A 71,793-nucleotide genomic window follows, 5' to 3' on the forward strand; every position below is an offset into this window, starting at 1 on the left:
TCCTAAGAACATTCAAGACGCTTGCAACTTTGTTTTGCAAATATCTGTCATTACAAATTTTATTAGATTTGTATTTTCCAGTAGTCATAAGAAGATATCTAAAGGTAAGTGCTACAATTTGTATTTGGGATGGTGTGGTTTAGTTGAAGATAACTTTAAAACAAATTTAACTATGAAAATAGTACACTTTCACCGAATTTGTTGTATATATAAACACATATAAATAGAATAAAATTTGATTAATAAATTATGCAGATGAAAATATTTTCTTGCAATATAAATGGCGCAAACTCACAGAGAAAGCGCAAAAAATTATTTCAACTCTTATTTAAACAAAAAACTGAACTCATATGTCTTCAAGAAACATATCTTAAGGCAGGAGATGAAAAATATATTCAAAAAGATTCTTTAGGAGAATTGTTCCATACTACCTACAAATCAAAAAAAAAGAGGCACTGGTATTTTTGCAAAACAACACTTAAAACCTAAATTAATATTTAAGGATCCTCAGGCAAGATATATTGGAATAGAAGTAATAATTTCAGGTTTGAAAACATTAGTGGTGGGAATATATGCACCTAACCATAATAAAAGTGTATATTACAAGGAATTACAAAACACTCTACTCACCTATCAATATGAAAATCTTATATGTCTTGGTGACTTTAGTGGTGTTGTAAATCCAGAATTAGATAAATCAGAGAAGGAAAAAAGCAGAAAGAAAAAAGCTAAAAATAATTCAGCCAAACTTCCAAAACCATTTTTTGACATTATAGAAAATTCAACGATTCAACTCAACGATTTATAACCAAAACTAAAGATATCTCAATTTTACCAAGGATCATTTCAGATCACAATCCATTATGCTGGCTATTATACCCTTATGAAAGCTCTAACCAGTGGAAACTTAATGATTGGATACTAGATGATTTTGATGTAATAGAAGAATGTAAAAAACACCTAATAGAATAGTTTCAATTTAATGATAATTCGATAGATGATGTAAATACGATTTGGGATGCCCATAAAGCGTACATGAAAGGTCAGTAGAAATTAAAAAAAAAGATGCTTGCAACTTTGCAGACAAAAGCATAAACAAAGTACAGGGAAACTGACATCAGGATGTTACAGAACTTTTGCACCAATTACAAAATGACAACTCCATAGTCTCCCAAACTGTATCTAATAGAAGAGCAATCTATACATTCTTCTTAACATACCTGTAAGAATACCACTAATATATCCATTGAATGCTACAAGTACAACACAAACTGCTGACTACTGCAGTGGTGTAGGAGGTTAAGAGCTCGTGTATCTAATCTGGAGGAACCCGGTGTGATTCCCAGCTCTGCCGCCTGAGCTGTGGAGGCTGATCTGGGGAATTCAGATTAGCCTGTACACTCCCACGCATGCCAGCTGGGTGACCTTGGGCTAGTCACAGCTTCTCGGAGCTCTCTCAGCCCCACCCACCTCACAGGGTGTTTGTTGTGAGGGGGGAAGGGCAAGGAGATTGTAAGCCCCTTTGAGTCTCCTGCAGGAGAGAAAGGGGGGATATAAATCCAAACTCTTCTTCTTCTTCTACAAGAAATGGAAAAGGGAGGAAATCACCAAAGAGGGTTCTTCTTCTAAAAAAAAAGGATGAGTGTTAGAGGTTAGTTTGCTCTTTAAGGTGAGAAACACAGACTTTGGGAGACTTCAGTTAAAAGCGCGGACAACAGTTTTGGAGAGTCACTGGGTCAAATGTGCCCCACAGTTCCTCACTTGGCCTTCACTGACATGGCTACACTGTGGCTCATTTACATTTCATCTTCAGTTGCTGGTTTGATAAAATGTAAGTCAAAAAAAGAAACAATTATTTCTGGTGTCAGCAAACTTGGCTCTATACATTTTCATGCAGCCTGGGAACAAATTTGTCAAGAAACAAGGACATTTTTGATGTACTGTCGAGTACTTTCAAAGCTAAAATCAACTGGCTATTGTGAGTTTTCCAAGTTCTGTGGTCATGGTCTGGCAGAAATTACCAGACTGCACAGCCCAGAAAACTCACAATAGCCACAAGGATATTTTCCTCTGATAATAAACATAGATAGTTTTTTTAACATGGTAAATTATAACATATTGGGGGGGAAATTAAATAAATGTAAAACTTCTTGCATTTTTTGTTAAAGTAGTTCCCTTCTAATGGAAAAAAGGGGTCATCATGGATATTGGTTGAGCAGGAGGGGAATTCAGTGAAGTGGACAAACTCCTCAAAGGTATATAGGAGAGGATCTGTTCTACATGGAACACACAGTGACAGATCTCCCAGAAAACACTAGCTTGGCCCTTGCAAAATTAATGAAAACGCTTCCTAAGGACTCTCTTCAGGGCTGCCTTCATTTCGTTGTTCCTGAGGGTGTAGATGAAGGGATTCACCATGGGATTCACCATGGTATACATCATGGCCGCCCAGGTGTCTTGGCGTTCCACCAGATTAGAATTTGGTTTGAAATAAACAAAGCTGATGCCACCAAAGTACATGACCACCACGCAAATGTGGGACCCACATGTGGAGAAAGCCTTGCGCTTGGCAACAGCTGATGGAATATTCATGATGGTGAAAAAGATGAACACATAGGAAATAATAATAAGCACAAATGGCCCCAGGATCTCCACTATTCCCTCAGTCATCAACACTAGATCTATGACTTGGGTGTCAGAGCAAGAAACATCCAGAACAGGGTAAAGGTCACAGAAAAAATGGGGGATTTCCCCAGGATCACAGAACTTAACACGGGCCATCAAAATGGTATAAATCAATGAGTGGAACATGGTGATAGTCCAGGACACAGATGTTAGTTGGAGGCAACATTTGTGGCTCATAATGGAGGAATAGTTCAGTGGGCTGCAGATAGCCACATAACGGTCATAGGCCATGGAAGCCAGAAGGTAACTATCTGCGTTACCAATATGTATATAGAAAAACATCTGGGCTAGGCAGCCATAGTAGGAGATGGTCTTTTTCTGAGATAGCAAGTTCTGAAGTGCCTTGGGGACAATGGTGCTAGCGAAACCCAAATCAGCTACTGCAAGGTGACTGAGGAAGAAGTACATGGGGGTTTGGAGGAGATGCCTATCAGAGCGGATCAACAAGATGATGGTTGCATTCCCCAGAATGGTGAGCAAATACATAAGGAGGAAAAGTGGGAAGAGGAGTTTTTCAACCTCTGGCTGGGAGGAGAATCCACGGAGGAAGAATTCGTAGACCTGAGTTGTGTTCTTGCGATTCATTAGTCTGATGCTGCTATAAGGGGGAGAGTAAGAAGAAAACTAGAGAAGCTTGCTACTGAAGTTTTGGTGAGTAGATTCCTAGGTACACAGTCCTCCCACCATTATCTTGGTGCACAGTTTGTATAACAGAAATTGAAAAGCGAAACAAACACATACATTTGGGAGGGTGCAGTTTTGAGCAAAGATGCAATGAGTTATGCTCTGACCCGGCATTCTGAACACATATTTGTATACTCATAATGCTGCCCTCCTATTCCTTTGGTGTTTGGCCTTTAGGATTTGTGATAGTGTTTGCATATAATGTATAATTTCCCACTCAACCTGCCTACTACAGGGACTGGGTGGCCTCTGCAGCAGACTTAAACCAGTTTCAAAGATAGCTACCCTGGTTCTCCAGACTAGAGTCCATGTGCTTTTAACCACTAAGAGAGCTCTGGAGAGGACTTGTGCCTTCTCTATATAAATAAATTCCATTATGAAGAAGTATGATTCCCCCACTCCTCATTCCTCTGGAGAAACTCCAGTGACTGAAAAAGCTCTCTGTTTCCATGACTAGAAATCTAGAAGAGGAATGAAGGTGAGATTTAACACACCTCAAGAAAATAGAGTCCCTTAACGTACATTATGACAGTGTGACATTCCTGGATGTCACCTACAGCCCACACGGAACTAGAGAACTCCTCAGCCTGAACTCCAGTTTGCTTCCTTAATCACAACAAAACGTCTATTCCCCAGCAGAATTTTGCCAGGAATGTTGGTACAATTTTTTTCTGTCAACCAGACGGTTCCAAAAGGGTGTTCTTTGTAGACAGTGTATTATGTATCACTCAGGCCCCTTCCGCACGGGCGGAATATGGTGGCCTGGGGACGGCAAAAACGCCATCCCAAGGGAGCCATTCGCACAGGGGGCGCAGCTGCTGCGCCGCCGTGCCGCCCTCGCGCCGCCCGACCGGTGCGAATCCGGCGTTTCCAAACCTCGCGTTTCCAAACCTCATGCAAACAGCAGCGGCTTCCAGGCGCCTCCCCCCCACTCCCATCCTTCACTTACCTTGTCTCCGGCCCTCCAGTGTGTTGCCGAGGCCTGGGGACACGCCCCCCTGCCCTGCGACGCTGAAGCAGGCGCGCAGGGCCGGGGGGCGTGTCTCCAGGCCTCGGCAACGTGCTGGAGGGCCAGGGACACACCAGGTTGGCCGGGCGATGGCACTCCGCGGCGCCGTTATCCCGGCCGTTTCTGGGACCGTTTGTGGGAACGGTCCCAGCGGCGTCGGGTCGGCGCGGAATGCACCAACCCAACCCCTTCCACCTCCGTGTGGAAGGGGCCTTAGAGAGAGAGAAAAATCCTTGTTAGGCTTACCGAAGGTAAAAAATATGCAGTTCATGAAGTGTTCCTACTTACCCTGCTGGTCGATACAAACCAAAATATGCTTTCGATTGGCAGAAGCAAGAGATGGAATTCTATGCGTGAGGTTGATGCTGCTGACCCAAAGGATGCAGGGAGCTTCACACAAGGAGCTTCTTCTGTTGAGCAGATCTGGCCTATACTTTGCTGTAGCATATGAAGGTGGTGATTCTGTGGTACTCCCTACTTTTCTTCATGACTATGGACTCTTGAGAGCTGAGATAGCCACAGCTGAGGGATGGAGGATAGCACAGCTGGGTTCTCTCTTGAGAGATTCTCTAGAGATTAATCTCAGAGACACCTCCTCAAGGGCTTAGTCAATTAGCCCAATGGTTACAGCAAGGCCTCCTGATAAATTTGTTTTGTTGTTTTGTGGAGTGGCTCCAAGGGACCCGCAAGGAACTTGTCAAATGCTGAGAATCTTGAGCAGAGTTGCCTCCTCCCTAAGTTTCCCCATCAGAAAACCATATTCAAGATCACTGTAATTTGAAATGACAAGAACCATTGTTCAAGTCATGTTGACCAATGACCTGGCAGAGGAAAACCATGTTTCTTGTGCCACTGTTTCCATGGTAGATGCAGGGGCAAGCTGTGATTACTGGGATCCTGGTGACAAGAGGTGGCATGGTTTCCAAACTTCACATACACGCTACAAGGGTCAGTGCTATCAGTCACAGACCAGGAAAGGGATTTGGGCGTCTTAGTTGATAGTTCCATGGGATTGTCCACTCAGTGCATGGCAGCTGTGAAAAAGGCAAACTCTATGCTGGGGATAATTAGGAAAGGAGTTGATAATAAAACTGCAAGGATTGTCATGCCCTTATATAAAGCCATGGTGCAACCGCACTTGGAGTACTGTGTTCAGTTCTGGTCGCCACATCTCAAAAAGGATATCGAAGAGATAGAAAAAGTGCAGAGAAGGGCAACGAGGATGATTGAAGGATTGGAGCACCTTCCTTATGAGGAGAGGCTGCAGCGTTTGGGACTCTTTAGTTTGGAGAGGAGACGTCTGAGGGGGGATATGATTGAAGTCTATAAAATTATGCATGGGGTAGAAAATGTTGACAGAGAGAAATTTTTCTCTCTTTCTCACAATACTAGAACCAGGGGGCATTCATTGAAAATGCTGGGGGGAAGAATTAGGACTAATAAAAGGAAACACTTCTTCATGCAACGTGTGATTGGTGTTTGGAATATGCTGCCACAGGAGGTGGTGATGGCCACTAACCTGGATAGCTTTAAAAAGGGCTTGGACAGATTTATGGAGAAGTCCATCTATGGCTACCAATCTTGATCCTCCTGGATCTGAGATTGCAAATGCCTTAGCAGACCAGGTGCTCAGGAGCAGCAGCAGCAGAAGGCCATTGCTTTCACCTCCTGCATGTGAGCTCCCAAAGGCACCTGGTGGGCCACTGCGAGTAGCAGAGTGCTGGACTAGATGGACTCTGGTCTGATCCAGCAGGCTAGTTCTTATGTACTTATGTTCTTAACTGCACTATTGAGAATCCCCCCCCCCACCTGAGAATCCCCACACCCACTTTCTGGCACAACATGGCATCTGCCTGGGGAATCCACCATAATGGTGGAGGGAAGGGAGTGGGAATGGAATGCTTCCTACTTGCCATAGTTTGCACAGGTAAGCAGCAAATATCTGAAACCTGGGTTGAAGGGGAAAAGTTGCTAATTTAGTGACTTCCATTTAATCCGGGTTCAGGCAAATCTAACAGGTTAGAAATGTTTGGGGGTGATGTATTGTCGAAGGCATTCGCGGCTGGATTCAACTGGTTGTGGTGGGTTTTCCGGGCTGTGTGGCTGTGGTCTGATAAATCTACCAGACCACAGCCACACAGCCCGGAAAACCCACCACAATCCAATTGAGGGGTGAGTTTTGTGAGAATTTCTCCCCCATAATGCTTCAAAAAGGGTCTGAACCCATTATATTTGATCTGTGCAAAATCACCCAGGGCTGGAAGGCCTCTTCCCCATTATTTTTATCTCTAAATTCTAAGCTCTGGCTGCTGATGTACCATGTCTGTCCTGTGCTTGCTGAACAGATGGGATCCAGGGAGGCAACCCCTATACTAAGCTAGGGACAACTTAGCGATTGCACCAGAGTGCATCATACCCTTGTTCTGCCACTAACCACAAAGGAGGAGGAGGAGGAGGAGGAGGAGGAGGAGAAGCAGAAGCAGAAGAGGAGGAGGAGGAAGAGGAGGAGGTGGCGTTTGGATTTATATCCCCCCTTTCTCTCCTGTAGGAGACTCAAAAGGGCTTATAATCTCCTCCCCCTCCCCCCACAACAAACACCCTGTGAGGTGGATGGGGCTGAGAGAGCTCTGAAGAACTGTGACTAGCCCAAGGTCACCCAGCTGGCATGTGTTGGAGTGTGCAAGCTTAATCTAGTTCACCAGATAAGCCTCCACAGCTCACCGAGACTTTAAAGGGGCTTGCCCTCCTTTGTGCCGGCCATGTGCTTGCCGGCCGACAATTTCCCGCCCATCTCTCCCTAAAATTTTGTTCTATGTTAATGCATGCTTCTCTGTCATAGCCTAGATAAGTTGGTGGTTTGGCACATGCGTATTGATCTGGAAGGGGAAGGGGAAGGGAGCTAGGGAGCTAGGCCTTCCCCTTGGGAACGGCGGCAGCGGCAATAGGTGACCACCCCTGCCAAACAGGGCTGAGGGGGAACATCTCTAGTAGAGCGAAGCTTGGGTACTGGGCGCCTGCCCTGTGGGAGCTTCAGCACGATACCCGCATGACCAGATCCAGACCCATGCTTAGCCTCACACTTCCACTCAATAAAATGGCTATGGCCAATTTATTACCCCAGCAATGGAGTGGTGTGTGTTATTGGTAAAGGGTTTCGCACGAAAGAAAAATGGGTCCACCCTCAGACGGCAAACCCTCCTAAATGCAGCTTTTCCCCCCCCCTTTTCTAGCATACATTATTGTTGCTCACTTTTTCTACCACCCCACGTTCTTCTGTAGATCAGAAGGCAACCTGTGTTTGCATGCTGTTATTGAAAGGACTTGGGCTGTTAACAGTGGTGCCATCAAAGGCATACTTAGGAATGAAATTCCAGGACTCAGGCTCGTGGGCTCAACAGCAGATTCTTCAAAAGCAAGTTGCAATCAGCAAGCCCTATGAAGCAGAGTGGGGCTAAGTCAGGGGTAGGGTACCTGTGGCTCGAGAGCTGCATGCGGGTCTTCTGCCCTTGCACTGCAGCTCCACGAGCTGAGCTGCTGGCCCCATCCTTGCCCGCCCTGCAAGCAGCAGGGCGGGCGCACTAATTGCCCGCGGCCAGCTGGGCTGCGCCGTGGGCTTCCCCTCTCTCCTGCCCTGTTGGAGCGGGGCGGGCACTTTCCCGGTGGCTGGCAAGGCCGAGCCGCTGGCCCCATCCTTGCTGCATCCATGCGCTTCTCAGAATGAGCGGAGTAAAAGGTTAAAAAAACCCAATATATACAGTGTTATCTTTCTTTTAAATGTCATAAATTATTTGCGGCTCCAAGTGTTTTCTTTTCCCATGGAAAACGGGTCCAAATGGCTCTTTGAGTGTTAAAGGTTCCCTACCCCTGGGCTAAGTGAATATGCAGAGAAACAAGATACATGTCAGTGTGTATTGGTGGAGATGGTAGAATGATTGAGACCAGCTAGCTAAATGCTCATTCTGTGCTTCTCATTGTAGGTAAACATCAATGTTTAAAAGGCCATTAAGACTATTCAGTCTCTGTGTGTGTTGCATGCCTTGAAGTTGCTTTTGACTTGCGGCAACCCTATGGATCAATCACATCTTAACAGTCTTCCTTGGGTCTTGCACACTGTGGGCTGCGGCTTCCTTGATAGGGTCAGCCCTTTGCCTTTTCTGTACAAGTCACTGAAAACATTTGCCAAATGTTAACAAAACATTTGCCATTTCCCTCACACCCCTGTTCACATTCACCACCTTGAAACACCTCCTGGCTGCCATTTTTTGATTCTTCTGTTTTATTTTGATTTCACTGTGGATTCGTAGCTTTGATGGGTTCAAAGTCTCGTGCTGCCATTTTCCTTGGGTTGTGTCTTTGTGGCTTCAAATACATCACTCCCTAAAAACTGATAAAAATAAACAGGCAAGATGACAGAGCAAGCTCAGAAAATGGAACTAAAGAAGAAAGTCTGGGACTGCAGAAAAGTCTGGGAAATATTCATAGACATATGCACAGCAAGTGAAAATGTTTTAAGGGTTTTTCACAAAAAAACCCTGCTAAAATCCAGGGTGCATATACAACATTTTGAGGCTGGAAATAAAATGTTTTGGACTAAAAACAATGTGGAACTCCTCAGCTGCTGCTTCGTTAAGAGCTGCTGCTTCTTTAAGAAATTAAGATGAACTTAACTCCTTTGGGGGGAGGGGAAAAGGGGGAAATCGTATGGTTTGGACAAAGTGTAATGGATATATATGTATGTATTGGATTGGGTCCAACTATAAAAATTAAAACAAATTAAAATAAATGTGGAACTCCTCAGGAAATGTGTTATTTGCTGCCTCAAAACACTTTATTTCAGTTGTGCAGAAAGGGTTCATCTCATGTTGAGTCTTCCTTTTTAAAAAATAATTAATTAATTTTTATTCATATATAAACTCATACCTCAATAAAAAAATATAAGCAATCAGACCATGCAAGAAACAGAAGATAAAAACCAATTGATCTTCTACTAATCTGGAGACCCAGGCTTAGTTCCCTACTCTTCCACATGAAGCCTACTGGGTGATTTTGAGCCAGTCAGTTCTCTCAGAACTCTCTCAACCCCAGCTACCTCACAAGTTGCCTTTTGTGGGGAGAGGAAGGGGAAGTGATTTGCAGACACTTTGAAATTGCTTAAAAGTTAAAGAAAAGTTGGGTATGAAAACCAACTGTTCAACTCGTCTTTAGAAGAGTTGTTGTGGTATGGGAGAGGCCTGAGAGGTCATATCATAGTAATTACTATCCGTAAACCTGAGTTTATCCGTAAACCTGAGCTTGTTTGGGTTGTCATGCAGCCCAAACAAAGCTATTATTCCAGTTGATAGTAAAATACCATGTTTCCCCGAAAATAAGACAGTGTCTTATATTAATTTTTGCTCCCAAAGATGCGCTATGTCTTATTTTCAGGGGATGTCTTATTTTTCTGTGTTCTGTTTGTCATGCATGCTTCCAAACAAAAACTTTGCTACACCTTACTTTCGGGGGATGCCTTATATTTCGCACTTCAGCAAAACCTCTACTACGTCTTATTTTCAGGGGATGTTTTATATTCGGGGAAACAGGGTATAGATTAGTTTATTTCATATTGAATAGCAACTCACTGAAATCTTGCATCTTTTGTAGATATTTCTGTTGCATTTAAAAACATGCCATCACTAAGTGAAGATAAGGGTTAAAAGATTTGGTGGGGTATAAACTGGGGAGGGACACACCTTACGGGGTGTGCAGTTCTTGGGACACTATTGCAGAATTCCCAGGTACCCCAAGCTTGGCCCATCAAACTTAATGAAAATGTCTCTTAATGATTCTCTTCAGGGCTGCCTTCATCTCGCTGTTCCTGAGACTGTAGATGAAAGGATTCACCATGGGATTCACCATGGTATACATCATGGCGGCCCAGGCGTCTTGGCGTTCTTCAAGATTAGAATTTGGCTTGAAATAGACAAAGCTGATGCCTCCAAAGTACATGACCACCACACAAATGTGGGACCCGCATGTGGAGAAAGCCTTGCGCTTGCCGGTGGCCGATGGAATCTTCATGATGGTGAAGAAGATGAACGCATAGGAAACGATAATGAGCACAAACGGCCCTAGGATCTCGACTATCCCCTCTGTCAGCAGTACTAGATCTATGACTTTGCTGTCGGAACAAGAGATATCCAGAATAGGATAAAGATCACAATAAAAATGAGAGATTTCCCCAGGATCACAAAACTCAACACGGGACATCAGAAAGGTATAAAGTATGGCATGGAACATGGTGATCGTCCATGATGCGATGGCCAGTTGAAGGCAACGCTTGTAACTCATAATGGTGGAATAGTTCAATGGGCAGCAGATAGCCACATAGCGGTCGTAGGCCATAGAAGCCAGTAGGTAGCTATCTGCATTGCCAACATGTATATTGGCATACATCTGAATGAGGCAGCCATAGTAGGAGATGGTTTTTTTCTGAGATATTATGTTCTCAAGTACCTTGGGGGTGACAGTGCTGGCAAAAGCCAAATCAGCTATTGCAAGATGGCTGAGGAAGAAGTACATTGGGGTCTGGACGAGGTGGTTATCAGTGCGAATCAACAAGATTATTGTTATGTTTCCAAGGAGGGTAAGCAAATACATACAGAAGAAGAATGGGAGGAGGACTTTTTCAACCTCTGGGTCGGAGGAGAAACCACGGAGCAGAAATTCCGAGACCTGAGTTATGTTCTTGTGGTTCATCAGTCTGATGCTGCTGGAGGGATAACAAACACACAAAAAACTATAAGCCTTATAAATTCCTAGGCCTTATAACTATAAGCCTTATAAAGTCCTCTCATAGCCATCACACTATCCATTCTGGGTGAAAGAAACACATGTGTCCAGACAGATCACACTTGTCAGGGGGTAGAATTTAGAGTGGAAATGCAGTGGGACGGCACACTGACCTACTTTTCTCATTTTCTATTTCACCCCCTCCCCTGTGCTGACCCATACATAATGGCCTACTCAAACACACACACACAAACACACACACACACACCACATAATTGTTGAAACAAACTGACTTGGGAACCTGGTTTGAACCTAACTCAGGTTTCCTGCAGCTACACAGCAGCTGTGAGGAATGGCTTTTTAAAAGTAGAGACCAAATGGGCTTGAAAATTCCCATGGAAGCAATGGAGTAGCGCCCAGGGGGTGGGGGGCTTTTGCACTGGACGTGCACCAGTGTGGGGGGCAGTTTGGGGGCCGTGCAGGAGCATTCCGGGGCATGGCAGGGGTGAGTGGGGATGTGGCAGGGGTGTAGGGCACGCACATGCCCCAGGCGCAGTTTTCCCTCGCTACAGCTCTGCATGGAAGGAAGGGGGCTGCTGCCTCTTCCCCAGTCATTTCCCCACACTGAAACAGTGCGGGAGAAGAGTTATTTTGCCACTTTTGCTACTCCACATAGAGTATTCTGTTCATGCCATAGCCATTCCCTGCAGCTTGAGTGTAGTTGGATGAAAAATAAAAAAGCCAAATCAATAGCTTATTCATTTTACAGAATCAGAAACAGGGAAAAAAGTACAGATCTACCATGGGGCATTTTGGCTGTGCAAAAAAGACCTTTTTCTATTATTACAGCAACAAGATTACAGCAACAAGAATACAGCAACAAGAAAACTGCAAAGATTGTCATGCCCTTATATAAAGCAGTGTTCAGTTCTGGTCGCCGCATCTCAAAAAGGATATTGAGGAGATAGAAAAAGTGCAGAGAAGGGCAACAAGGATGATTGAGGGACTGGAGCACCTTCCTTATGAGGAGAGGCTGCAGCGTTTGGGACTCTTTAGTTTGGAGAGGAGACATCTGAGGGGGGATATGATTGAAGTCTATAAAATTATGCATGGGGTAGAAAATGTTGACAGAGAGAAATTTTTCTCTCTTTCTCACAATACTAGAACCAGGGGGCATACATTGAAAATGGGGCGGGGGGGGGGGAGAATTAGGACTAATAAAAGGAAACACTTCTTCACGCAACGTGTGATTGGTGTTTGGAACATGCTGCCACAGGTGGTGGTGATGGCCACAAACCTGGATAGTTTTAAAAGGGGCTTGGACAGATTTATGGAGGAGAAGTCGATTTATGGCTACCAATCTTGATCCTCCTTGATCTGAGAATGCAAATGCCTTAACAGTCCAGGTGCTCAGGAGCAGCAGCAGCAGCAGAAGGCCCTTGCTTTCACATCCTGCCCATGAGCTCCCAAAGGCACCTGGTGGGCCACTGCGAGTAGCAGAGAGCTGGACTAGATGGACTCTGGTCTGATCCAGCTGGCTTGTTCTTATGTTCTTATGTTCTTAATTCAAGAAGGATATTGACAAACTGGAATGGATTCAGAGGAGGGCAACCAGAATGGTAAAAGGTCTGGAATCCATGCCCTCTGAGGACAGACTTAGGGAGCTGGGTATGTTTAGTCTGGAGAAGAGAAGGTTAAGGGGTGACATGATAGCCATGTTTAAATATTTGAAGAGATGTCATGATGGAGAGGGACCAAGCTTGTTTTCTGCTGCTCCAGAGACTTGGACAAGAAGTAATGGATTCAAGATGCAGGAAAAGAGATTCCATCTAAACACTAGGAAGAACTTCCTGACAGTAAGGGCTGTTCGACAGTGGAATACATTATCTTGGAGGGGTAGTCTGGAGGTTTTTAAACAGAGGCTGGATGGCCACCTGTCAGGAGTGCTTTGACTGTGTGTTCCTGCATGGCAGAGGGTTGAACTTAATGGCCCTTGTGGTCTCTTCCAACTACATGATTCTATGATTCCATGATTTGGATGCCCCAGATGCTACAGTACTTTCTTTCTTGGTCTCCTTTCCAAATACTAACCAAAACCAAGCCTACTTAACTACTAATCAAGATAATGGTGGGAGGACTGTGCATCCGAGAATGTATTAACCTGGATTTTGGTAGCAGGCTTCACCAGTTTTCTCCTTACTCTCACCTTTATGGCAACATCAGACAGATCACAAGAACACAATTCAAATCTACGAATTCTGCTTAGCTTCCAAGATCTGATGAGATCAACTAGCCTGGGTTAAACAGATCAGGGCAGTCGAATTCTCACCCCTGGACGAAGTAATCCTACTTACCCAGCTGATGAACTCAGCCTAAAATATCCTTTCTGTTTGCCAAAGAAGGGCTGGGGTTGTCAGTGTGGCCAAGGCAAAGGATACAAGGACCTTTTCTGTGCTGAATCGGTATGGCACATATTATGCAGTATGTGCAAAAGGACTCCCAGCTTTTCTTCATATCTCCAGGTCTTTAGGGGCTATGATATCCACAACTCACAGATGGAAGATGAGTCAGCCTGGTTCCCTCTTGAGAGCTTCTCCACAGACTTGCTCAGAGACACCTCCTCCAGGGCTTAGTCAATTAGGTTCCTTTTACAGCACGCTCTCTTGGGAAACCTGTGGAAGGGAGTCTGGAACCCTTCCTGCAACCATGGCAGGAAGACGCATCCACATAGGGGATGGACCATGCATACTCCACTCACACCACCTGAATTTGTACAGCTCCAATGTGAATTTATTTTTATTTATTTATTTATTTATTATTTATATTTATATACCGCCCTCGTCCATCAACACTAAAATAATTTAAAACATCAAATACATAATTTACAATAAAATAATATATAAAATACTAAAACTACAGATGGCTTCAGCCCCTCCTTCCCCCTTTATGTACCCACGGGAGGCCAGATGTTCTTATGGCGGAGTTGACATCATCCCAGCTGGCCTGGCAAAACAGGTCCGTTTTACAGGCCCTGCGGAAACTTTGTAAGTCCCGCAGGGCCCTGATCTCACCTGGAAGCCTGTTCCACCAGGTAGGGGCCAGAGCCGTAAAAGCCCTGGCCCTTATAGAGGCCAGCCAGATCGCCTTGGGCCCAGGGATCACCAGTAGGTCCGCCTCTGACGAGCCGGAGGAGACTTAAAGAAAGGAGGCAGTATAGGGAGAGACGGTCCCTCAGATAAACAGGGCCAAGGCCGCGAATGGCTTTGAAGGTCAATACCAAAACTTTAAACATGACCCGGTACTTGATTGGCAGCCAGGACCAGAGTCAGTTCCAGATTTCTGGGAGCCCCAGGGACCCCCTTCCTGCCCACTCACCCATGTGCCTGCCCTGCTTGCAGCTTGCAAACCCTCTTGTGCTCACAGCAATCTGCATTGCCCTTCCCCTGGTGGCATTGGACAGTGTGTGCCACTGGGAGGGGCAGAGTGCTCACAACTGAGCAGGCGGGGCCGTGACATATTTGCCTAGGGACGAGGGGTACCAAATGTCCCCGGGTGCTACTAATCTGCTCACGTGGGGGCGCAAAATTGGCCAGGAATTTTGGAGCAGGAATTCCAGCAGCCCCAGGTAGGTTGGGCTCTGCAGAGCAAGTGTCTGCACTGGCACCCACAGCAGACTGGGGGGGGGGTCTTTCTTTGAGGGGCTGCTTTGTGCTCCCTCTGTGCATGTCATGGGGTAGGTTTGAGGAAATTGGAAAAACATTGCAATAGCAGAAGTGGAGCTTGGAGAACCAGTTCTGTGTGGGGCTTGGCTTCGAGCATCCTCACTGCCCCAGATGCCAGTTACTGAAGGTATGCCATTGGAAACATGACTGGAAGTGATGTCTCACTACTCTTGGGATCACAAGAAGTTCAACTATACAATCACAGAATTTCCCTTGATTCCTAAAGCAGCATAAAGTCACTTCCAGGTTTTCCCTGGAAGTGATGTCACAATGGGGGTTTGGGGGGGTGGGGGGGAGGTTAATCATTATGATACATTTTCCCCACTGTCCAACAGCTGCAGCAGGAAGCAGGGGTTGTCATCAGGAGTCTCCTGACATAGTGGGAAACTTGACAACCCTAGCTGGCACAGGTTGTGTTCCCATCAAGGTTCCAAAATCGCTACCCACGAGTGAGGGTCATCATCGCAAAGATGGATTATTAGGCTGTGGTCAGAATTACTGGCCAGACCTGCCACAGTTGGTTGGGTGGCATTATTTGAAGGATTGTTGGGCCAAAGAGAACAAGGGACAGGAACAAAGTTGTGTCAACATAAGTGTGCTGGGACTGAGCAGTAACCCATGTCTCCGAGCGTGTAACCTCTTTCTGTGGGTTCTGTGGGGCAGTACTTGGAAGGAGTTGCAAAGAACTAAATTTAAACAAAAACAGTTTACTTCTCTTAACAAATAACACTTTTAAAACATTTAACATTTACACTTTACAGTCCTGTTAAGTTTGCATTTTCGAGTCCTTATATTCACAGTCTACTGATATTGCCAAGTCCAATTCTTCTTTTCTGGTGGTGGGTTTTGAAGACTTCAGAGGCTTGGCGAACGGGATTCAAGATGATGAAGGTTCCCAGAAAACTCTCACCATTTACATACACAAAAACTCTGAAACAATACATTCTAACATTTACAATATAGCAAAAAAAAAAATAAACTCCCTTCCCACTAGTTCCCCACAACATTGCAGTTACCTTAAACAAGGTGTTAAGGGCTTAATAAAATCAATCAAGGTCCCAGCCTGGTAGCCTTCCAACCTCATGAGTTCTGCAGCATTTTGCTACTTTTCAGACTCCACCCCTTTCTGGCTCATCCCATTCTTACACAGGGGTTACAAGCGCACATAGACCTGGGCGCCAGCAGCAGCTCTGGGTAGTAAACCTGGATGCAGGCGGCAGCTTCAAGCAGTAGACCTGGACCCCAGCACAGGCTCCAGGTGGTAGACCTGGGTTCTGGGTGGTCGACCTGGACACCTGCAGGGGGGTGGGCAGAAAATTTAGATTTTGCCCCCGGGCTCCATTTTTCCTAAATACGCCTCTGGGACTGAGGTATCACTGGTAACAATGCAGGCAGAGGGCTCTACCTTGTGACAAGCCTGGGAAACTGCTTGGTTAGCGGTAATGGAGTTGCCAGTCACTCACGCTGGGTGGGGCTTGGTCAGAGGTCAATTCAATTCGATAAGCCTTTATTGGCATATACACGATAGTATAAAAATACAGTTCCAGTTAGAAAGTGAATAGTAAAAAACTTCGCGTTTGTCATACATTCAGTTTTCAAACTTCTGACCAAAACTTTGCCACTATAAGGCAACAATGAAAATCCTGACAATTTAAAAGCATAACTACTTTATCTGATTCAGTATAATCAATCATAGAGTCTATAGCTTGGGATAACAGACTGGATCGGAGTTCTTGGTATAATAAGCAGTTCAGGAGAATGTGTGGGATGGAATCCAGCTGTCCTGTGTTACAGGTACAGAACCTCTTATCGCTTGGTCAGAGGTGTGTAGCAAGATTTTCTATAGGGTAGGGTAGTGTTATAAGATACCCAATCTCCTGAACAGCTCTGATGTACTCTTTTGTGAAACTGTTGCAAATTTTATACTGGAAATTAGTAATTTTAACTGTATTTCTTAACCTTGTTTTGTTTTAAAATTTTGTCCTGTTTTATATGCCAATAAAGGCTTGTGTTGTTGGTGCTATAGGGTAGGTATCAACCTGAGTTCTAGAACCCCCTGCCTACAGACTCTGGTCTCCCAGCCAACTGCCATAGCTCCATGGTCCCCAAGCAGAGTGGAGGTGATGCTTTACTCAAAACCAACAGATAGAAATTCCCACCTCCACTTTGAGTCATGTCATCCTTATCATCTTAAAAGCAATTTGCTCTATGGGATCTTATTTTGGGCAAAAAGAAACTCCACTTTAAGAAAGATGAGCTAGAAAAAGGGAGGTGAATGTTTTTAACTGTGGCTACCCTATGAACATTATTAGGAAAGCCACAGAGAAAACAGAGGTGGCTGACAGGGCATCATTACTAGTCCCTAAACCATCTGTAAGGTGTAATAAGATTTTAGGCTCCTTCTTACATTCAGGTATTAGTGATGGGATTAGGAAAACCATATTTAAATATTGGCCAATTATGGCCCTTTCCCCACTTGCCTTAAGCCCCACGCTACTCTCCTAAAGTAGCGTGGGGTCCAGCTGCACTCCCCACTTCAGGGGCAGCGAGAATGCAGCCACCCCAATGCTGCCTCTCTCTCGCCCCCTCAGCGCGCGTAATTCCTGGCGCCTTTTCAAATGGCGCCTTTTGATGAACCCGTGCAGAGCGCGGGGTCGTGGGAAAGCCGGGGCACGCGCCAGGAATTGTACACGCTGGGAATTGTGCGCAGCAACCCTCCGACAAGGGTAAGTGGGGAAAGGGCCTATATCAGTCTTACCTGAATGTCAGCACTTGCCTCTGTTAGGACTTAGAAAGTCCAGGTCTCTGGGCAATAGCCTCACTAGAACTGACATTAGGAAACCTATTAGGAAAAGTGCCACCATATCTTGGGCACTACAGATGCAGTATGTGCTCACTGTGAAGACTAACAACTGCATGTAAAGAAGTGAAAATAGATTTGTATTGTTGAAGGCTTCCACGGCCGGAATCACTAGGTTATTGTGGATTTTCCAGATTGTATGGCCGCATTCCAGTAGCATTTTTTCCCCCTGATGTTTCGCCTGCATCTGTGGCTGGCATCTTCAGAGGATCGATAGATTCTTTGAACTTTACTCACAAACTGGTGCCATTTTCCCATTGTAATTCTACTCACCTTGTATATTTAAAAACCTGCGAATGTGGGAAAAATTACGCTGGGAAAATATCTCGCAGACTCAAGGTCAGAGTTTCGGAACACATTTCAATGGTAGGACATTTTGCGGGCCAGGTTCATAGACCTGAAGTTTTCAAAGGGACTGCTGTTGCAGTTCTTGATTCAGATGACACCCCTGCCAACTTCAAGAGGAAACTTCTCCAACTTGAGGCCCGGTTTGTCTTCAGGCTGCGCTCCAGTTCCCCTTTCTTTGGACTCAAACAGAATTTGGACTACTTTTTGTAAATTGGACATAAGAACATAAGAACATGAGAACAAGCCAGCTGGATCACACCAGAGTCCATCTAGTCCAGCTCTCTGCTACTCGCTGGATCACACCAGAGTCCATCTAGTCCAGCTCTCTGCTACTCGCAGTGGCCCACCAGGTGCCTTTGGGAGCTCACATGTAGGATGTGAAAGCAATGGCCTTCTGCTTCTGCTGCTCCCGAGCACCTGGTCTGCTAAGGCATTTGCAATCTCAGATCAAAGAGGAGCTGGATCAGACCAGAGTCCATCTAGTCCAGCTCTCTGCTACTCGCAGTGGCCCACCAGGTGCCTTTGGGAGCTCACATGCTAAGGCATTTGCAATCTCAGATCAAAGAGGATCAAGATTGGTAGCCATAGATTGACTTCTCCTCCATAAATCTGTCCAAGCCCCTTTTAAAACTATCCAGGTTAGTGGACATCACCACCTCCTGTGGCAGCATCTTCCAAACACCAATCACACGTTGCGTGAAGAAGTGTTTCCTTTTATTAGTCCTAATTCTTCCCCCCAGCATTTTCAATGAATGCCCCTGGTTCTAGTATTGTGAGAAAGAGAGAAAAATGTCTCTCTGTCAACATTTTCTACCCCATGCATAATTTTATAGACTTCAATCATATCCCCCCTCAGACGTCTCCTCTCCAAACTAAAGAGTCCCAAACGCTGCAGCCTCTCCTCATAAGGAAGGTGCTTCAGTCCCTCAGTCCCTCAATCATCCTCGTTGCCCTTCTCTGCACTTTTTCTATCTTCTCAATATTCTTTTTGAGATGCGGCGACCAGAACTGGACACAGTACTCCAAGTGCGGTCGCACCACGGCTTTATATAAGGCATACTTCTCCTGAGCTGGTTCTTCTCTTCTCTGTTTGACATGGCACTTTAACTAGTGAGAGGGTTTGCCAATAAGTGATTATACATTAATTTAACTGGATAGCCTTAGGCAACAGGTGCTTTCAATGGAAGGTATTGAGACCAGAGCAGAGTCTCAAGCCAGAATCTCAAGCCCGTAATTCTACTTTTCTTTATCTTCTTCTTTTAGGAGTGTTTCCACAATAGCAACTCCCTTATGTATTTTTGGTTTATAGGAGAGTCAGTTCTTATACAGCAGGCATAAAAGAACCTCAAGGATTGTTTGGTAGCCTTTTTTTTGGAAAAGGGTGTTTTGAAAAATTACAAATAGGTTTCATTCCATTCACTTTGTAATGTTATTATATTGTTTCTGAAAAGTGTTTAGGCAATAATTATTTCTTAATGTTACAAAGGATAATGGGAAGGTTTCACAAAGTCATCCAACAACCGGGGAACGACAGCCTATGTGCACATTGTTTATGTTAATTTGTTGCTGTGAGCCCTTTGCAGAGGGTCTATTTGGTTTAGGAATCTTTGTGTAAATTATCACACAATAATAAGCCTGTGTACATATTGTTTATGTTGTAAAATTTAACGCAGTATAAGAGCTTATATTTTAATTGCTTAATTGTGTATTGAGCATTAGAGATACTGGTATGACAGTACTATTAGCCGTACAGGTGCCTTCTTGAATCGCCACCCTGGGGACTTGTGAAGCGTCTGGGAATATAAAGAGCCAAGCCGAAGCCACCTACATACATAGGACATCTGGGGATTGCTTTTCTGCATACATTGTCAGATTATGTATTTTGTGTTTAAGCAACACTTGATTGCATTCCCTTGATGAGGACATCTGAAATTTGTTGGGAATTGGCCATTAAATTATAATTGCCACGTATTTTCCTTCTGTCTTACATATTTACTATTATTGAAGTGGTTTTCTTTTTGGTCTGCTCTAACAGCCACCTATGTGCACAAATAACACAAAGGAAGATAATAGGTATCTTGGGAAATCCCATGTAGTAAGATATATTTGAAGTAGAAATGATCTAAAAAAATATGTTCCTTTTCCTTGGAAATTAGCAATTTTAACTGTATTTCTTAAACTTGTTTTGCTTTAAAATATTGTCCTGTTTTGTATGCCAATAAAGGCTTGTGTGTAAAAATGTTACTTTTCCCAAGTAGTGTTCAGTGGTTGATTCCAATAGGTTTAAAGGTTCAGAAAAGTGCCTGTAAAGGTCTGTTACCCTGGTCATCAAACGAAACTCAAGAAGGTTTCAAGAGCTTTATTGGAACCATGTCAGCCCATGGTTCAGATTGCTGAAACTAAAGTTTGGCTCTCTGGCCTCGGTATATACCTGTAAGTTACAGAAAGATTCAACCCATAATCCCCCCCCTCACATTCCCATAATATCAGAATTTGAGAGGACTGTGGGAACGGAAGCATTGTTTAGGACAGACAGTTCACTCCTTTGGAGAAAGGCCGATAAGAATGAACATTTAAGCTCTTTTGACTAGTTACATGCAAGCAGGGGGAGGCCTCCTTAGCCTCGGGTGATGATAATGGCAGAGCCATCTGTGACCTTGGGATTGACATGCGAGCTGCCAGGCCAAGCATGGTACAGGCCTGACAGTGCCCTAATTCTAATTTGGGCCCTCAGTAATGGACACAGCCAAAGAGATTTTCTTATGTAGAATTGGGGTGCCGACCCCCAAGTGGTGCCTGGAGATCTCCCAAAATTATAACTGATCTCCACAAAAAAGAGGTTCATTCTCATGGAGAAAGTCACTGCTTTGGAGGGTGGTCTACATGGCAATATACCACACTGAGCTTCCACTCCTACACAAACCCTGGCCTCACCAGGCTCTATTCCCCCAAATCTCCTGGAATTTCTCCACTCAGAGCGGTCAGCCCTTCTCTTCAACTACATGATCCCTACTGGTTGGGCTCACTTATGCCACTCATACAGAAAGGATTGCTCCTATCCGTTTGTTTGTTTGTTCATGCTATGGATACCCCCATTAGTGGCTCAGGGGGGCACAGCCAGCTGATCCAAGCCAATAGGGTCATGGGTCCTGGGCATTAGGCAGTACTGCCCGTACTTGGAACGTGACAAGGGAAACCAGCTTAGCCACAGAAGGAGTCCCAAAGGATGCCTAGCAGGCTCCCTGGACTCCAGAGGCTCCAAAAATGTGGGTTCAAGTCTCTACCTGCAGAAACCAGGGGCAACATCAGAACAGACAAGTGCACCTTTCCCCAGAATAGCTCACTGGAAAAAGGTACCCATGTGGCAAGCAGGAGACATGGATTTTGTTCTCAAAAAGAAAGGCGCAAAGTAGACACCAAACCACTTCTTCATTTTTGCCCAGCAACAGACCAAGCAAGATGGAAAGGTTGAGCTAGAGTTACATTTGCTACCTCTGGGTTGGCAGTTTCCAGGAGATTTGGGGAGGGAGCCTAGGGACAGTAGAGTTTGGGGAGGGAAGGACCTTGGTGGAGCATAATGCCATTGAGTCAAACCTCCAAAGCTGGATTTTTTTCCAGCAGAAATCCAAGCCACCCCTGGAGGTTGGCAACGTAAGCTAGAGCCTGTGCCTCAAAGCCTTGGGAGCATCCCTCTAGCCCCAACATCCAATCAGGCACAAAGAAACAGGCAACAGCAATAGGGCATTAGGAACCCCTCAGCAGCCCTGCCATTGATACCAAGCACATGGTGGAAAGGCAATGGACTTTGAAGGCAGGCAGAGGGCAATGGGAAGGACTTGGTAGAGTCCACCTGATGCCCCTTCTTTGAGTCTCTGTTGTAAGCTGGGCCTAGATTACAATGAGAAGGGCTGCAGGAGCATCTAGGGTTTCTTGACTTCCTATGGCCCCATCCACACTGGCCAATAAACATGGATTAACAACAGTAAAAAAACCATGAGGGAAACTTCACACAGATCCCGCCCCTACTTTTACCTCTGTCCAAGGTAGCAGTCAGGAACAAGACAGGATCAAACAGCAAATAGGATGACTGTTTCTTGATCAGGAAGGTATTTTATTCAGGTCTGATAGCAGGTACCTGGAGTTCAGGGACCCAGAACAAAAGCATGCATAAACTTTTATAGTGGTTATAGTTGGGTGCAGTTTGCTCAGTTAACTTATCAATCTCCACTCCACCTGCGCTACCTTATTTGGCAAGCAGTTCCGTATCACAGAAGCCAATTAGCAAAGTTAATACTTATTTTGCATAGCAACTCATGGGGGCCAAAGGTTGGAGCGACTCAGAATGTTACAGAACAAAGAACTTTTCTTAGTATTGCAAAGAACAGGAGACAAACAAGTTTTTGGAAACTGTCATAGATATCAGAAGCTTGCTTGCGGTTAGGCTCAGGCGCCTGTCAGCTACTGCAGCAAACATAATACTTCTGTAAGTTAAATCAAGTGAAGAATCTTTCTGCTCTGACTCCTTTGATCTATGTATCTAGGCTATGTTAACACTATAGCGAATCTGCCCCATTTCACCCAAATCAGGTTTTCTGAGAATTGCACTATCCACAAGTCTTTTTAAAAATCCTGAGTAGCAGACGCTTGTGAGTGAATGGCCAGACAGGGAGGCATTTTATTCAGCTGTGCTTTCCCCTTGTTTTGTAATTTCCCAGTTTCCATCTGTGTAGCCACGCAGGCACAAAGGGCTGTATCGTGAGACAGCATGGCTGTGGAGGTTCACTTGTGTATAGAGGTGTAGCTGGGCCAAATTGTGCCTGTGGCAGAATCTGTGTTTTCTGCCCCCTCCTAGAAACCTCCCCACCCACCCCTGCGCCCCCTTACCTTAGTTCAGCCTGAAAAAGTTTAGGCTGAAAAGGGGCCTGTTCAGCTCAGGCTGAAAAAGTGCCCTGGTAGAAACTACAACAGTGCCCTGGTGTACTTCCCACCAGGGCGCTTTTTCAGCCTGAACTGAATAGGCCGGTCATTCAGACTGAACTTTTCCAGTAAGTGGGGGGTGCAAGGGGGGTCATGGGCACCGTGGGGGGGAAGGGTGCCAGGGGGAAGGGGGCAGGGTGATTTTCCACCCCCAGGCATCAATGGCGCACCCCATGCCCCTTCTAGTTTTGCCTCTGCTGGTGAATGCCTGCAAAGCTACCCATTGGTAGGAGGAAATTTTTTTAAAAGACACGCCTCTGTGCAAAGGTGTGCCAGCAACCCACATTGTTTCCATGGGCTCTGACTGCTGCCTGCACAGAGGCATGCAAACATGAAAACAGGAAAGTGTTTATCCTGACTGCAACCCACTGTACATGTGTTGTGTGGAAAAGGCTTACAAGAGACAGTAGATGGTCTACATGGCATCTTGTGTCCTGCAAAATGGACAACCCAATCAACAGGGATGACAGGTGCCCCCTTGCAGCTAGCAAGGGACTGAACTTTTGTGGGGGGAGGGGACTCAGCAGTGACACTCCGTTGCCCAGACTAGCAACCAATGAGAGGTTTAAGGGCAGGAATGGCTAGAGGGATGTTGTCAACAATAATAGTAACCCCCCCCCCCCCAAAAAAAAGAAAACTCTGGCTGGCATCCCCAGTGGCATTGTCACAAGTAAAATCCTGTGGGATGGTATCTAGCCCACAGGAAACACAACATATAAAGTAATTGAAGTTTTCACCAGACCACTGTCTCCTGTCTTTGGTAAGCCAACTGAGCCCTTCCAAAGCATCAAAGAATTCAATAGAAAGTGCACATACCTCTGCCCAAATCTCCTTTTTTTTGTAGTGACAAGGGCCAGAAAATTGATGCCCTCCCCAATTCTGTGCCCCGGACCAATTCTTGCATTTCCTTTTGCATTTCCTCTGTGAATCTTCTCAGCTGGAATATATTACTCAGCTCAGGCCCCATCTGCACATGCAGAATGATACACTTTCAATCCACTTTCCATGCACTTTGCAGATGGATTTTATTGTGCGGAATAGCAAAATCCACAAACAATTTTGAAATTGGATTGAAAGTGCTTTATTCTGCATGTGTGCAAGGGGCCTCAGTGTCTAGATCAGCCATTCTCAACCAGGGTTCCCTGGTACCCTGGGGTGCCATGAGCATGTCCCAGGGGTACCGCGGCAACACTGCTGCCCCCCTCATTTTTGTGGTGTCTCCCACCGGCGCCAGCAAGGACATGGAGCTGTCCCATGGGGCAGGGCCTGCCACAAGGTCAGCAGCCGCCGCCACCCCCAGTGCTACCCTTCATCATGGGAGGGGAAGGTGGGGTGTGTGGCAAGCAGGGGCAATGGGAGGGGAAGGTGGAGGGTGGCGGCAGGGGTACCATGAGATATGAAGAGTGAGGTCAAGGGTACCCTGACCTCGAAAAGGTTGGGAAACACTGGTCTAGATTGTCTTTCTTTGTTTTGCTACTTTGGGCTCCCAACATGGGCCCTTTCCCCACTTGCCTTAAGCCCCGCGCTACTCGAGGAGAGTAGCGCGGGGTCCCTCGGCACTCCCCACTGAGAGGGGCGGTGACAGCGCAGCCGCCCCGACGCTGCTGCTGTCGCGCCCCTCAGCGCGAGGCATTCCTGGCGCTCTTTCAAAGGGCGCCTTTTGATGACCCCACGCAGAGTGCGGGGTCGTGGGGATGCCCGGGCGCGCGCCAGGGATGCCGCGCGCTGGGAATTGCGCGCAGCAACCCTTGGAAAAGGGTAAATGGGGAAAGGGCCATGGTTTACTTTTCCTCCATTACATCCCAGCAACAACCTCGTGAGATAGGTTAGGCTGAGAAAGACACAAGGTCATCCAATACTGTCTCAAGGTCATCCAGTAAGCACTCTTGGTAGAGTGAGGATCCCACCGATATTTCTATGTTACTTGAACACCAATGCACCGTGTTTGGGGCGTCAAATATTACAGCCCAAAATTCCATTGCCAATTAAAAATTTAGACGCAAGAGGTGTGTAGATAGGGTTTATTTAGCTGCAGCAAAATAACGGAACCTTAGCAATTCAGAAGGTCATGAGCAAAATCGACTTTCTATCTTTTATAAAGGCAAAAATACATCATTGATTGCATAATTTTAGATTCTTTCCAGTTCATATAAAACATGTAAAATCCAGATGATATAATACATGATTGAAAAGAGGTTGGACTTTAAGCAAAGAGAAAGGATGTAGTAATTGAATGAGAACCTGGCTCAATCTTATCCCATGCTGTCATCTGCTATGCCAAGCCAGTAACCACAAAGAAGAAGAATTCACATTATGTACCATTCTTCTCTCTTTATCAATGGGTCTAAGAGAAAAGTGGGGAGGAGAAAAAATGTATCCAAATGTGCCTAGAACATCCTCAAGAAGTTATGATGAATGCACTCTGTTCATTCCTCTCCCCTATCACCCATTCAACACGTTTGCCTTGATAGTCTTAGTACAGTAGTTGTTTGCTGGTATCTTTGGTTACTGGAAGAAAGGGAATGTCAAAGTTCATTGCTTCTTACTGTAAAATATTACTTACATATAAGTAAATAAATATAATAGGCATTTTCCACAACACTGAAATATTGATGGCTTAAGCTTGCAAGAGCTCTGGTTTTAGGAGAACCCACCCTTTAATTGTTCCCCTCCCATCCAGCGCTCTTGCCATGAGATGATGCACATCATGTGTTTGAGTTCTTTAAAGCCTTTCTTCCTCAAATCTAACATACATGGTTGACTATGAACTTCTTTGGCTCCCAACAGCAAAAGAAGAAGAAGAAGAAGAAGAAGAAGAAGAAGAAGAAGAAGAAGAAGAAGAAGAAGAAGAAGAAGAAGAAGAAGAAGAAGAAGAAGAAGAAGAAGAAGAAGAAGAAGAAGAAGAAGAAGAATGTGACTGCAAATGCAACTGTAAATTAACTCCACTCAGACACATGCAGATGTGCCTCACCCCCCTGTGAGGGGGGCCAAATATACCCCACCACACAATCACACCACACTGTGCTATGGAGAGAAAGCTAGCCCACTGTGACATGCCTCTGAAGATTCCAGCCATAGATGTGGGTGAAACATTAGGAGGAAAAACTACCCGGCCACAGCCACGCAGCCTACAAAGCCCATACATATTATAGGGACAGAAAATTACTTTTTATTACAATTAGGAAGAGAGGAAAGACTTTTTAAATTAACATGAAAAAAATTTACCCACTCACAAATCTTCTATTTATGCCCTACTTAGGTCCTTCAACGTTAATGAAAATACTTCCTGTAGACTCTCTTCATAGCTGCCTTCATCTCATTATTCCTGAGGGTGTAGATGAAGGGATTCAGCATGGGGGTTACCAGGGTATACATAATAGCTGCCACTGTGTCCTTGCGCTCTGGGAGTTTGGCGTTTGGCTTAAAATAGACAAAGCTTATTCCACCAAAGTACATGACCACCACGAAAAGGTGGGATCCGCACGTCGAGAAGGCCTTGCGCTTCGCAACGGCGGATGGAATCTTCATGATGGTGTAGAAAATGAATATGTATGAAATGATAATGAGCACAAATGGCCCCAGGATCTCTACTATCCCCTCAGTCAACAATACTAGCTCTATGACGGTTGAGTCAGAGCAAGAAACATCCAGAACAGGATAAAGGTCACAGAAAAACTGAGGTATCTCTCCAGGGTTACAGAACTCAACACGGGACATCAGAACAGTATATAGCACAGAGTGAAAGAAGGGAATAGTCCAGGACACTGCTGCCAACTGGACGCAACGTTCGTAGCTCATCATGGCCGAATAGTACAGTGGGCGGCAGATTGCCACAAAGCGGTCGTAGGCCATGGAGGCCAGGATGTAGCTGTCTGCGTTGCCTATAAAGATAGCAAAAAATATCTGGGTCAAACAGCCTTGGTAAGAAATGGTCTTCTTTTGAGACACCAAGTTCTCAATTGCTTTGGGGATAATGTTGCTGCAAAAACCCAAATCGCATACTGCAAGGAAGCTGAGGAAGAAGTACATGGGGCTCTGGAGGAGGCGGGCATCAGAGCGGATGAGGAAGATGATTGTTGTGTTCCCCAAGAGGACGAGCAAATACATGAAGAGGAAGGCTGGGAAGAGGATTTTCCGGAGTTCTGGCTGGGACGTGAAACCATGGAGAAGAAATTCAGAGACTTGGGTGACGTTCTTGTGATTCATTGCTGCAGGGATGAGAATAATAAGACAGCTAGAGGTCTGCTGCCCAAGTTTGGGCTGGTAGTTTGCAAGGTGTACATTCCGTCCTCCATATACTTATTTTGGTCAATAAATGTGGGTGTAGGACACTTAGGACACTCCTGCCCCCTGCCCCTGCCCCTTCTTTCTGCCCCTATGGGTCCCTCACACTATCGGGTGTATATATATATATATTTTTCTGGGGAGGGTTCAAGCAAGGGTTTCGGGGGACGCTGTATTAGGAATTAACTGCTGTTTTAATTGTATTTATGGTGAAATTTTTTGTGACGATTTTATGTATGATGTTTTTATGTTGTGCACCGCCCTGAGCCCTTCAGGGATAGGGCAGTATATTAAATAATAATAATAAAAATAATAATAATAATGATGATGATGATGATGATGATGATGATGATGATGATGATGATGATGATGATGATAAGAACATAAGAACATAAGAACAAGCCAGCTGGATCAGACCAGAGTCCATCTAGTCCAGCTCTCTGCTACTCGCAGTGGCCCACCAGGTGCCTTTGGGAGCTCACATGCAGGAGGTGAAAGCAAGGGCCTTCTGCTGCTGCTGTTGCTCCCGAGCACCTGGACTGTTAAGGCATTTGCAATCTCAGATCAAAGAGGATCAAGATTGGTAGCCATAAATTGACTTCTCCTCCATAAATCTGTCCAAGCCCCTTTTAAAGCTATCCAGGTTAGTGGCCATCACCACCTCCTGTGGCAGCATATTCCAAACACCAATCACACGTTGCGTGAAGAAGTGTTTCCTTTTATTAGTCCTAATTCTTCCCCCCAGCATTTTCAATGAATGCCCCCTGGTTCTAGTATTGTGAGAAAGAGAGAAAAATTTCTCTCTGTCCACATTTTCTACCCCATGCATAATTGCATAGACTTCAATCATATCCCCCCTCAGCAGTCTCCTCTCCAAACTAAAGAGTCCCAAACGCTGCAGCCTCTCCTCATAGGGAGGATAATAATAATAATAATAATAATAATAATAATAATAATAATAATAATATCTGAATTTGGGGGGGGCACTTCGCACAGATTCCATCCCCCAAATGAGTCTGCCCCATGTTATTTTCCTCAATACAGTTTTTTTTAAAAAAATCACTTAACTAATGAGTCTTCTCAAAAATTCCTTGTTTTTTTTCTTTTTCTTAGAAGCCTGAAAGGCCCCTAATGTTCAATCCAGGAAAAGATTGCTACCAGTGAACAGTAACTGGGGGGAAGGGGCAAGGTACTTGTGACCTTAATAGCAGACACCACATTGTGGCAGGAGCTGCAAGCAGGGGGGGGCTTAAACTAGATGGCAAACCCCCTACAAAGTGTTGGTTTCACTTGCCCTTTCTTACCTCTGCCAATGCCTGACAACACATACTAACAACAACATGACATTTAACCTCATTGCTCATTTCTCAGTGGTGGCAGCCTCTTCCTACATGCCCCCAAAGCCATGCCATTATTCACAATCCCCCCTGCAGTAAGACAATATGTGTGGATACAGAGACAGGGATCAGACTGAGACCAGTTCTAATACAAAGAAGCACAATGCTGTGGTTCAGAGGTTGAGCCTTGGCTTAGCATACAGAAGCCCCGAATCCAATCCATGGCACCACCAGTGAGAAATATCAGGTTGTAGGAGAGGTTAAAAATATCAGGCTGACTTTCTGAATGAATGGGCCTTGGCTGGATGTGTCTGGAGTTGTTCCAGACAATGTGGCTCAAATGTGCAGTCCTGAGGGCTGTCGAGTGTCAGGGAAGCTGCAGGAGCTCCCAATGTGATCTTTCCAGGTGTGATCACCCAGAGAATATTCTTCATAATGATCCTCTGGATTTGAGAAGCTGGAGCAGAGTGACACAATGCCATCTAGTCCAGTTTGAGCTGCCAATCTTCCAATGGGAGAACACATCAAAGCTGTGTACCTCTGAAGAAATGAAGATAGAGGATGATTGAATGAAATCCAAGCACTGCTGCTGATAGCCCAATAGAAAGCACAAAAGGTATGCGTTGATGAGGGGAAAATAAAATGATACAGATGAACTGATGTGAAGTCTGGATAAAAAGGGCTCCCAGAGAAAAAGACATTCGATAGACTTCAATGCTAAAAAAATTACAGAATGGAAAATAATTGATGCTTAGTTGTCAGAGAGAGAAGAAAAGGGAAGAGAACTGGCTTTTGTGTAAAGACTTGGAGGACTCAAGTGAAAGTGAAAAGGGCAACTACACAAAAAAGTTCAATTGTAGAAATGACTGAAATGGCAAACAGTTTGAAAATGATAACCACCAATTTACAGATTGTTAAGGCAGAAGTGGTTTCAATAAAATACAGTGTTATAAGAACATACCCACAATGATGTCAGATCTGATGAAGTCAATCAAAGAAATAATGTGTGTTTTGCAAAAGATTGTGCAAATTATGGAAAATGTACAGGAGGCTCAGAAAGAAGTTGCAAGTGTTAAAAACAAAGTGTTTTTGAATCTGAAGCTAAATTGCAGGATCAAGACTTTCTTCACTTAGAATATTTCATCAGAAAAGGCTTTAAGTCTGAGGAAGTTTCCAGAGGAAAAGACCCATATAAAGAAGATTTTATGAAGATCTCAGTGTTAGCCAACTATCTGAAAACAACAGAAGAATAATTGGCATTGAGAATTGAAAAAAAATACACTCATTAAAAAATCCAAAGACAAACAGACTATGTAGAGAGATTATCTTCTAGTTTTCCTTCAAGGAAATGACACATCAAATCCTGGAAAATCACAGGAAATGTGCAATCAAGATAGAAGATAAGGACATCATCATGATGAGATATCTTTGAGAGTCCTACAGAAAAGAAAATACCGTATATACTCGTGTATAAGTCGACCCGCATATAAGTTGAGGCACCTAATTTTACCACAAAAAACTGGGAAAACTTATTGACTCGCGTATAAGTCGAGGGTGGGAAATGCAGCATCAATTGAGGCATCAGTAGGTTAAATGTTTTTGAATATTTATTTCAAAGAAAAACAGTAAACTGGCTCTGTAAGTGGAAAAGAGGGTCAACAAGAACAATATGGTATCAACAATAACTTTAAAAGTACAAAAACCTTAGCTCAACCAGCAACCAAGCTAAAACACAAGAGTTAAAATCCTTCAAAACTGGATTCCTCATCATCATCTGTATGTCCAAATGTAACCCAACTTAGATTTTAAGAGGGATATTATCAGAAATGGAAAATCTACTATTAGCTTCCATTGTAAACAATGGGGGATGGGGCATCCCCTTTGGGGGTCAATAACTTTGGATCCCCTGACCCAAACTTCACCAAACCTGGCTGGTGTCATAACGGGACTCTCCTGCTGAGACCAGCCAGGTTTGGTGATGTTTGGTTCAGAGGGTCCAAAGTTATGGACCCTCAAAAGGATAGCCCCATCTACTAATAGCTCCCATTGAAAACAATGGGGAATGGGGGCACCTCCTTTGGGGGTCCATAACTTTGGACCCCCTGAACCAAACTGTACCACACTTGGCTGGTATCATCAGGAGGGTCTTCTGAGGGTACCCTGAGATTTTGGTGCCTCTAGCATAAAAACTGCGCCCCCTGCTGGCCGGCAAAGTAAAAACACACAAAAAAATTTAATGACCCGCATATAAGTCGAGGGGAGCTTTTTCAGCATTAAAAATGTGCTGAAAAATTCGACTTATACATGAGTATATACGGTAATTTGCTTTTTGGGTGGACATTTTAAAGAAAAACCAGATAAGATTCTCTTGGCTCAGATGGGAAGGTTTGTTCTTTGCCTATAAGGGACAGCAACAGAGAATTACATGGTAGCAAGCAGCAAGGAGATCTACAAGAAGATGAAGAAAGAGCTGCTTAACAATGGACAATCAGCCTAGTCAAAGATTCTCTTTGAATAGAAGATAACTTAAAATGGGATAGTGATATGTGACATGGGAAAGGATGAAACTAATGGTTTGTAGCTGTAACTTTAAATGCTGGGATATTAAGATAGGAAGATAGAATTTGTTTTTATTTAGTTCTGATATTGTTTAAAGCTGTTAGCTTTCAAGAAGGGATTAGGTAAAAGGAAGAGTGGATGTTGGGCTTGAGGTTTTCATTTTTGTAAATAAAGTGAAAAGGGGATAGATAATTTTAACAGCAGTATTTGGGTTGTAAATCACATAGGTGTATCTATGTACAAGTTCTTATGCCTTTTGGACTATCTTTGTTGCTTTTTATTATTCTGACATAGATTAGGATGGCTGGATCACCACTGTTATGTCTCTTTTATATTAATTTTGTAGTTCCAGATCAGGGGTCAGCAGCCTTTAACACCCAAAGAGCCATTTGGACCCATTTTCCACGGAAAAGAAAACACTTGGAGCTGCAAATACTTTTTGACATTTAAAATGAAGATAACACTGTATATATATTTTTTTACCTTTACGCTTTGTATAAACAATTATAGCATGTTGCTTATGAAATCCACGGAGTGCTACAGAGAAAATTATATTTTATTTAAGTAAAGAACACATTTTGAACTCTTAAAAATAACAAAAAAACACGCTGAGTTGAAGGTCTCTTTCAAATGAATTAAAAAGCTGAACTTAAATTATCCATGTAGTAAAAAATGCTGTGAGCTGTCATCCGTCATCCAAGCGGGTGGGATAGATTGCGGCAGTGATGCCAATGATGGCAAGTTGCACTTGGGATGCGGCGAGCGCGCCTCCTTCCCCGGCCGCACCTTCCTTCCTTCCTCCCTCCCTTCAGCATCCTTTTCCCTCCTTCTCTCATCTGGTGACTGGGAAGGAAGGGAAAGGACGCTGGAGGGAGGGAGGAAGGAAGGAAAGAGTGGCCGGGAAAGGAGGCACACTCGCCGCATTCCAAGTGCAACTTGTAGTTGTTGGTGTTGCCGCCGCTGTCTATCCCGCCTGCCTGCTTGAGCAAGAAGCAAGATAGACAGTGGTGGCGATGCCAATGATGGCAAGTTGCACTTGGGATGTGGCGAGCGCGCCTCATTCCCCAGCCTTTCCTTCTTTCCTCTCTCTGGCGTCCTTTCCCCTCCTTCCCTCATCTGGCGCCTGCTGTCACCTGCCTAGCTAGGGGCGTCCTCTGTAGATGGCCTGGGGTAGTTGTGCGCTTGTTTATTATGGCAAAGGGTGGTCCTCAGGTTGCTCAGGTTCGAAGCCACACAGAGCCATGATACAAGGACAAAAGAGCTGCAAGCGGCTCTGGAGCCGCAGGTTGCAGACTCCTGTTCTAGGTGTAAAAAAACCCATAAAAATTGGAAAATATGCTAGTATGAGACATCTCTATATGTGACCTCCCCTTCTCCCTGAGAAACTTACATATCTGAAAGGGTCCTTGATTTCCCTTTGATTGGAAGCACACACACAAAATGCGGGGAAGGAATGTAAGAGTGTGGCTGTTGGATTCAACAGACTACTAAAAATATAAAGTGGGAATCAACAGACAATATAGCATCACCTGTTGATACCCATAACCTATGCTGAGCTACAGACCTCCTCAGCCTGAATTCTCTTCTATATTTTAATAAGAGCAAAGTATCCTTTCTCCAGCTCAATTTTGGTAGGAATGTTGTTGCAAATTTTCTGTGCCATCAGAAGGTTCCAAAGGTTAACCTCTGTCGAGAGCATGTTAGACAGCACTTAGAGGAAAGGAAACTTCGTATATTTATTTGGAGGGAGAACTCTTAGGGTGCACCAAGTGCCTACTTACCCAAAAGATGAATAAAGCCCAAAATATGTCTTTTGTTTTGGAAAGCAGGAGGAAGAATTGTGTGTGTGTTGTTGATGTTGCCAATCTGAAGGATTCAGGGAGCTTCACGTGGTGAAATTCTTCTGTTGAGCAGATCTGGCACATACTTTGCTGTGGCATGAGAATGCAGTGGAGCAATGGTTCTATGAGCTTTTCTTGACGCCTTTGGACCACTGGGAGCTGCGATATCCAGGGATGGTGAATGGCACAGTCATGGTCCCTCTTGAGAAATTCTCTGTAAACTTACTCAGACACATCACCTCAAGGGTTTGGCCAATTAGCCTAGTGTTTACAGCAAGGTCTCTCAGCCCCCCCCCCCAATGGGATGGATCTAAAGGATCCACAAAAAGTTTCCTCAAACAGAGAGCATGAAGAGGTGCCAGGTTTTTCTAATATAAAAGTTTTATTCAGTTTAAAATGAACAAACACAAAATACATATATATAACAAAAAAGAACAAGTTGTCACTCACTTCCCATTAACAATTGCCCCTATATACTACTTGTACACAATTGCATAAGAACATAAGAAGAACATAAGAATTAGCCTGCTGGATCAGACCACAGTCCATCTAGTCCAGCACACTGCTATTCACAGTGGCCCACCAGGTGCCTTTGGGAGCTCACATGCAGGATGTGAAAGCAGTGGCCTTCTGCTGCTGCTGCTGCTCCTGAGCACCTGGTCTGCTAAGGCATTTGCAATCTGAGATCAAGAGGATCAAGATTGGTAGCCATAGATCAACTTCTCCTCCCTAAATCTGTCCAAGCCCTTTTTAAAGCTATCCAGATTAGTGGCCATCACCACCTCCTGTGGCAGCATATTCCAAACACCAATTACACGTTGCGTGAAGAAATGTTTCCTTGTATTAGTCCTAATTCTTCTCCCCAGCATTTTCAATGAATGCCCCCTGGTTCTAGTATTGTGAGAAAGAGAGAAAAATTTCTCTCTGTCAACATTTTCTTTATTTATTATTATATTTGTATACCGCCCTCCCCAAAGGCTCATTTTCTACCCCTTGCATAATTTTATAGACTTCAATCATATTCCCCCCTTACATCTCCTCTCTAAACTAAAGAGTCCCAAACGCTGCAGCCTCTCCTCATAAGGAAGGTGCTCCAATCTTTCAATCATCCTCGTTGCCCTTCTCTGCACTTTTTCTATCTCCTCAATATCCTTTTTGAGATGTGGCGACCAGAACTGAACACAGTACTCCAAGTGCGGTCACACCACTGCTTTATATAAGGGCATGACAATCCTTGCAGTTTTATTACCAACTCCTTTCCTAATCACCCCCAGCATAGAGTTTGCCTTTTTCACAGCTGCCATGTATTGAGTTGACATTCCCATGGAACTATCAACTAAGACGCCCAAATCCCTTTCCTGGTCTGTGACTGATAGCACTGACCCCTGTAGCATGTATGTGAAATTTGGATTTTTTGCCCCTATGTGCATCACTTTGCATTTTGCAACATTGAACTGCATATGCCATTTCTTAGCCCACTCACCTAATGTATCAAGGTCTGCTTGGAGCTCTTCGCAATCCTTTGTGGTTCTCACAACCCTACATAATTTGGTATCATCTGCAAACTTGGCTACCATGCTACCCACCCCTACTTCCAGGTCATTTATGAATAGGTTAAAGAGCACTGGTCCCAAAACGGATCCTTGGGGGACACCACTCCCTACATCTCTCCATTGTGAGAACTTCCCATTTATACCCACCCTTTGTTTCCTGTTCCTCAACCAGTTTTTAATCCATAGGAGGACTTTCCCCCCTCTTATTCCTTCATTGCTGAGTTTTCTCAACTGTCTCTGGTGAGGAACTTTGTCAAAAGCCTTTTGGAAATCCAAGTAGACAAAGTCCACTGGTTCCCCCTTATCCACATGCCTGTTAACACCCTCAAAGAACTCCAGTAAGTTTGTAAGACAGGACTTGCCTCTGCAAAAGCCATGCTGACGCTTCCTCAGGAGGTCTTGCTTTTCTACATGTTCTATAATTTTATCTTTAATGATAGATTCTACTAATTTACCAGGAGCAGATGTCAAACTGACTGGCCTGTAATTTCCTTGGTCCCCCTAGACCCTTTCTTAAAGATTGGTGTGACATTGGCCATCTTCCAGTCTTTAGGGATGGAGGCAGATTTCAGGGATAAGTTACATATTAAAGTGAGAAGATCAGCAATTTCATGCTTGAGCTCTTTAAGAACTCTTGGATGAATGCAATCTGGGCCAGGGGATTTGGTAGCATTTAGTTTATCAATGGCTGCCAGAACTTCTTCCTTGTCTACCACTATCTTCGCTAGTTCCTTGGATTCACCTCCTAAGAAGCTTGGTTCAGGTGCAGGAATGTTCCTCACCTCCTCTTGGGTGAAGACAGATGCAGAGAATTAATTCAGTTTCTCTGCAATCTTCCTGTCATCTTTCAGCACACCTTTTGTTCCTTCATCATCTAATGGGCCTACCGCTTCCCTTGCTGGCTTCCTGCTTTTGATGTACTTGAAGAACTGCTTGTTGCTGGTCTTGATGTTCACAGCCATGCATTCCTCATAATCCTTTTTTGCCTCCCTTACAGCTAACTTGCTTCTCTTTTGCCACCATTTGTGTTCTCTCTGGTATTCTTCATCAGTTAAGTTGGACTTCCATTTTCTAAAAGACATCTTTTTTCCCTAATAATTTCCTCAACCTCCCTTGTTAACCATGGTGGCTTTCTTTTGGACTGAGCGCTGCCTTTCCTAACCTGTGGAACACATTCCAGCTGAGCTTTTATTGCTGTGTTTTTAAATAACCTCCAAGCATCTTGGACAGTTTTGACTCTCTTGATTTTCCCTTTCAGCTTCCTGCGCACTATCCCCCTCATCTTTGAGAAATTTTCCTTTCTGAAGGCAAATGTAACTACGGCCGTTTCCGCACGGCCCATAAACGAAGGCCTGGGGGCGGTAAAAACGCCGCCCCCAGGCCGCCGTTCGCACAGGCGCCGCTGCTGCAATGCAGCAGCGGCGACCTGAATGCGCTTCCCTCCCCCCAGGGCGGCGTCAGGCCGCCCTAAACAACAACCCTTGAAAAGGGTTGTTGTTGGGGAGGAAGCGTCTTCCCGGCGGCGCGGTGCGAACCGCTCCGCCGGGAAGACGCCGTCACCCTCCTCCGTTCTACTCACGATGTCCTCGTCGTCGCCTGCTGGCCGTCGGAGCCCCGCCCACACTGTCCTCTGACCTCCAGGGGTTGGAGGGCAGCGTGGGCGGGGCTCCGATGGCCAGCAGGCGATGGCGAGGACATCGTGAGTAGAATGGAGGAGGGCGAAGAGGCGGCTCCATGCAGATCCTCCTCTCCTGCGGCAGCCTCCGCTTGGCCTGCTCGCACGCTTGCATGTGAGCGGGCTTGCGCCCCCACGCCGCCAGCACTCTTGGCGGCGTGGGGGCGCAAGGAGGCCGTGCGGAAACGGCCTACATTAGTAGTTGTCACTTGTTGCAAGTTAAGCATATTAAACAAAGGGGCAAGAAAGTGAAAGAAAGCATAAGAGAGAGAAGATACAAGAGAGGAGAGAGAGAGAGAAGAAGAAACGAACATAGAACCAAACAACAGAAAACAGAGTTGGACGGTGCGGGGCTGTAACTTACGTGAAAAGAAGAAAACTTGTACCAACCAGGCTACAATAATTACTTTAAAAATTTGTTCTCCCACTGGAGTAGCAATTTACTTATAAGTAACCAAAATATTTTTACAACACAAGACAATATAAAACAGAATTGGACGGTACGGGGCTGTAAGTTACAAGCAATGGATCCACCAGACTTCCTGATGAAGCCAAGAGATATTGCAACTTTGAGACTTTAATGCTTTCACCATGCTCCTCTGTGTTATACATAAGTGTTAACTTACCATGTCTTCACTAAATGCTTTGTCTATACAATTTGTTTCTATTATCTTGATGAATGATTTCATACTAGTAAACATAGCTATAAAAAGAAAAAGAAATAAAATGCAAACTTGGGAGGTTCCAATCCTCTTTTTAAAAAAGGAAAAGGAAAAAAAGAATAGATTCATTCATATTTCAAATTCCAAAATATGTTTCTGGATGCTTATGCAATAAACAACTGTTCCATTTCCAGCAAGTTGCGGGACGTGTCTTGCCCATCTGTGCTAATCTCAATGGGGTTAGGTACCATCTATGAAATACTTTGTAAAAGTTCCATCTTAAATCCATAATAAGGGTACATTTTTTATGGTTTCCTCCCATTTGTTGTATTGAATGTTTTTACCTAGGTCTTGTGACCACTTTATCATATTGTCCTTAATTACTTCTTGCTCTAATTCTAGTTTTGGCAGAAATTTATAAATTTTACTTATCATTTTCTTTGTTGGGCCCCATATAATCATGTCAAAATCATTTAATGATTGTTCAATTCCATAGGCTTCCAAATCCTTCTCAAATCATTCCTTCATCTGAAAATAGGTGAACCAGTGACATTTGGATTCACCTATTTTCAACCGCTCTCTTAGCTTTAAGACTGGCTTTCCTTCATGTCATAGAGTTATATCCTTTTATCTTGGCCAAACTCTCTCACTCATATTTTGGATATTTTGTAGAGATTCTAATCTTGAAATCCATGCAGGGGTTCTTCCATATAATGTACATCTGAGTTTCTTCCAGATATTGAGGGCTTTTCTAACCACATGGTGTTTAAATCTATCTGTGCTTTTCTTATTTCTAATCTAGGCCAAAGATATTTGTGCCACCCCCAGCTGTTGTCTTTCCCCTCTAAATAGAGGATTTGCCAATTTTCCAACAGAATCCACTCTTATCCATAGGCTGGCACAAGCATTATGGTATGTTTTTTAATCTGGGACGGCCCAGCCTCCTCTTTCTTTTGCATCGATTAGAGAGGAGTATTTAATTCTCTGCTTTTTTCCTTTCCATAGAAAGTTGGATATTACTTGCTTCCATTCTGTAAAAACTCTAGGTGATGTTATTATCGGCCTGTTTTGGAAGAGGTATAAAAGTTTAGGATTTGCTCATTTCCTATATATTGATTCATTTTGACCAAAATGTATGTTTTTTGGCTCTATAATTTTTAAAAATATAATTTGAGTTCCTTCTGTATCCTATTCAGGTCTACTATTGTTTCCTCTTCCACTTTTATTTTGTTAATTACTCTTTGTTCCCTCTCCCATCCGATTTGCGCCACTAGCCATTTGCCTGGCTTGTTTGCCAAGACAAAATGTCTGTGTTTAGTAAATTTTAGGTTATTCGCTACCTCTCTCAACCATTTTTTGGGGGGGCTTCTTTTTTCAGGATTTTGATTTTATCTTGGATTAGATTTTTGGGGGGTTTCTTTGAAATTGGGCTTCCAACATGTTTAACTCCTTAATTTCTAATTGTCTCTCAATTTTTTGTTTGCTTCTAATTGTTCTCTCCTTATGCATTAATAGCCCTCTCACAAATGACTTGATTGTATCCCACACCTGGTTAACATCTGTTGTCAAATTATTATTGATTTTGAAGAATTCTTCTGTTTCTGCAGCTGTTGTCTTTATTATTTCTGATTTTTCCAGGACCCAGTCTTTTAATCTCCACATATAACTACCTTCCTGGGCTTCTAGCTCCCAAATGATCGATCTGTGGTCAGTCAGGACCATTGGCCCTATTTCTATTTTTTTTTAGTATTAGTCCATTGGCCCAGGCCATATCAGTTCTGGAAAATGATTTGTGGGTGTTGGAAAAAAAGGTAAACTCCTTTGATTTATCATTTAATTTTCGCCATATATCCTTTAACTGTAGCAGATCCCTAAGTTCCAAACATGATTTTGGTAGAACACTTGATTTACAATTTTTTGACCTACTTACTTTGGCATTATGGCTATTTTATCTAACTTTCCCATTAAAATCTCCTAGAATAATCACATTATCATCTGTGTAGTTCCACATTAGATTTATACATTTTTTTAAATAAAATTCTGCTTTTTTATTGTTGGGGGCATAAATCCCCACAAGGAGTATTGTCATGCCTTCCCATTGGATTTCCACCCCTAGGAGTGTTGCCTCTATATCTGAGAATATTTCTTTAAGTAATAGGGTTTTTCATATATAGAATGTCACACCTCTTTTCTTTTTTTGTAGCAATTTTGGAAGAAGACCCGCAGTTTATCTTTTTGTAAATATTTTTCATGACCTTTTTAAATGTGTGTCTCCTGCAGGCACACTATGTCGTTGTTTTAATTGCTTAGATATTCATAGATAACACTTCTTTTTTTGGATTGTTCAATCGATTAATATTATTTGAAAAAAAAATAGATTCATTTTATACTGAATTTCCAAAATGTTGATGTCCTTAAAAGCACATAGAATTTTGTACTCTAAATCACCACACTTACTGCAAAGGTATCACAGAGTTAACCAGCTACAGGAGAAAAGGTAAGTCTATTTCTGTATACTGACTTTATCAAGAAAAAAAGAAAAAGAAAAAGAAAGAATCTGGTTAAATAGAGTCACAAATCTAAAAATAATAATAGTAATGTTATTTAGAGGGTATTAGATTACTGTACCAGATTTTTCCATTAGAAGACCATGCTTAAGGTCACTGCCAACTAGTATTGGGAATAGGCTTGGTAAATACCCTAAAAATTTGGTAAAATTCAGATTCGGATTTATTCAGGCATAAAATTATCTGTATGCCCGAATAAAACAAATAACATATTCTGATATACCTGAATATTTAGGTATATCCAAAAATTTTGGGTCTGTTTAATTTTTTTGTATTGGGGTGTTTTTCACATTTTGGCCTGCAGGGGGCGCATTTTTAAAGCTAGCAGCACTGCAATTTTGGAGTATGGTCCGGAGACTGTCCTGATGATGCCTCCTGAGCTTGGTAAAGTTTGGTTCAAGGGGGGCAAAGTTATGGACCCCCAAAGTGGGCTCCCCCATCCCCCATTGTTTCCAATGGAAGCTAACAGGAGATGGAGCTAGCCCTAGCCCTAACCCCTCCCCCAGAGCCCCCAATAAAATCTCCAGCACAGAGCCAGCTGGGTATAACAGCAAGTTCCATTAAAGTCTATGGTGGGAAAAAACAATAATTTTTTCCCACCATAGAACTTGCTGAAGAGACCGGGGAGATTCTGTGCTCTGAAGTGGCTCCATTGCAGCCAACAGGGAATTTCTGGGGGAGGGATGTGGGTGCACATTTTTCAGGGTAGAGGCACAAAACTTTCAGAGTATCTTCAGGAGACTCTCTTGATGGCACCACCCAGTTTTAGTGACCTTTGCTTCGGGGGGTGGTGGGAGATGGGCACTACCATTTGGAGAGCCATGACATTGGACCCCCTGAAGCAAAGGTCACCAAACCTGTATGGTGTCATCAAGAGACTCTTTTGAAGATACCCTGAAAGTTTTGTGATTTGACCTTGAAAAATGTGTACCCCACAGTCCTCCCCCAAGAAATTACCCATTGACTACAATGGAGACAAGGCACTTTAGAGCACAGAGTTTGGGAAAAGTTATTTGGAAGACTGTCAGAGGCGCATTTTTAAATCTACGGCCACCAAACTTTTGGGGTTTTATCCAGAGACTGCTTTTATGATACCTCCCAAGTTTGGTGAACTTTGGTTTATGGGGGTCAAAGTTATGGACCCTCCAAAGGGTAGCCCCATCTCCTGTTAGCTCCCATTGGAAACAATGGGGAATGGGGGCACCCACTTTGGGGATCCATATCTTTGCCCCCCAAACCAAACTTTACCAAATTCAGATGCATCATTAGGGCAGTCCCCGGATCATACTCTGAAATGTTGGTGCTACTAGCATTAAAAATGCGCCCCCTGAAGGCCAAACGCAAACACCCAAAAATACAAAAAATAAAACCTGAATACCTGCATTCAGATTTGCTCAGATTCGGGCAGGGCATATTCGGTCGATTTTCGCCAGAATATGCCAGAATTCGCCCAGATTCAGCCCGAATATTGTATTTGTTGCACCTGAAACTCCAAGCCTAATTGGGAAGAAACACCCTCCTGGCATGTGGAAACCATCAAGTGAAGACAGGATTTATGTCAGACCCTGGAGAGTCACTGCAGTCTGATTAGATAATGCTGACTTTCGTGAACCAAGGGTATGATTCAGTGTAGGACAGCTTCATGTGTGTATGACAATCTGATACGTTGTCCTTGCTTGAAGTCTAGAAGTCATGCGGTAGTTCTACCAGAAGCCATGGATGGAATTTCCCCCATTGCTTTTATCTCCCAGACTTTTACTGTCCAATCCAGGTCTCTGGCTGCTGATGTGCTACAAGTATCATTATCTTATGCTCAGGCAAAAAAATGGGAAATGTTTGGGAGAGGGACATTTCAGGAGGAAATTCCTTACTGAAGTGGGGAGAGCATAGCAATTGCAATGGAGCTAATAACAACCTTGCTGGACCCACAAATCACAGTCACATTTAAACACACCCAACAACAATCGATGCATGTTGATGTCCCCCTGCCTTCAACCAGGTGGAAAACAGAACAAGGGAAGTGAGGAAAGAAAGACACCTGCTAATCAAAGTATAAGTAAGTATGGTGCACATGGCAGCTCATGTCTACTTGTCACAGTCATATAGACAAGGGACTTGAAATTTTACCTCTCTGCTGCCAAAGCTCTTTGCCCTATTTCTTCACAGGTCTGCCACTGGTGGGCTTCCACTGGGTGCCCTTCAATGTCCACTGTCTCCAACTAGTTCATTGAGGGAGCAGGGTCCCCAGGGGCAGTGATCAAGTTGGAAGCACCCTATCTCAAAATCTGCTAATAGGGGCCGCATCACACCAGTGCCCTTGCTTCTGCATCATTGTGCAGAGAGTGCACTTGAACACTTGGCTTTGACTGTACCACCATCTGGATGGCATTCCTTCCTACCTCTGCCTGCTCATCCAAGGACATCTGTTGCTGTCACATCCTGCTAGCCCTGGACCTGGATACTGAATCCCAGAAATAGGGAGATGGTCCCGATCCTGCCATTCAGAGCTAGCAAGGTGTTGTCTCTGATGTTGACACTCAGGACTGTGACCCTGGATTTTTGCTGCATGCTGCATTTTTACCTGAAAAGCAGAGCGTCATCTCTTGGGGCTACAGAAGGTCCTACTGCCCCTTCATTACCACGCAACCAAGCAAGTCTATGTGGCTGTGAGTGACATAGTCAAGTCCTCTGCCAGGGTCCAATCCTCCTGTGTATTCTTGCCCACATTCTTGCCATTGTATCGCCAATGGAACATTACAAGTTTTACTTGGAATGTATGGTACTTCTGGTTTTATGCCTAATAAAGGTTTTTGGATTGGATTGTTGTACAAGTTTTAAAAAAATTAAAAGGGTGCAAAAAAACACAATCACCATAGCTACTAAAATGATCCCAAAGCAAACAACATGGACTCCCTTGCACAAAGTCAAAGAGATGTGGGGAGTCCTCACTGTGGAGTAGGCAATCTTGGGGGCAGTGGTGTATGTACCTAGGGACAAGGGGTACCCTTTGTCCCTGGGCGCCACTCTTCTGGTCACGTGGGGGGGCCGCAAAATTGGTCTCCATGTGACCAGGAAGTCCTGCTGCCTCACATACCTCGACCCCGTCTGTGTCAGTCGAGGCACGCAAAAACGACGAAGCAGCAGGACTTCCTGCTGCCTCCAAGTGACCTCAACCCCACCCTGGACTCCCCCTCCCTTCCTCCACCCCCCTGGATGGCTGGGCTCCCGGCCAGCAGCCTGAAGTCTTTTCTGATCTTTCCTCCAGGCAGGCCAGAAGAGACTGCAGTCCCGGCCTCAGAGACCTGCTTTTATAAGCACTGAGGCCAGGGGTGGGGCTTGGGGAGCAGGAAGTCTGGGGGGGAGGTGGGCACCCTAGACCTTGCCCATGTCCATGGTGACATGGGCAGGATCGAGGGCAGTGGGGGGTGGAGCTGGGGGTGGGAGGCAGAGCCTGGGGTGTCCTGGAGACAATTTGTCTCCGGGTGCCATTTACCCCCAGTACACCTCTGCTTAGGGCAGTGATGGCGAACCTTTGGCACTCCAGATGTTATGGACTACAATTCCCATACAATTGGCCATGCTGGCAGGGGCTGATGGGAATTGTAATCCATAACATCTGGAGTGCCAAAGGTTCGCCACCATGGGCTTAGGGTAAGCAGAGAATACATAATGGGCCTTTAAAATCCCATCTAGTCATTCACCTTTGCAAGAGAAAGTAAAGGCATTACTGAGAAACACAGGCCCCTTCCGCACACACAAAATAATGTGTTTTCAAACCACTTTCACAACTGTTTGCAAGTGGATTTTGCCATTCCGCACTGCTTCAAAGAGCACTGAAAGCAGTTTGAAAGTGCATTATTCTGCATGTGCGGAATGAGCCACAGATAATGTGCCTTCCCCATCAGCACCTGACTCAAATGTAGCCCTTATCTTTACTGTCTGTTGCCCTACCTCAACAGTGCCTTTGACTGCAGCTTTTCCATTTTCTTCTACAGTCTATGGGAGATGATTATTGCCTGGGATGTTGCTGGCTGCACCTTATTGGGCAGTCAACTAGTACATGGACAAAAAAAGAGAAGACCAAGGAACTCATGTGACCTCACCCATACAAACATACATACGTTTATTAGAAATCTTAGAGTTTGCTTGTAGGGTGACACTTTTAAAATAGTGGTGAATCAAAAGGTGGGATACTTTTCATAAACATTTTTAGCACATTTTGGGTGGCCTCTTAGCGATGACTTCCAACATATTTGAAAGGAGTTTGCCTGTTCAGAAAACATGATCATCACTTGGAACTGGATTTTTTTGACATCAATGCTCCCTCATGTAGCTAGATCTGATTGGCTCTGTAGTGGAGTTACGACTTCAGCCTATGTGATCCCTGGCTGGTTGGCTGGCTTCAGACATGTGACTGGCTCACAAAGTATTGCCCTTGTTCTAAATTAACTTTGATGGCACTCCATGATGTCATCACATACCCATCCTTGATGTGACATTCTTGATGTAATGCGACATCACTTAAATTGCGAAATGAAAAACATTTTGCCCCTTGCTGAATTAATAAAAATGCTTCCTAAAGACTCTCTTCATAGCTGCCTTAATCTCATTGTTCCTGAGGGTATAGATGAAAGGATTCAGCAGGGGGGTTACCATAGTATACATCATAGCAGCCACCATGTCCTTGCGTTCCGGGAGTTTGGAATTTGGCTTGAAGTAGACAAAGCTAACAGTGGCGTAGAACAAGACTACTACACAAATATGGGATATGCAAGTAGAGAAAGCTTTGCGCTTTCTGGTGGCAGATGGCATCTTTATGATGGCGTAGAAGATGAACACATAGGACATCATAACGAGCACAAATTGTCCTAGAACCTCCACTACCCCCTCGGTCATCATTAATAGATCTATGACTGTGGTGTCAGAGCAAGAGACATCAAGAACAGGGTAAATGTCACAAAGAAAATGAGGGATTTCCCCAGGATCACAGAAGTCAACACGAGACATTAACATGGTATAAATCAACGAGTGAAAAAAGGAGATAGCCCAGGACAAGGTCACCAGTTGGAAGCAACGTTTGTTACTCATAATAGTAGAATATTTCAGTGGGCAGCAGATGGCCACGTAACGGTCATAGGCCATGAAAGCCAGAAGGCAAGAGTCTGTGTTGCCAAAAATGATGTAGAAATATAACTGGGCCAAACATCCATGATAGGAGATGGTCTTTTTCTGAGACCACAAGTTCTGTAGTGCCTTGGGGACAACAGCAGTGGCAAGCCCCAAATCAGCGAGGGCAAGGTGGCTGAGGAAGAAGTACATGGGGGTATGGAAGAGCTGCATATCGGAGTGGACCAACAAGATAATTGTTCCATTCCCCAAGAGGGTAAATAGATACATGGAGAGAAAGAGTGGGAAGAGAAGTCTTTGGACTTCTGGCTGAACTCCAAAGCCATGGAGGAAGAATTCAGAGACTTGAGTGATGTTCTTGTGATTCATTCGTTCAGTTCTTCTGCAGGGATAAGAAAAACAGGAAGATGATATTACAGCAGTCAAACATTTGGTTGGTCAATTCCAAGGTATACAGTCCTCCTACTACCACCGCAGACCATTAGAGAAGCCCTTACTATATACTTGGTGCAGAAACAGCTTCTAATTCAGTCTCTCATGTCCGTGTCTCATCTCTGCCTCTGTTTCTCATGTCTAGGACCGCATCTGTCTCATAAACTATCTGTATCTTGGAGCATGTACTTTGCAGCCAGAAAAGTGCTATATACATAACACAACTGAAAATTATCCATAGCATATTTGTGTGCCTGTAAAAGGGCATTCACTGTTAAAGTTCTCTTTAATCCGACACAATTGTGAAGGCCTCACAAAAAAGGGAGGGGGTTGGAAAGCACTGTTTAAAACTGCACAGCAACATTTTCTATTTCCAAATTAGTGAAATGCTTCTGAAGGAAAGCTTTTTGTCTCTTAAAATGTGTAGTATTGAAACAAAACCCTTCATATTTTCTCAGTTTCTACAATGGAAATTAGGAACTTTGGGGAAGCCAAAATCCAATGAAATATTTACTCTTTTTGAATGAGTGAAATGCTTTTTAAGGTAAGGGGTTTTTTTTCAATTGGAATGTATAGCGTGGCAAATTAGGATGACTTCTTCCATTTTTTCCATTTAAAATTTTAGGATTTTTTTCCCTTTTGGAATGCATTGCCTTGGAGTGTGGTGCAGTCTCTTTCTTTGGAGGTTTTTACACAGAGGTGATATAACCATCTGTCAAGGTGCTTTGATTGTGTATTCCTGCATGGCGGGGGTTGGACTCGATGGCTCTTGTGTTGACAATTATACACACACACTTATACATACATACATACCAGGGGTAGGGAACCTGCGGCTCTCTAGATGTTCAGGAACTACAATTCCCATCAGCCCCTACCAGCATGGCCAATTGGCCATGCTGACAGAGGCTGATGGGAATTGTAGTTCCTGAACATCTGGAGAGCCGCAGGTTCCCTACCCCTGATACATACATACATACATACATACATACATACATACATACATACATACATACATACATACATACATACATACATACATACATACATACATACATACATACATACATACATACATACATGGGCCCCTTCCGCACAGGCAAAAAAATGCGTTTTCAAACCACTTTCACAACTGTTTGCAAGTGGATTTTGCTATTCCGCACAGCTTCAAAGAGCACTGAAAGCAGTTTGAAAGTGCATTATTCTGCATGTGCGGAATGAGCCATACATACATACATACATACATACATACATACATACATACATACATACATACATACATACATACATACGCCAATAAGGGAATCTGTATGTGAGAAAAAGTCTTCCTTGCCTTATATGGTGCTTGGGGAGTTCCTTGAGTCTAGAAGTCAACCACCACCTCTGGCAGTGAACTAATGGGTAGGTTTGTAGTTCTTTATGAACCAGAAGTTGTTCTGTCTTATTATTATAGAAGAAGCAAGCCTTTATTGGCATAGACAACAGTACAACAGTAATAAAAACGGATAAAAAAGCATATACAATACAGGTCGAAGGAAATCTACTGGTGTTTAGTAATTTCCAGGAGAAAGTCTGCCACTATCATACAGAGAGAAGGATCAGGGTTGTCCAACAAGTAGTGTAATCTAATTAAATCAGGAAGATGGGGTGAATGTAAAGGAGTAAGATTCACATACTTGGATCTGATTTCCTTGAATCTGGGTACATCCCATGTATCAATTCTGCTCTATGCAGATGACGCTGTCCTTCTCTCTTGATCCAGAGTTGGCCTCAGACGCTTAATGAAGCGCTGTGTGGATTACTGTGAATCCAACAGACTGACAATTAATTATGAAAAAACCAAGGTATTGGTCTTCTCTAGGTGCTTTAAGAAGCTCACATGGGCAATGAAAAGCACCCAAATTGAACAGGTTAAGTGCTATAAATACCTTGGCCTCTTATTCTCCTTTAACCTTTCATGGGCAACCCAGAGGAAGGCTGCTCTCCTAGCTACATCTAACAGTATGTCAGCATTACTACGTTTCTTTTACAGCAGTGGCCACTCCTTTGTCCCTCCTGCCCTCAAATTTTTCAGTGTCAAAGTCTCCTCGAGACTGCTTTACGGAGTCCCAATTTGGATTCAAGCTATTAACCACTCCTTGAATTCTCTTCAATCCAAATTTTTTCACAAGATAACTGGACTCCCAAATTGCGTGCCCTATGCAGCTCTTAGTCTGGAGTTAGGTCAAAACTCCTTGGAATCAGCCGCTTGGCTGAGGACTTTTAGATTCTGGCTGCGAATTCACTTTCTCTCAGACTATAATTCCCTGGTCCACCGTCTGCTCTCTGACACCCATTCCAACCCCTGGTTTTCCATAATTGAAGAAAAATGGCCTCTATTGGACTGTCAGTGGATTCACTTTGCCCTTTGTCCTATTCAGAAGCTTATAGGAAATTAAAAGGTCAACTATTGGATAGAGAGCTCTCTACCCTAATCACCGCAGCCAAGAAAAAATGCTCCCCCCTGTATTTTTCTCTCCCATTTGAACGGGGCCACTTGGCACACTACCTGTATTGCTTAATAAACCCTGTTCAAAGGAGAGCCATAATGCTCGCCAGGTTTAATGTTATGCCTTCGGCCTTGTTACATGGCAGATTTAATAAGCAAGAAAAGGCTAAAAGATTGTGCCCGTGTAGCGATAGCTCAGTTGAATCTCTGGCCCACCAATTACTACACTGCCTTATTATTATAAGAAGGTGCTTGTGAAAGCTTTGGCATGCCTATCCTTACATTTAAACAAGCTAAATGTCAGTTACCCGATCAGGCAATAAATCACTTGCTGGTTTCAAGGATTTTATTGAGGGCATGAAAGGAACATAGGAGGACAGTTCTGGCCAAAAAAAGGTGCCAAGCCGTGGATAATATGATGTAGAAGATCCCCACCCCCACATGTAAAACAAGACAGTCAGAAGAGTCCAGCCTGGAGCCCATCCCAGCCGCAGACCTCCAAGGCCAGAACAAGTACATAAAGCTGCACCTGCAAAAAGTGAAAGCAATCCCAAGTCATTCCCCCCTCCCAACAATGACATCCTGACACTAACAAACAAAGATACTTCTTCCTGCGAAGGTTTGTTGTCTTACAGCAATGGAGACAGCATGTTGTTTCGGCCAGTGAGAGAAGCAGGGAGCAACTCTGCCATCCCATTTCTCCCCAAGCCCTTTTATTGACCGTTTACAAGAGGAAAAACAAACAGGGCAGGCAGGCAGGGGAAACACAATACAATGGACAGGGCAAAGAGCACAGGGGGATTTGGGCAGGGGATATGGCATTTGCACGTACACACATTGGAGCCAGAGGGTCTGCAATGTCAGCAGTTTTCTCCGAAACCACATTTGGGAAGGAAAGGTCAGTTGCACGTGAGAGACCCTTTTCGTAAATGGCTGCCGTACTCGGGAGCCTCCCGGGCGCTGGGTGACCCCTTTCCAAGCAGGATGGCTGCCGTACTCGGGAGCCTCCTAGGCGCTGTGCCCCCCAACAAAGGTTAAAAGTGGACTTATTAAATCCATTGAACTAAATCAAAAGCCTTCCATAAAGCACAGACTGCCCTGTTGAATTAGGCTTCATTATAGAGTTCTTAAACAAAGAATATGGGTAAATGCAGAATCCCATGATTTTAGGCTTCCTTGTGCCTCTGGTTTTGAGATTCCCGTAAACCCTGAGAATATTTATTAATTTTTTTTAATTGTTATTTGGGCCAAATGTTTTCAGAAGAAACCTTTTGGACCCACAAGCCCACTCCATAAACAAACAAATAAGAAATAAAAGCCGACTCTCATTTGTTAAAACAATTTTTGACCAGTCCATTGGTATATAATGTGAATTTCCAGAGATTCTTGCTTCTCTGTGGCAAGAAGGATTGTGCATTGCTAGGAGGATGAGCATCTACTGGGTGGCACTCATGCTATCAATGTGAGGCACAGCATTAACCCTTTCCTATCCATCCACACTGGTTTGAGTGGTCCGTGCATCTGACGTCAGACCATGCAGACATACGTAAGAGTCCCTCCCCACATTTCAATAAAATTCAGATGGGTATGCGGCCCTCTGTTTAGAACTGGGCCAAAATTCATTAGTTTATAGGGCTTGGTTGAGAGCCTTTAAATTTTGGCTTCGCCTGCATTTCTCGCATGATGAGCACTCGCTGATTCACCTACTTTTGTCTGATACTCAGGCTAATCCATGGTTCTCTCTGATCGAAAGAAAGATTGAATCACTTGGTATATCTCTCGATTCGCTTTTCCCGCTATCTAGTTCAGAATCCTACAACTTGTTAAAACAAAAATTGTTGGAAAGCGAATGGATTAATTTATTTAGGGCTGCTATGAAAACTTGTTCACCCTTACATCTTTCAATACCCCTATATCAAAACAGGATGGCTCCCTATTTGTATTTTTTGACTAATCCTATGCAGAGAAGAGCCCTCACACTTGCTCGCTTCAATGTTTTCCCTCTGCTTTATTGCGTGGTAGATTTAACAACTTGGAAATGAGCGAAAGGGTATGCTCTTGTGGTGAACAACAAATTGAAACATTGGCACATCAACTGCTTTGCTGCCCTAAATTTGCTAATATCAGAATATTCCAATATTCTTTCTAGGATACCTAGTGAAATGGGAGAATCAGGTAGACTTCCTTTCCTTCTGGACAATTCTGACAATGAAACTTGTGAATTGGTAGCACGATTTTTACTGGAGGTGATGCACAATCAATAATTTATATTCTATCTTAAACCTTTGTATTTGTGTACCTTTTATCTCAGGTTTTTTATTGTATTATGATTATTGTTATGCCAAATAAAGGCTTATTATTATTATTAAAATTCAGATGGAGCTCCAGAAAAGCAATTCCTCCAGCATGAAGAAGAAGACTTTATTTACAGTCAATGACCAGATATATTACAAATCTCCAAAATATCTACAACAAAACAAGAATGCAGATCTCTCTCCCGTATTCCAGCACTATCCATCTATATATCATTATACTTTGTAAACACACCAAACAGCATAAAAATACTAAACAAAACAAAAATATCTAAGGGGGATACCATAGTCAGATCATGTTTTCTTTTTCATAATGAATAGACAGAATTTTGCTACCCATTTAGTAATATTCTCCTTCTTATCTTGTAATAGTTTTTCACAGCAAACTTTATCAGAACAATATCTCATCTTGTGTAGTAGATGTGACAGGCATTTTTTCCTTGCCTCCTCATAAAGGGGACACTTTAATAACATATGCTCTATAGTTTCTACAGAATTCAGAGAGCAAGAACATAACCTTGCAGCATAAGGTATCTTTTGATATTTCCCTTCTAAGACAGCAGAAGGTAAATGTGCACTTCTTGCAAGAGTAAAAGCTCTCCTTAGATCTTTGTTATCCAGATAAGTTAAATAAGGAGCAGGGGCAGTGATATATTTCTGTGTATAGCATAGAGGAAAATCTGAATATCTTGCCAGATCAGACTGTTGTGATACATCTTTGATTCTTTGGGTAAGTTCACTTTTAAAATGATCCCCATTTTTGATCATATGGACTTTATATGGAAGGCCACATTTATTAAGGCACTTCTCCATCTCTTGAGCCCACCTAGGCTTATAAGGATCTTTTGCTAGAAAGGGCCAGAGACCATTTGAATCAGTGTGTAACTTTATCCATTTATATGCCGTTGTTATTATTATCTTATCCTTCAGGCTCATTTCTCCTGTTTCAGGCCTAATAAATGTATTACCTCCAGCATGGATATGGGGATGCAGCTAGAATATGTGGCTTAAAGCACTTCCCAACTTGGGCCCCTTCCGCACACGCAAAATAATGCGTTTTCAAACTACTTTCACAACTGTTTGCAAGTGGATTTTGCCATTCCGCACAGCTTCAAAGAGCACCAAAAGCAGTTTGAAAGTACATTATTCTGCATGTGCGGAATGAGCCAGAGTAAAAGAAAAACATCCCACATACCAGCTAAATGAATTAGTCCTTTCCCCATCCAAAAGTGCAGGCTGTGTCTCAAAGGTGCTTCCATGAACTCTTTGTGCATGGAAGGATGGTAAGCAATCACCCCTGTCTTAAACCTACTGTATGCTTGGGATACAGCCATCAGCTCACATCCAGTTCTTTTTACCACTCTCTAGACCAGGGGTAGGGAACCTGCGGCTCTCCAGATGTTTAGGAACTACAATTCCCATCAGCCTCTGTCAGCATGGCCAATTGGCCATGCTGGTAGGGGCTGATGGGAATTGTAGTTCCTGAACATCTGGAGAGCCGCAGGTTCCCTACCCCTGCTCTAGACCAGCCAGTGCATGGCTTATCCCTGTTGGTATACACTCCAAGTTTGATGTGTCATTTGTGCATCCGTAATTTTCCTGCTAGACCAGGGGTGGGCAATTATTTTTTCCATGGGGCCGCATAAGAAACAGAAAATATTGTGGAGGGCTGGGCCAAAAGGCAGGGGGGCGAGGCGCTTTTGAAAGCCCCGCAGAAGCCAGCAGCCAAAGCAACCAGCTTCTGTGGGGCTTTCAAAGGCGCCTCACTCCCCAGCATGGCAGGGGGGCCAGTCAGGGTCATCCGGCGGACCGAATGTGGCCCGCGGGCCATATAATGCTCAGGTCTGTGCTAGACTGTTAGAATCAAATTAGAATCAAATCATTGGCTCCAAAACCAGTCCCAGCTTTGGAACCCTCTTGATGCTTTACTTTCAAACATTTTTGCTGCATTAATGGACCACCACCACCCCTCCGCAAACCACAGAATTTTGCTGCTGCGGCAGCCAATCTCCTGGATTTCACCGCTACTGCCTCTGTGCAGCTTTGAACCCGTGACCCTGAAAGATCTGGGTCAGGCACTGGTCCCTGGGTTGCTTCCTTTTTCTTCATTCTCCTCCCACACTCAGGACTCTTCACTGCAAAAGGACATGCTTGCATGTTGTAATCCCCTCCCCTTCATTGCGTGCTTTTATTGCTTGGTGTAAAGTTTTCTAAGGTTCAGTTTTGCTCTGGGTATGCATATTTGTGTGTGTGCAAGAGCCTTTGTAGCACTTTGAATACCTCCCGCTTTTCTTGATCTATATTTCTAAATAAACATTGAGATTCCATTCCATTTTCAACCTGCCATATTTCTGCAAACTTCCTCATTTTCATAATGGACAGCTGGTTCCAAATGTTGGACCTTGGCATCCATAAGGAGTGGTCCCCAATGTAATTTTACCTGGATTCGTGCACGTGTGCTCTTAACATGCAAGGTAGGTCATTTGGGAAACATATCCAGCTGCTTTCTCTGTGTTTTTAAAATTTTCTTCCAGGAGTAAGAAATCCCCTTGCATTTTTGTGGCTGCCAGTAAGGCTGTGTGTGTGACACACTGGAATAAATTGTCACAATGAGCAGCAGCTGATGAGGCGAGGACATCCCATAACTTAGGCTCATTCCACACATACAGAATAATGCACTTTCAAACTGCTTTCAGTGCTCTTTGAAGCTGTGAGGAATGGCAAAATCCACTTGCAAACAGTTGTGAAAGTGGTTTGAAAACACATTATTTTGCGTGTGCGGAAGGGGCCTTAGTGAGCAGACATCACAGTGTGGTAGGGTGGATGAGAATGCTGGAAAGGGGGTGAAACCATGCAGGGGCAGGACTCTGGCTAGTCATCACAATAAGAACATAAGAAGTAGCCTGCTGGATCAGACCAGAGTCCATCTAGTCCAGCACTCTGCTACTCGCAGTGGCCCACCAGGTGCCTTGGGGAGCTCACATGCAGGAGGTGAAAGCAATGGCCTTCTGCTGCTCCTGCTCCTGAGCACCTGGTCTGCTAAGGCATTTGCAATCTCAGATCAAGGAGGATCAAGATTGGTAGCCATAGATCGACTTCTCCTCCATAAATCTGTCCAAGCCCCTTTTAAAGCTATCCAGGTTAGTGGCCATCACTAACTCCTGTGGCAGCATATTCCAAACACCAATCACACGTTGCGTGAAGAAGTGTTTCCTTTTATTAGTCCTAATTCTTCCCCCCAGCATCCCGTACAGGGCTGAATCCATCAGCCTCCCCTCTTGGCAACCGCTCAATGACACCCCCCCTTCCCCAGCGCACACACCAATCCACTTTCAATCCACTTTCAATGCACTTTGAAGCAGGATTTTACTGTGCGGAATAGCAAAATCCACTTTCAAACAATTGTGAAAGTGGATTGAATGTGCATTATTCTGCATGTGTGGAAGGAGTTCTAGAAAGGGCTTCTTTTTGGCAGCAGCTCTTCCTTCTTGTCTTTACTCCCTGTCCCCTGCAGTAACCCCTGGTGTTGAGCTGCAGACATGCTGGTTAGAAGGAATGCCCTTTGACAATAGAGAAGAATTATGGTGATTCCACTAAGGAAAGTTCAGTGGAATGAAAAATAATCCAGATTTAATAGGTGTGATTTAGCAGGTCTTTTCTGGTCTTTTCAGCTTAAATGTGACAGGCAGTGTCATGTCTCTGGAATGTACAAATGACCCACCTAGAGCTGAATAAATGGAGATCAAGTAGAGCGGGTGGCTAGTTTTAAATTTCTGGGCGTTATGATTAAAGAGGACCTGACCTGGGGCGTACAGACTGCCGTGGTGGTTAAGAAGGCCCAGCAAAGACTGTACTATCTGAGACTTTTAAGGAAACAACAACTGGATGGAAAACTCCTGGTGTCCTTTTACCGCTGTGCTATAGAGAGTGTCTTAACCTCCTGCATCTGTGTATGGTTCTCCAGTTGCACAGTGGCAGATAGGAAGGCGCTCCAAAGGGTGATCACTACTGCTCAGAGGATTATCGGCTGCCCTCTCCCCTCCTTGGAAGAACTCTATAATTCTCAAAGCCTAAAAAAAGCCCAAAATATTCTGAGAGACCCGTCTCATCCAGCACTCTCTCTTTTTGAACTGTTACCATCCGGCAGACGATACAGGTCTATCAAAACTAGGACAAAGAGGCTTAGCGACAGCTTCTACTCTAGAGCTGTGGCTATGCTGAACTCCGGGGCTTCGTGTTGATGTGTTTGGGGCTGTGTAGGGATGGGTGGAGGAAGGGGAAAGTGAGGATGGGGTATGAGTCTGAAATTGTGTGCATCGAGGAATGCTGCTGTAAATTTCATTGTGCATGCACAATGACAATAAATGCTTATGCTTATGCTTAACTGGCAGAAAACATCCTTTCCCCCACAGAATCTGACCAGGAATGTTGGCGCAAAATGTCCTCCCTCTCCTAGGTTCCAAGAGGTGGCATTAGGTAAAACTAAAAGGAACAAGACTTCAATAGAATTTCTAGTTTTCCAGTGCTTGAAATGCTCTTACTTACCCAACTGATGAATCCATCTTGAAAAGTCTCTTCACCACCACTCAAAAGGAGGTTTCTGTTTGCAATAGTGGATTTGTGAGCTTCTGATGGGTGAAGGGGACATTGCTCAGAAGGGTGAGAAGGCAAGGGCTTTGCATGTTCCCTCTGGAAGCCGCAGGGCCTTCTTGTGGGCCTATGTAGGCTGTGACAAGTAAAACACAAAGAAGGCAGATGGGCTGCCCGTTTTTCTCTCAAGAGATTCTCTAGAGAAGAGTTCAGAGGCACAACTTCAGGAGCATATCCAATTATTTTCTCTCTTGATACCGTGCTTTCCTTATGAAACCGTTTTCCTTGTAGTAGCTGCAAGAGACCCACAAAAGCCCATGCCCAAGATCTTTTTTGTCATTTTTGGAGTTAGAAAGATTCACGTTGACCATTGAAATGGCATACGTGGAAGCCAGCAATCACATGTGGCCCCTTCCGCACACGCAAAATAATGCGTTTTCAAACCACTTTCACAACTGTTTGCAAGTGGATGTTGCCATTCCGCACAGCTTCAAAGAGCACTGAAAGCAGTTTGAAAGTGCATTATTCTGCTTGTGCGGAATGAGCCACAGTCAGGTTATAAACCAAGGTTCGTCTCCCCACTCTGCTATGATAACTTGGGTCAGTTACACATTTTCAGGCAGCCTAATACTGATAGCATACAAATATAAAATTGCAATACGCTGCAGTAGATTTTGTTGGAGTTTATGAGCATCAGAACGTGTTGGAATACGGTAGGCATTTTTGGAATACAGAACCCTGGGGCTTTTACAGCCCTGGCCCCCTACTTGGTGGAACAGGCTCCCAGGTGAGATCAGGGCCCTGCAGGACATACAGAGTTTCCGCAGGGCCTGCAAAACGGACCTGTTCCATCAGGCATTCTGCCAGGCAAGGTAATATCGAAAATTTGCTATCTAACAACATCTGGCCTCCTGTGGGCGCAAGAAAGGGGGAGGGGTGGAACCTTCTGACGCCACCTATAAATGATGGTTCTTTTAATTATGGTGGGGATTGATTGTTCTAGCTGATTTTAGTGTTTTAAATGTTATATATTTTGTTGTGAACTGCCCTGAGCCCCTCGGGGGAGGGTGGTATATAAATTTAAATAAATAAATAAATAAATAAATAAATAAATAAATAAATAAATAGGTAGGTAGGTAGGTAGGTAGGTAGATGGATGATGGGTAGGTAGGTAGGTAGGTAGGTAGGTAGGTAGGTAGGTAGGTAGATAGATAGATAGATAGATAGATAGATAGATAGATAGATAGATAGATAGATAGATAGATAGATAGATAGATAGATAGATAGATAGATAGATAGATAGATAGATAGATAGATAGATAGATAGATAGATAGATAGATAGATAGATAGATAGATAGATAGATAGATAGATAGATAGATAGATAGATATAGTGCTATCAGTCACAGACCAGGAAAAGGATTTGGGGATCTTAGTTGATAGTTCCATGGGAATGTCAACTCAATGCATGGCAGCTGTGAAAAAGGCAAACTCTATGCTGGGGATAATTAGGAAAGGAGTTGATAATGAAACTGCAAGGATTGTCATGCCCTTATATAAAGCCGTGGTGCGACCGCACTTGGAGTACTGTGTTCAGTTCTGGTTGCCACATCTCAAAAAGGATATCGAAGAGATAGAAAAAGTGCAGAGGACGACAACAAAAATGATTGAGGGACTGGAGCACCTTCCAAATGAGGAGAGGCTGCAGCATTTGGGACTCTTTAGTTTGGAGAGGAGACGTCTGAGGGGTGATATGATTGAAGTCTATAAAATTATGCATGGGGTAGAAAATGTTGACAGAGAGAAATTTTTCTCTCTTTCTCACAATACTAGAATCAGGGGATATACATTGAAAATGCTGGGGGGAAGAATTAGGACTAATAAAAGGAAACACTTCTTCACGCAACATGTGATTGGTGTTTGGAATATGCTGCCGCAGGAGGCGGTGATGGCCACTAACCTGGATAGCTTTAAAAGGGGCTTGGACAGATTTATGGAGGAAAAATCGATCTATGGATACCAATCTTGATCCTCCTTGATCTCGGATTGCAAATGCTTTAGCAGACCACGGGCTCAGGAGCAGCAGCAGCAGAAGGCCCACCACAACCTGTCCAAGCCCTTTTTACCAGGTGATCGGGAGCAACAGCCGCAGAAGACTATTGCTTTCACATCCTACATGTGAGCTCCCAAAGGCACCTGGTGGGCCACTGCGAGTAGCAGAGAGCTGGACTAGATGGACTTTGGTCTGATCCAGCTGGCTTGTTCTTATGTTCTTATGCTTTCACATCCCGCATGTGAGCTCCCAAAGGCACCTGGTGGGCCACTGTGAGTAACAGAGTGCTGGACTAGATGGACTCTGGTCTGATCCAGCAGGCTAGTTCTTATGTTCTTATGTTCTTAGATAAAATAGTCAGGAAAAGGGGAGTGAGTGTTATTTTGTGCAATTCACCTCACAGGCTTATATTCCCTTCAGGGACCAGGGCTGTCTGGTGACTGGCTCAAGGCTCCCTGAGTCTACCGCAGTGATTCCCAACCAGGGTTCCGTGGTACCCTGGGGTGCCGTGAGCATGTCCCAGGGGTACTGCGACAATGCTACTGGCCCCCCTCCCTTTTGTGGTGTTTCCCACTGGCACCAGCAAGGACATGGAGCTGGCCTAGTGGGCAGGGCCTGCCGCAAAATCAGCAGCCACTTCCCACTCCCCCACTCCCGTGCTTCCCTTCACCCTGGGAGGGGAAGGTGGGGGTGGTGGCAAGCAGGGGAACTGGGAGGGGAAGGTGGGGGGAGGATGGTAGGGGTACTGTGAGATATGAAGAGTGAGGTCAAGGGTACCGTGATGTCAACAAGGTTGGAAAACACTGGTCTACAGCAAAGGAAAACCTTGACTTTTGATTTGCAAGTAGGGTCAACACCAGGTCATGTCTTGCTGGGCTGCCTTAATGTTGAAGCACGATTGAATCAACATTATTGGATTATGGTATGAGTCATCATGGGGTTTAAGACACAGTCAGAAGATCCCACCAACCTCACCCTAGCATGCATCCTTAAAAATACGAAGGCTTTGGGATTAAGACAGTATTCTAAACAGTGGATAATCGGTTGTGGTGTGTTTTCCGGGCTGTGTGGCCATGGTCTGGTGGATCTTGTTCCTAACGTTTCTCCTGCATCTGTGGCTGGCATCTTCAGAGGTGTATCTCAGAGGGGAGTCTGTTACACACTGCGTCCAGTGAGAAGGGAATGTTTTAGTGGGGTATAAATGTTCATGTCCCCGGGTGGGGAACCAATCAGTAAGTGTTTCGGTGGAATTTGCTATGCAAAGGTGTGGTTGATAGTATAGTATTGCAGGTGGAGTTTTTCAGTCCAGGGAGTGATTCATATTTGCATTCCCTGCATCAGCAGTACTGGTTAATGCAAATCCTGTGTTTGGGTGGAGTCCATTGTCCATGAACTTAGCATGCCCTTGGCCTTTGCTTCTGGTGTTTTTAAGTACTGATAGCCAAGCTTTGTTAATTTTCAGAGTCTCTTCTTCCTTGTTGAAATTGTCTTGGTGTTTGTGAATTTCAATGGCCTCCCTGTGCTGTCTGACATAGCAACCTTCTGAATTGTCCAGAATTTCAGTGTTTTCAAATAAGATGTTATGTCCAGTTTTGTTTAACCCATGTTTCAGGATGGTTAAGCCGACAGTGTCTTTCGTGCTCCTTAATACGAGTCTGAATGCTGCGTTTTGTGGTTCCTATGTAGACCTTTCCACAGCTGCAGGGTATGCGATAGATTCCTGCAGAAGTGAGGGGGGGGGTCTCTCTTGTCCTTTGCTGAGCGTAGCATCTGCTGTATTTTCCTGGTAGGTTTGAAGATGGTTTGTAGGGTATGTTCTTTCATCAGTTTCCCTATTTGATCAGTGATTCCCTTGATGTATGGTAGAAATATTTTTCCTGTAGTGGGCTGTTTCTCCTCACTCCTCTGGGTTGCTCTTGGTCTTAAAGCTCTTCTGATTTCTGTTGGGAAGTAGCCGTTAGCCTGCAGAGCCCAGTCTGCAATATTATACTATCAACCACACCTTTGCATAGCAAGTTCCACCCAAACACTTACTGATTGGTTCCCCACCTGGGGAAATGAAAATTTATATCCCACTAAAACATTCCCTTCCCACTGGACACAGTGTCAAACAGACTTCCCTCTGTGATTCATCTCTGAAGATGCCAGTCACAGATGCAGGTGAAACGTTAGGTCCACCAGACCATGGCCACACAGCCTGGAAAACCCACCACAACCAGTAGAATCTGGCCGTGAAAGCTTTCGACAGCACAGTGGATGTATTGTCGAAGGTTTTCACGGCTGGAATCACTGAGGTGCTGTGTGGTTTCTGGGCTGTATGGCCCGTATGTGTGCTTTCCAGAGAGAATGCTGCTAGAACACGGCCATACAGCCCAGAAACCACACAGCACCTCAATACAGTGGATAATTGGGTTGTGTACTTTGAGCGATTACAGTATGATCTAAAGGATGGTGAGAAGTGCCCCCAGTATGGTAGTTTTAATTACAACATAGTATTGCAGTTACTTTTCTGACAAACTGGATGAACATGAACCTGTGGCCAGTTTTATGTCCATCACCTGGGAGGAAAATAAGTGATAGTGCCCTAAGAGAAAAATGGTTATGATAGTTCAGTCATTCAAGAGGGAGGGACAGAAGGCTAAACAAGAAGGTGCCACTCTTAAAACCACCATCAAAAGGAAGGGTATTGGCAGAGGCTGCAACATCGTGTGGCCCTAATACCATCACCACCACCATCACCCCTGGTTTATCAAGACTAAGAAGTAATCCCGACCCACAAGAAATCAGTAGTAGTAGGCAGAGAAAAAGAAAATGGGGACAGGCAAGTTCGGAAGAACTCCAAAGGGCAGCAGGGGAAACTTGAAACAACTGTAGGACAGGTCCAAAGGTCAGATAAATGCACCTAGGAGCAAACTTGTGTATGCGAGGAATGCATAGACCTGGAGAAGTTCCTTTTCTTTGTCTTTCCAAAAGTAATTATGCTTCTCCATCCAGTAAGGTAAACTGATACCCATGTGGAATATATGGGGGAAGTCTGGTTGGCATACTGGAGTCTTCTTTTCCTCATATTTGATTTATACAACTGGAAAGACAAAAATCCTAGATAATTGATAGATCCAGAGAACATGAGATGATTAATGGAAATGATTTTTGTTACCCATGACGCAACATATAAAGATATTCAACAGCTGCTGAGGGCATTGCTAACAGCAGACAAAAGGATTTTGGTCCTGGGGTCAGCAAGGTCCTATGCAGGGATTGTGGTTGCAGATGTTTCCCCGGGCACCATTTCCCCCTAATACGCCTCTGCAACCCTAGCTCAAGTTTAGCACATGCAGCAGTGGATATAACTGACCAGATTGCAATCCATCCATCACAGGATATAACTGACCAGATTGCAATTTCTTTCTTTCTTTCTTTCTTTCTTTCTTTCTTTCTTTCTTTCTTTCTTTCTTTCTTTCTTTCTTTCTTTCTTTCTTTCTTTCTTTCTTTCTTTCCTTCCTTCCTTCCTTCCTTCCTTCCTTCCGTCCTTCCGTCCTTCCTTCCTTCCTTCCGTCCTTCCGTCCTTCCGTCCTTCCGTCATCTGCCTGCCTGCCTGCCTGCCTGCCTGCTTATCTTCTTTTTAAAGAAATAGCAAACTCAGACCTCAGTCTTATTAGGATAAGACAGGGTAAGGGTTTGCTTGGGTTGTTTTCAAAAGCTGGAAAATGTCAATAAAATTTAAGTCATAAAATAAATTCTTATTTCTGATGTCAATGAACACGGGTCTGCATGTTTTCATGCAGCCTGAGGACTCATTTGTTGTTTAAGAAGCAAGGATATTTTTCCTTTTTTGTGTATTGAATTTATTATTAATGTTTAAAGACTTACAAAGATTTTTAAAACACACAGAAGAAAAAGTACACATAACAGGGCTCCCAATTTCATCTGTACTTAAAAGTTCACTACTTGCTCTCTAGTTACAATAGTAAAATTAATTCTAAATTATTATTACTAATAACTTTCACATTTCACCGTATATTTTTAATTCTTCTATGCCTCAGATCCACAGATTATAAATTCATTTTTTCTGTTTTATGCAAAATGCCTGTCAGAAGTTTCCAATTATCAATGAGGATATTTTCCTTTGACAATAAAAAAACATTTATTTTTTTCCATGTTAAATAGCAACAAACTGAAAATATCTAAAACAAAACGTATGCCACATGGCATTTTAAAAAATATTTCCCTTCCAATTACAAAATGGATCATCATTATTGATAGCATGGGTTAAGCTAGAGGGGAATCCAATAAAGTGGACAAGGAAACTCCTCAGATGTTTATAGGGGAGGATCTGTACCTCAAAGAATACCCAATATGGAGAACCGGATTTGATTCCCCCCTCCTCCACCTAAGTGACAGAGGCTTATCTGGTGAACTAGATGTGTTTCCACACTCCTACATTCCTGCTGGGTGACCTTGGGCTAGTCACAGTTCTTTAGAACTCTCTCAGCCTCACCTACTTCACCAGGTGTCTGTTGTGGGGAGGAGAAGGGAAAGGAGCTTGTAAACCACCTTGAGTTTCCTTACATGAGAGAAAGGTGGGATATATATCCAAAACTCCTCTTCTTCTTCAATCACAAATCTCCATCAGTTCAGCCATTGCAAAACTATTGAAAATGCTTTCTTCAGGGCTGCCTTCATGTCATTGTTCCTGAGGGTGTAGATGAAGGGATTCACCATGGGATTCACCATGGTATACATCATGGCAGCCCAGGTGTCTTGGCGTTCCACCAGATTAGAATTTGGTTTGAAATAAACAAAGCTGATGCCACCAAAGTACATGACCACCACACAAACGTGGGACCCACATGTGGAGAAAGCCTTGCGCTTGGCAATAGCTGATGGAATCTTCATGATGGTGAAAAAGATGAACACATAGGAAATAATAATAAGCACAAATGGCCCCAGGATCTCCACCATTCCCTCAGTCATCAATACTAGATCTATGATGTAGGAGTCAGAGCAAGAAACATCCAGAACAGGGTAAAGGTCACAGAAAAACTGAGGAATCTCCCCAGGATCACAGAATTCAACACGGGACATCAAAAATGTATAAATTGCTGAGTGGAACATGGTGATAGTCCAGGACATAGTGACCATTTGAAGGCAACGTTTATGGTTCATAATGGAGGAATAGTACAGTGGGCGGCAAATTGCCACAAAGCGGTCGTAGGCCATGGAAGCCAGAATGTAGCTATCTGCATTACCAATAAAGATAGCAACAAACATCTGGGCTAGACAGCCATAATAGGATATGGTCTTTTTCTGAGATAGCAAGTTCTGTAGCACTTTGGGGACTATGGAGCTGGCGAAACCCAAATCAGCTACTGCAAGGTGACTGAGGAAGAAATACATGGGGGTTTGGTGGAGGTGCCTATCAGAGCGGATCAACAAGATGATGGTTGCATTCCCCAGAATGGTGAGCAAATACATAAGGAGGAAAAGTGGGAAGAGGAGTTTTTCAACCTCTGGGTCAGATGAGAATCCATGGAGGTAGAATTCGGAGACCAGTGTGGTGTTCTTGTGATTCATTGGTCCGATGCCGCTATAAGGGTGATAAGAAGAAGAATAGCAGAGAAGCCCACAGCCCAAGATTCAGCTGAGGAACTCCGAGGCATGCAATCCTCCCACCATCATCTTGCTACACAGTTTTCAGAGCAGAAATTGAACTGCCAATCAAACACATTCATTTGGAAGGGGGCAGTTTTGAACAAAGACACAGTAAGTCATCACAGGGTGCTTAATTTCATCTCTGCTGCTGCCCCCTTTTGCTCCAATTCTTCCCCATGTTCTGGCCCAGCATTTTGAAGACATTTTTTGTCTACTTATAACACTGTCCTCCTATTAATTTAGTTTGGACAAACAGCCTTTAGGATTTATTGCAGTATTTGCATGTAATGTATAATTTCCACAAAACATGCCTACTGCAGGGACCATGCTACGCAAAAGGGGAAGGTACACACCAAAGTGAAAATGAAGAAAGCACCAGGCTACAATAATAACTTCAAAAATTAGTTCTCCCACTGGAGTAGCAATTTACTTATAAGTAAACCAAAATAATTTTATAATTTTACAAACAGTAACAAAATGTTTTGGAAAAATTGTTTACATTCTCCCATTGGAGTAATATATATATATATACACAAATTAGAACGGCACGGCAATATAATCTAAATACAATTATAACATTTCGAGAAGCATAAGAACAAACTAATTGCAGAGCGTTGTCCTCCCTGATTATAGATTGAAAATCCATTGTAGATTGTACATTGAAAAACTGCCTTTAACAGCCGTGAAGTTTAACGAGGCCAGTTAATTATCTAGATCCTGGCTAGCTGTTATAATTGTATTTAGATTATATTGCCGTGCCATTCTAATTTGTGTATATATATATATTACTCCAATGGGAGAATGTAAACAATTTTTCCAAAACATTTTGTTACTGTTTGTAAAATTATAAAATTATTTTGGTTTACTTATAAGTAAGTGGGAAAACTAATTTTTGAAGTTGTTATTGTAGCCTGGTGGGTACAAGTTTTCTTCATTTTCACTGCAGGGACCAGGCATCAGATGTGGCCCATGCATCAAACTTAAACCAGTTTCAAAGGTGGCTACCCCATGAGTAACCCAGGAAAGTTAGACATTAATAGTGTGATAGAGCCTGGGAATTCTGAGTGTCATGAGATTTTGGCTAAGCATTTGTATTATTATGAACACCTATTGGGAAGTTTCCAAACCATCGCTATGAAGCACACCACGCATTTTCCCCACTCTCCCTAAACCATTTTGAATGCCCAAGACTTCCAAATAATTTCACCTTGTTTCTTCTTTCCTTCTGCCAGTATGAAAAAAAAATTGATTTCAGTGGTGGCCAATAACATGAACAGCAACAGAGGGGCAGAAGGCTGGTTAAATGTTTAATAGAAAAATCTCAATGTGGCAGCAGCTGTGGCAACAGCAGGTGATAACACATAAGGATGAAGCTCAGAATAGCTGAGATGGTTCTGGGAAGTACTAAATATATTTTCTCCTTTGTCTCTGTCACTGCCTGATGACACACTATTGGATAGAGAGTTCTCTACCCTAATCACCACAGCCAAGAAAACGTGTTCCCCCTGTATTTTTCTTTCCCATTTGAACGGGGCCACTTGGCACACTACCTGTATTGCTTAATAAACCCCGTTCAAAGGAGAGCCATAATGCTCACCAGGTTCAATGTTATGCCTTCTGCCTTGTTGCATGGCAGATTTAATAAGCAAGAAAAGGCTAAAAGATTGTGCCCATGTAACGATGGCTCAGTTGAATCTCTGGCCCACCAATTACTACACTGTCTCAGATTCAAGGAAATCAAATCCAAGTATGTGAATCTTACTCCTTTACATTTACCCCATCTCCCTGATTTAATTAGATCACACTACTTGTTGGACAACCCTGATCCTTCTCTCTGTATGATAGTGGCAGACTTTCTCCTGGAAATTACCAAACGCCAGTAGATTTCCTTCGACCTAACATTTATTTCCTGTTTTGTATATGCTTTTTAATCCATTTTTATTGTTGTTGTACTGTTGTCTATGCCAATAAAGGCTTGCTTGAATCCTGATGACACACACCAGTAAGGACATCGGAGGGGACTCCCTGCTGGTCAGTTCTCAGCAGTAGCATCTCCTTCCTAGATGCCACATGAACAATACTACTACTAACTGTTCCCAGAGGAAGGGAGGATGATGGTTCGGATGAGTGGTAGCTTGCTGGCCTGTTCTTAATGGCTTCTGTGAATGAATACATAGTTTTATTGTTTCATTTGGATTGTGAGCTGCCATGGGTAAGTCTGATTGGAGAAGGGCATGGGCATTTTCTAAACAAATACGTTCTAACACGAAGTATGATTCTCTCATATCCCGCTGGTGAAACTCCAGTGGCTGAAAATGGTTACCTCTGTTTACCTGCCTCGAAATCTAGAAGAGTAATGAAGGTGAGATGTAATTATCCATGGAGAAAATAAACTGAGATTATTTAATGTACCACATGGCAGACTGTGTAGCATCTCTGAATCGACCTAAAAAAACTCCCTAGTCTGAACTCTCTTCTATGTCCTTAACCAGGACAAAACATCCATTCACCAGCAGATTTTTGCCAGGAATGTTGTTGCAAATTTTCTCTGTTGTTGGATGGTTCTAAAAGATTTTCCTTTGTGGAGAACATCTTAAATAGTGCTCAGAGAAAGGGGGCCTTAGTAGGGTTACTGACTGTCGGAACCTTACCGTGCACAGTGTTCCTACTTACCAAGCTGATTAATATTGTTCAAAATATCTCTTCTCTTTCCAGAAGCAAGAATTGGAATTGTGTATGTGTCGTCGATGTAGCCACTCTGAAGGCTGCAGAGAGCTTCGTGCAGGGAGCTTTCTCTGTGGAGCAGATCTGATGCATACTTCACTGTGGCATGAGAAGGCTGAGATGAGATGGTTTCACCAGCTTTTCTTCATGTCTTTGTGCTCTTGGGATTGTGGATGGCACAACTGGGTTTTCTCTTGAGAGACCCTTTAGGGACTAGCTCAGAGACATCATCTCAAGGTCTTAGCCAATTAACCTAATGTTTACAAGCAATCCCCACTCTGCCATGGAAGCATGATCCAATTATACACTCAGCCTACCCTGTTTCCCCGAATATAAGACATCCCCTGAAAATAAGACGTAGTCGAGGTTTTGCTGAAGTGCGAAATATAAGGCATCCCCCGAAAGTAAGATGTAGCAAAGGTTTTGTTTGGAAGCATGCCCGACGAACAGAACACAGAAAAATAAGACATCCCCTGAAAATAAGACATAGCGCATCTTTGGGAGCAAAAATTAATATAAGACACTGTCTTATTTTCGGGGAAACACAGTAATTTACCATACAGGTTATTGGTCAATCTACATGAAGCAAAAAATAAAACTGTCAGATCCTGGAGCTCCCCCCCCCTTTGTTCTTTTATAACTTATAACAATTCAGAAATAGGTATACTTTTATTCAGAATGTCTCTATGGTCCTTTCTGCAGTACGGAAAGGGCGCCCCTGCACCGGCTGCTATGTATAGGGTTTAAGTTATGCATTTCATATTTTGTGTTTTGTTGTACACAGCCCAGAGCCCTCTGGGGGCGGGTGGTTCCTAAATCTAATGATAGATAGATAGATAGATAGATAGATAGATAGATAGATAGATAGATAGATAGATAGATAGATAGATAGATAGATAGATAGATAGATAGATAGATAGATAGATAGATAGATAGATAGATAGATAGATAGATAGATAGATAGATAGATAGATAGATAGATAGATAGATAGATAGATAGATAGATAGATAGATAGATGGATAGATGGATGGATGGATGGATGGATGGATGGATGGATGGATGGATGGATGGATGGATGGATGGATGGATGGATGGATGGATGGATGGATGGATGGATGGATGGATGGATGGATATCATCCAAGAACATCCAGTCCCTAAACCAAACTAATCCTGATGCTTTATAATATAGTTCTAAATTAGGTAAACTAAGTCCTCCTCTTTTAGTTGTGTCACACAATACTTTATATTTGATTCTGGGATTCCTTTTTCCTCAGATAAACTTCACCAAATCTTTCCTACATTTTTCAAAAGAAGTTTTAGAAATAAAAATCGGTAAATTTTCTATTTCAAATGTTACCTATACATATGCATGAAAAGATTATTAATTTGATGATGATTAAGATATAAGAAACTTACCAGTAAGGACAGTGTAGAGTGGATGGACAGAAGATAGCGATTTAAAGATTTTGTGATAATTTCTCTGATAATATTAGAACAGTGGTGGCGAACCTATGGCACAGGTGCAAATCGCCGCCCCCCCCCCCCCACACACACACATCTAGACTGGCCTGGGCCACTGGGCTTGATTATTAGCATTAAACCTAAGACCTAGTTTGGGGAAGCAGTGTAGGTAACCCTGTTAAGCGCTGTTAAACCCCACTGATTTTCATGTGAAGAACTAAAGCATGATCCTTTATCTGGGACTAAGCTCGGTTGCTGGCAATGGGGCTTGCTTCTGAGTAAACCCTGCTAGGGTTGTGATTCACCCGTTTGAAGCGTTGCACAGTTGCTTCAAAGCAAAGCCACCGACTACCACCAAGCTTACTCCCGAGAAACGCATGCCTCGGAGCCAACTGTTTTTTTTCTAAACTAAAACCTCAGTATTCAGGTTAAATTGCCGTGTTGGCACTTTGCGATAAATAAGTGGGTTCCGGGTTGCAATTTGGGCACTCGGTCTCGAAAAGGTTCGCCATCACTGTATTAGAATGTCATATTGGGATCCACTATGTTATAATCATATTAATGCAATTTGGGGTAGATGCTTCTGCAATTCACTCAAGACTTGAGAGCTATGAAGCAGGACTTCAATCAAGCTCGTGTTTTAATTAAATTTTGTCCTGTTTTGTATGCCAATACAAGCCACCTTGTACTTTGTACCATGTTTTGATTATATAAGTTCTTCTTAATAATGATACTTTTATTCTTTTCCATTGTTCCAAAGTATTTTTGTCTCTTTCCATAGTTCTATGTAATTGTCTTCAAATAAGTTGTTTTTATTTCTAAGCCATATTCCCAGATATTTGGCTCTCTTAGATAGTTCAAAGCCCGTGTGTTGGAATGATTCCTCTTTTTCCTGTTGTGACATATTCATTGTTAAGACTTTTGTTTTTTCTCTGTTGATTTTAAGCCCAGCCAGGTTCCTGAAATCTTCAATTATATTTATTACCCTTTTGATTTTCTCTTTTGTGGGATTTTCTATAAGCAATGACACATCATCAGCAAAAGCTTTATATTTATAATTTTGGCCTCTGATCAATAATCCTTTTTTACATTTGGTCCTTTTCCATTTTTAAAATCAACATCTCAAAATATAATATAAAAAGTAAGGGGGAAAGAGGACACTCTGGTCTAGTTCCTTTTGTTACCATGGCCTTCATCCCCTGCCTTAGGAAATATTGGATTTCATATTTTTCATATTGTTTCTAATGCTATGTGCTGCAAAATGCCAGTTTCCTTGTTTGAATGGGTGGATAGCAGAGTGTCCAAACTGAGAGCAAGCCTAAGGCAAAACAGTCTGTTTGATTAGATTTGTGAGTTACTCCAGGCAATTATCTGGAAGCCTCATTAACTATGGACATGATCTTGATTACCACACCTTGCTAAAATGCTGTAAGACAAAAGAATATGGAAAGCCACCTTGGTATCAGATGCTGCATTTTCACTATCTCTTCTAGAAACCATGTCAGCAACAGATGGTTGCTTCTTTGCATTTTCTCCACCCATTGTTATGTCTCTCTTAAACCACTCACCCTGTCCTAATCTGATGTCTCTGCCAAATCTGAATAACCTGGGCAGTGTCTCTACAGAGTTACTCTGCATAAAGCCATTCTCTGCTTCCTGTCTTAATCTAAGAGCAATTGACCCCCATTGCTCCGGATACTTAGAACAATAGATAGAGCTGATTAATTAGCTCAGCCCTGCAATCCCAGCATGGAAACCCAGAAAATCCAGGAATAGAAACTTACAGGAATAGAAACTTACTAGCTCCCGCCCCAAACTGCTCACAGGGGTATAAAAATACAGTGCACCCAAAGTTCCACGTTCTTCTTAATGCTGGTTCTTTACTCTAGCGCTAGCTGGCTAGCTAGCCAGCTCCTGCTGCTGGTTTAAGTTCTCAATGCTGGCTCTCAATGCTTGCTCAAGCCCTCCAGGCTGGCTCCAGCTGCTGCTGGCTCCAGCTGCTGCTGGCCCCCACTCTCCATGCTGGCATAGGAATCCCTGCCTTCTACAAGAACTTCTTCAGCTGAATTTAGGTAACGTATAGTCCCTGTTTCCCCAACTCCCTGCGCTATCCTCCCACCTATCTTCTCCTCCCTGTTTATATCCTAGGAACTGTGTGTATGTGCCTTGACGTCTTACTGTGTGATTGTTTGCAACCAAAATTTATATAAAAATATTTAAACTGCAATTTGGTCTTTTGTGAATTCTCTGCAGATACGTTTCAAGCCATTTCTGGTATACAAAGTCTTTAAAAGATCCCTACCCAGCCTGCCTCTCGCATTGCTAAGCCAAGTTATTTTCCCCATTGCTACTTAAATAGTTGTGTGCTGTTACACTCTTAGCAGCTGGTGGAGATTCCTTAAAAATAAGTTCACAACCTGTGAAAGCTGGGTAACACTTTGGATATTCTAAATGGTTTTGAAATGGTCCTGTTTATTATTAATTGTGCTTTTTGAACTGAATAAATAGTTTATAGTAAGTTTACCTATTATAACAATTTTCTTCAGCTAATTTGCTATGCCTTTGGGGGTTTGTCTCAGAACTATTCCTCAAGGATGGCTCAGGAGAAAACCTGGCTGAGCTGCCTTCTGAGTTTCACAGACCCAAGAGACCCAAAGCAAAAACAAAAGCTTGTGATGGTACCATGCCACCACTGTTTCAGGCAACATCACAATAGATGTCAGATCTCCTCCACAGATGGAGGAAGCCTGCATTAACTGGGAGAGGAAGTCACATGTCTGCTCACAAACTCCACTGCTACTGCAAGCAGAAAGCATCTTTTGGGTTGCATTCACCAATTCAGTAAGTAACAACATTTCCATGCAGTAGAAAGTTTCTACCACAAGTAAACATAACACAATTCTCTTATTCAAACGTTAGAGAGCTATAAAATCATATAAAAGTGTAATTATTTGTTAACAGTTCATAGAAGTCAACGTAATTTATTCTATCATTTAAAAGAATTATTGATTATATATGTTGATTATATAAATATAGAAAGAACCTATATAATATATGGGAGTGACATTTTGTACCTTTGTCCTCTAGATCCAACCCTGGGCACCGCTTGTGCCCTTAGAAGAGAAAATTGTGGGCCTTGGAATTTATCAGCCTACATCAGCTGCGGGTCTCTAGTTTTCCTGCTATCTCTTCAGCACAATTGGTCCAATGAATCAAAGGCCCCTTCCATGCACGGAAAATAATGCATTTTCAAACCACCTTCACAACTGTTTGCAAGTGGATTTTGCTATTCCGCACAGCTTCAAAGAGCACTGAAAGCAGTTTGAAAGTGCATTATCCTGCATGTGCGGAATGAGTCAAAGAAATACAAGTGATGTTTCTGAATTCTACCTTCGTGGTTTTCCATTCCAGCCTGAGGTCCAAAGACTCTTCTTCCCACTCTTCCTTTCCATCTATCTGCTCACCCTGCTGGGGAATGTAACAATCATCTTGTTGATCCACTCTGATATGCAGCTCCGCCAGACTCCGATGTACTTCCTTCTGAGTCACCTTGCCCTGGCTGATCTTGGTTTTACCTCCACCACCATTCCCAAGACACTAGATAATTTGCTGTCTCAGAAGAGGACTATCTCCTACTGAGGTTGTCTAGCCCAGATGTATTTCTATATGTCTTTTGGCAACTCAGACAGCTTCCTACTGGCTTCCATGGCCTATGACCGCTATGTGGCTATCTGCTGGCCACTGCGCTATTCTACCATGATGAATCACAAACGTTGCCTCCAGTTGGCCACAGTGTCGTGGGTGATTCCCACAATTCACTCATTGCTTTATACTTCTTTGGTGTCCCACCTTGACTTCTGTGACTCTGGAGAGATCCCTCATTTTTTCTGTGACCTTTACCCCGTTCTGGATGTCTCTTGCTCTGATACAAGCACCATAGAAATGCTACTAGTGACAGAGGGGGTAGTGGAGATCCTGGGGCCTTCTGCGCTCATTATCACTTCATACGCCTTCATCTTCTTCACCATCATGAAAATCCCGTCAGCTGTTGGGAAGCTCAAGGCTTTTCCCACATGTGGGTCCCACATTTGTGTGGTGGTCTTGTTCTATGGCACTGTAAGCTGGGTGTATTTCAAACCAAATTCAAAGAACTCAGACCGCAAAGACACAGTGGCAGCTGTGATGTATACAATGGTGACCCCCATGTTGAATCCATTCATATACAGCCTTAGGAACAGTGAGATGAAGGCATCCATGAAGAGGGTAATTAAGAGGCATTTTCATTAATTTCATCAGGAGTCAAATTATATATGTGTTTTCGGTCTTCTCACATTCCATGGGAAACAGGGAATGGGTTTTATGGCAGGAATTCTAAGAGAATAAATGTAACTGTATTTCCATAGCCTAACAGAACTGGCTTTGCAAAGTTCAAAAGTTTAAAGGGTTCAATGAAGACTTCTGATCAAGCACCCAGAGTCTGTTTATTGACTCCACTTGAAGACCTGGTAATAGTTCCATTTCCTTTTAAATTCATAATGTTCAAATGTTGATGTTTCTTTTAGCGCTCTTAGTGATTTCCACTTATTTTCAGATTTATGCAACCCTATTGCACTGTTCATTGGATGTCCCATCCTGTTGATTATATCTGTAGTCCTCCTTGAGTCTCAGCCAGAACAGCAAAGTATAAATAACCTAAATAAAAAAATGAATAAACAAATACAATGAGAAAAGCAAGGTGTGCTTGTGTGTTACTCTAGTATTTCCATCTGTATGGTGGTTCTCATACTCCTAACCTTGCCCTGAACTGCTGGCTTTCCTTACTGATATCAAGGTGAGAAAGTATGGCTGCCTACTTCTAGTGGACTACACATGTTATGCTTTTGGGACCACAGAGCAGCCAAAAGGGGCTTTTTGGTGCTCATCAAATTAAACAATCACCTATTTGCATGCTATTCCCTGGCAGAAGTCCCTTCCAGCTAGTAGTAGCTGTGGTTGGCAAAGCCATCAACTATCAGAGACATCCTCCCCAGTTTACACAGAATCGCAATCCGCAGTTTTGGAAGGGATATGTCTATCAGGGATTGTTATCTCCTAGTGTCAGTTTCTAACCCACCTTACATGTTGTTAACTGCCTGTTTGAGCTGGCAGCATCTTTGGGCATGTGCAAAGATGCTCAGTGTCCAGGCGTGGCCATGTCCCCAGTGCCCGGACTCAGCACAACGTGAAAACTTGATGTAAGCCAGTTCTGCATGGCATTGGGTAAATACCAAACTAATCTAGTGATTGATTCGCATTTGATCAACACCTTTGAATATGGAATGTTCAGCTTTTGGATACTTTCTCGGAGAAATTTACAGCATCTACATGCAAAACACCTTAAAATTATCTACTTAGCCATTTTCAAGTTACCTATTCCATTATATAC

At 43.5% G+C, this 71,793-nt stretch overlaps 6 protein-coding genes across 6 annotated transcripts; 1 reads left to right on the forward strand and 5 right to left on the reverse strand.

Moving 5' to 3' along the window:
* Positions 1–2,334: 2,334 nt before the first annotated feature.
* On the reverse strand, positions 2,335–3,270 carry LOC125429228 (olfactory receptor 1L1-like). Its single transcript, XM_048490150.1, has one exon. The coding sequence runs from the start codon at positions 3,268–3,270 to the stop codon at positions 2,335–2,337; it is 936 nt and encodes a 311-aa protein (XP_048346107.1).
* Positions 3,271–9,963: 6,693 nt separating this feature from the next.
* Positions 9,964–11,113, reverse strand: LOC125429227 (olfactory receptor-like protein DTMT). Its single transcript, XM_048490149.1, has one exon. The coding sequence runs from the start codon at positions 11,111–11,113 to the stop codon at positions 10,178–10,180; it is 936 nt and encodes a 311-aa protein (XP_048346106.1). The 3' UTR covers positions 9,964–10,177.
* Positions 11,114–26,323: 15,210 nt separating this feature from the next.
* Positions 26,324–33,145, reverse strand: LOC125429786 (olfactory receptor 1L1-like). The gene is made up of 2 exons (XM_048491236.1): positions 33,015–33,145; positions 26,324–27,261 (listed from the first exon to the last, which is right to left on the reverse strand). Exon 2 carries the CDS (start codon positions 27,257–27,259, stop codon positions 26,324–26,326), a length of 936 nt encoding a protein of 311 aa, XP_048347193.1. The 5' UTR covers positions 27,260–27,261; positions 33,015–33,145.
* A 10,946-nt stretch (positions 33,146–44,091) lies between these two features.
* LOC125429503 (olfactory receptor 1-like) lies at positions 44,092–45,027 on the reverse strand. The gene has a single exon (XM_048490660.1). It carries the CDS (start codon positions 45,025–45,027, stop codon positions 44,092–44,094), a length of 936 nt encoding a protein of 311 aa, XP_048346617.1.
* A 16,131-nt stretch (positions 45,028–61,158) lies between these two features.
* Positions 61,159–62,103, reverse strand: LOC125427975 (olfactory receptor-like protein DTMT). The gene has a single exon (XM_048487543.1). The coding sequence runs from the start codon at positions 62,101–62,103 to the stop codon at positions 61,159–61,161; it is 945 nt and encodes a 314-aa protein (XP_048343500.1).
* A 7,604-nt stretch (positions 62,104–69,707) lies between these two features.
* On the forward strand, positions 69,708–70,655 carry LOC125429506 (olfactory receptor-like protein DTMT). The gene is given in 1 exon segment (XM_048490663.1): positions 69,708–70,655. A coding segment is annotated over 1 exon segment (945 nt). The 5' UTR covers positions 69,708–69,710.
* Positions 70,656–71,793: the final 1,138 nt, after the last annotated feature.

The sequence above is a fragment of the Sphaerodactylus townsendi genome, linkage group LG03, assembly GCF_021028975.2.
Source record: "Sphaerodactylus townsendi isolate TG3544 linkage group LG03, MPM_Stown_v2.3, whole genome shotgun sequence".
Taxonomy (NCBI): domain Eukaryota; kingdom Metazoa; phylum Chordata; class Lepidosauria; order Squamata; family Sphaerodactylidae; genus Sphaerodactylus; species Sphaerodactylus townsendi.

Excerpts from the sequence above, each read along its gene's own strand:
- LOC125429227 (XM_048490149.1), bottom strand. The coding sequence starts at position 11,113 with ATGAACCACAAGAACATAACTCAGGTCTCGGAATTTCTGCTCCGTGGT.
- LOC125429503 (XM_048490660.1), bottom strand. The coding sequence starts at position 45,027 with ATGAATCACAAGAACATCACTCAAGTCTCTGAATTCTTCCTCCATGGC.
- LOC125427975 (XM_048487543.1), bottom strand. The coding sequence starts at position 62,103 with ATGAATCACAAGAACACCACACTGGTCTCCGAATTCTACCTCCATGGA.
- LOC125429228 (XM_048490150.1), bottom strand. The coding sequence starts at position 3,270 with ATGAATCGCAAGAACACAACTCAGGTCTACGAATTCTTCCTCCGTGGA.
- LOC125429786 (XM_048491236.1), bottom strand. The coding sequence starts at position 27,259 with ATGAATCACAAGAACGTCACCCAAGTCTCTGAATTTCTTCTCCATGGT.